The 72,089-nt window shown below is 45.4% G+C and overlaps 2 protein-coding genes and 1 non-coding gene across 5 annotated transcripts; 1 reads left to right on the forward strand and 2 right to left on the reverse strand.

Moving 5' to 3' along the window:
- The first annotated feature begins 21,053 nt into the window (after positions 1-21,053).
- On the forward strand, positions 21,054-22,033 carry LOC123412826. The gene has a single exon (XM_045105772.1). The coding sequence runs from the start codon at positions 21,477-21,479 to the stop codon at positions 21,762-21,764; it is 288 nt and encodes a 95-aa protein (XP_044961707.1). The 5' UTR covers positions 21,054-21,476; the 3' UTR covers positions 21,765-22,033.
- A 98-nt stretch (positions 22,034-22,131) lies between these two features.
- Positions 22,132-22,212, reverse strand: TRNAL-AAG. The gene has a single exon. It is a non-coding gene; the product is annotated as a tRNA-Leu (tRNA).
- A 4,906-nt stretch (positions 22,213-27,118) lies between these two features.
- On the reverse strand, positions 27,119-30,645 carry LOC123409545 (pentatricopeptide repeat-containing protein At2g22410, mitochondrial-like). Of its 3 annotated transcripts, none has more exons than XM_045102414.1 (4): positions 28,575-30,645; positions 28,253-28,403; positions 27,682-27,810; positions 27,119-27,442 (listed from the first exon to the last, which is right to left on the reverse strand). In XM_045102414.1, the coding sequence occupies exon 1, from the start codon at positions 30,583-30,585 to the stop codon at positions 28,681-28,683; it is 1,905 nt and encodes a 634-aa protein (XP_044958349.1). In that variant the 5' UTR covers positions 30,586-30,645; the 3' UTR covers positions 27,119-27,442; positions 27,682-27,810; positions 28,253-28,403; positions 28,575-28,680. The 3 variants fall into 3 exon arrangements, with proteins under 3 accessions (XP_044958349.1, XP_044958348.1, XP_044958350.1); XM_045102413.1 differs by having other exon boundaries at positions 28,198-28,403; XM_045102415.1 differs by having other exon boundaries at positions 28,198-28,409.
- Between the last annotated feature and the right edge of the window lie 41,444 nt (positions 30,646-72,089).

The raw sequence follows: 72,089 nt of genomic DNA on the forward strand, positions 1-72,089 counted from the left end.
ATAAGTTATTCCCAAAAAATATATAAAAGACATACAAAACATCCAAAGTTTGACAAGATAATAGCATGGAACCATCAAAAATTATAGATACGTTGGAGACGTATCAAGCTTCCCCAAGCTTAACTCGTGCTCGTCCTCGAGTAGGGAAGTGATAAAGACTGAATTTTTGATGTGGAATGCTACCTAGCATAGTTGTCCTTTGTAACTTATTTCATGTGACATGAATGTTCAGATCCGTAAGATTCAAAACAATAGTTTGCTATTGACATGAAAACAATAATACTTCAAGCAAACTAGCAAGGTAATCATGAACTTTCGAAATAACAAGGCCAAAGAAAGTTATCCCTACAAAATCATACAGTCTGGCTATGCTCCATCATCCTCACACAACTAATTTAAATCATGCACAACCCCAATATTGGCCAATTAATTGTTTTCGCACTCTTACTTTCTCAAACCTTTTTCAACTATCACGCAATACATGAGCGTGATCCATGGATATAGCACTATAGGTGGAATAGAGTGTGGTGGTGGTTGTGAGACAAAAAGGAGGAGATGGTCACATTGACTCGGCGTATTAAAGGGCTATGGAGATGCCCATTTATAATATCAATGTGAATGAGTAGGTATTGCCATACAAAGGATGCACTAGAGCTATAAGTATGTGAAAGCTCAAAAGGAGAACTAGTGGGTGTGCATCCAACTTGCTTGCTCACGAAGACCTAGGGCAATGTGAGGAAGCCCATCCTTGGAATATACAAGCCAAGTTATATAATGAAAATTCCCACTAGCATATGGTGGTGACAAAACAAGTGGCTCTCAATCATGAAGAACATGGTGCTATTATGAAGCACAAGTGTGGAAGAAGATAGTAGCATTGTCCCTTCTCTCTTTTTCTCCCTTTTTTTATTTGGGCTCTTTGGCCTCTTTTTTTCTCTCTTCTCTTTTTTTATTTGGGCTCTTTGGCCTCTCTTTTTTTATTTCCTCACATGGGACAATGCTCTAATAATGACGATCATCACACTTTTATTTACTCACAGCTCAAAGCTTTGAACAATGATGACTCTATAAGGAATGCCTCCGGCAATGTACCGGGATATGATCATGCAATGGCAATATGAGAGTGACGGCACAAGTCATGAGACGGAACGGTGGGAGTTGCATGGCAATATATCTCAGAATGGCTATGAAAATGCCATAGTAGGTAGGTATGGTGGCTGTTTTGAGGAAGGCATATGGTGGGTTTGTGCACCGGCGAAAATTGCGCGGTACTAGAGAGGCTAGCAATGGCGGAAGGTGAAAGTGAATCTATACCATGGACTCACATTAGTCATGAAGAACTCACATACTTGTTGCGAAAGTTTTTATTAGTAATCGAAACAAAGTGCTAAACGCATACTCCTAGGGGAAGGGTTGGTAGGTGTTAAACATCGCGCGATCCTGACCGCAACACAAAGGATGACAATCAATAGATCAATTATGCTCTGACTTCCTAACATAGCGGTTCACCATACGTGCATGTTACGGGAATCACTGACTTCAACACAGGTATTTTTAGATTCATAACACCCTACTAACATAACTCTTAATATTACCAAATCCACGTCTCAAAACTAATTGAGAGGAATCAAACTTCTCTTTCTACTCAATGCACATGAAGGTGGAAGTTTTTTGTATCCTCTTTGGGTACCTATCACCTTTGGGATTACTTTCATAGCACAAACCAACTACCAAGTCACGCACCGCCGTGCTCTAAAAGATCTAAGTGAAGCACATAGAGCAAAATTATCTAGCTCAAAAGATATAAGTGAAGCACGATGAGCATTCTAGCAAATTCACGATGAGTGCATGTCTCTCTCAAAAGGTGTGCAGCAAGGATGATTGTGACACAACAAAAATAAAAGACTCCTACGATACAAGACGCTCCAAGCAAAGCACATATCATGTGGTGAATAAAAATATAGCTCCAAGTAATGTTACCGATGGATTGTAGACGAAAGAGGGGATGCCTTCCCGAGGCATCCCCAAGCTTAGGATTTTTGGTGTCCTTGAATGGCTTGGGATGCCTTGGGCATCCCCAAGCTTGAGCTCTTTCCACTCTTTATCCATTTGTCCATGAGAACGCCACCCAAAACTTGAAAACTTCACAACACAAAACTAAAACAGAAACTCATGATATCATTAGCACAAGAAAACAAACTACCACCTCTTTAGGTACTGTAGAAAACTTGATTTCTATTCATATTGGTGTTAGATTACTGTATTCTCACTTTTCCATGGCTAGTACCCCCTATACTATCCATAGTTTCATCAAAACAAGAAACCAACTCAACAAAAACAGAATCTGTCAAAAACAGACCAGTCTGTAGCAATCTATGTACTTCGTATACTTCTGGTACCTCAACAATTCTGAAAAATTACGACTGCCTGGGTAAAAGGCATATCAACCATCATAAAAAATAATCAACTCAAAAGCTATTTCTGAATAAAAATGAAAAATAATCTCGTGAGCGAAAAGTTTCTGGCTTTTTCCAGCAGGGTCAAACAACCATCACCAAGACTAGTCATAAAGGTTTTGCTTGGCTCAAACACAAAAAGAAACACAAAAGACACAATCGTAACAGAATTATGATGGTGTGGACGCAACAAAACAGAAAGAAAAAGATAAATTCATTGGGTTGCCTCCCAACAAGCGCTATTGTTTAACGCCCTTAGCTAGGCATAAGGTGATAGAATCACGTATCGTCGTCTTTGGTGCTCAAACCATAAGTAGCCCTCATCATAGATTCATAAGGCAATATTATTTTATTTCTAGGAAAATGTTCCATGCCCTTCTTTAAAGGAAATTGAAATCTAATATTCCCTTCCTTCATATCGATGATAGCACCGATAGTCCTTAGGAAAGGTCTACCAAGAATGATAGGGCATGTAGGATTGCAATCAATGTCAAGCATAATGAAATCCACGGGTACATAGTTCCTATTTGCAATAATAAGAACATCATTGATCCTTCCCATGGGTTTCTTGACAGTAGAATTTGCAAGATGCAAATTAAGAGAACAGTCCTCAATCTCATTAAAACCCAGAACATCACATAAAGACTTGTAATCGCGGAAACACTAGCACCCAAATCACACAAAGCATTGCATTCATAGTTTTTGTTTTTGATTTTGATAGTAGGTTCCCACTCATCATGAAGCTTTCTAGGGATAGAAACTTCCAATTCAAGTTTCTCTTCCAGAGATTTTATCATAGCATCGACGATATGATCGGTAAAGGCCTTGTTTTGGCTATAAGCGTGTGGAGAGTTTAGCATAGATTGCATCAAGGAAATGCATTCAATCAAGGAGCAACTATCATAATTGAATTCCTTGAAATCCAAAGTAGTAGTTTCATTACTACTCAAAGTTTTAATATCTTCTACTCCACTTTCAATGCTTTTAGCATCAAGATAGATGGACTCTGAATCATTGGGGCGTTTTTCAACCAAAGTGGATTCATATCCAGCCCCATCATCATTAGGTTTGACACAAGAAAACAAAGATTCAATGGGAGTCACACCAAGCACTTTAAGATCTTCGTGATTCTTATCACGAGAACACGCCCTTTTAAGCCATTCATGTCTAGCACGAATTTGGGCGCTTCTTTCTTTGCTCTCACTCATGGAAACATGCATAGCTTTCAAAGTTTCATCCATATTGATCTTGGGAGGAGCGCATCTAACTTTCAAAGCATCAATATCACTAGACATTCTATCAACGCTCCTAGCCAAATCGTCAATTTTGAGTAGTTTTTCCTCTATGGACGCATTGAAAATCTTTTGCGAGTTGATAAACTCTTTGATATTACTCTCTAAATCAGAGAGTAATCTATTGTAATTTCCATGAGTATTGTTGAGGAGTTGCCAAACTTATTAGAGGGGTTACTAGGAAAAGGCCTAGGAACGTAGTTTCCTCTAAAAGCATTGTTGTTGCCAAAATTATTCCTACCAACAAAATTAACGTCCAAACTAGCGTTGCTAATCTCAATCAAGGAAGGCAAGGGCATGTCATTAGGGTCTAAAGGAGCACTTCTACTAGCAACCAAAATCATTAACTCATCCATCTTAGCACTCAACGAGTTAATTTCTTCTATAACGTGTACCTTCTTACTAGTAGGTGACCTTTCAGTGTGCCACTGAGAGTAGTTCGTCATGATATTATCTAGGAGTTTTCGCTTCTCCTAACGTGATTTCCATGAACGTTCCACCTGAGGTGGAGTCCAAGATATTTCTAGAAGCAAAATTCAAGCCAGCGTAAAAGATTTGTATAATCATCCAAAGACTCAATCCATGAGCGGGACAATTTCTAATCATCAATTTCATTCTCTCCCAAGATTGTGCAACATGTTCATGATCAAGTTGCTTAAAATTCATAATATCATTACGGAGAGAGATAATCTTAGCCGGCGGAAAATACTTGGATATGTAAGCATCTTTGCACTTATTCCAAGAATTACTACTATTTTTGGGCAAAGACGAAAACGAAGTTTTTGCTCGACCTTGCAACGAGAAAGGAAAAAAGCTTCAATTTAATCACATCATTATCCACATCTTTCTTATTTTGCATATCGCAAAGCTCAATGAAGGTATTTAGATGGGATGCGGCATCTTCACTAGGAAGGACGGAGAATTGCTCTTTCATAACATGATTCAGGAAAGCACCATTTATTTCGTATGATTCCGCACTAGTGGCGGGAGCAATCGGAGTACTAATAAAATCATTATTATTAGTATTCGAGAAGTCACAAAGTTTGGTGTTTTCAGTCATGGTAACTTCAGCAAGTAACCAAGCACACAAGCGAACAGAAAGCAAGCGAGAGAAAAGGGCAAACGAAAAAAGCAAATATTTTTGTAATTTTTTGTTTTTCAGAAGTGGGGGAGAGGAAAACGAGAGGAAAAAAAGTAAATGCAAGAGATGATTTTGCGACATTTACTTGGATGAGTTCTTGACTTGATCCTCCCCGGCAACGGTGCCATAAATTCTTCTTCTACGGCCACAGAAATCCTTCTGTTGCCTCTTGAGCTTGCGTCGGTTTTTCCCTTGAAGAGGAATGGGTGGTGCAACACAGGAGCAGTAAGTATTTCCCTCAGTTTGAGAACCAAGGTATCAATCTAGTAGGAGAATCGCGCCAAGTCCAGAGTACCTGCGCAAACACAAAAGAGCTTGCACCCAACGCTATAAAGGGGTTGTCAATCCCTTCAAGATTGATTGCAAAGTGAGAGCTGAAGGCGGAAAGTGCAACGAAGTAAAACTGTAAGGCTGAAAATATGGTGTGAAGTAGACCAGGGGGCCATAGTGTTCACTAGAGGCTTCTCTCAAAATAGCAAATAATACGGTGGGTGAACAAATTACTGTCGAGCAATTGATAGAACCGCGCAAAGTCATGACGATATCTAAGGCAATGATCATACATATAGGCATCACGTCCGAGACAAGTAGACCGATACTTTCTGCATCTACTACTATTACTCCACACATCGACTGTTATCCAGCATGCATCTAGTGTATTGAGTTCATGATGAACACAGTAACGCTTTAAGCAAGATGACATGATGTAGAGGGATAAACTCAAACCAATGATGAAAACCCCATCCTTTTACCCTTGATGGCAACAACACGATGCGTTCCTCGCTACCCCTTCTATCACTGGGTGAGGTCACTACACGGTATGAACCCAAAACCAAGCACTTCTCCCATTGCAAGAATCATAGATCAAGTTGGCCAAACAAAACCCACAACTCGAAGAGAATTACAAGGATATGAAATCATGCATAAGAGAGATCAGAAGAAACTCAAATAAGATTCATAGATAATCTGGTCATAAATCCACAATTCATCGGATCTCGACAAACACATCGCAAAGGAAGATTACATCAGATAGATCTCCATGAAGATCATGGAGAACTTTGTATTGAAGATCCAAGAGAGAGAAGAAGCCATCTAACTACTAGCTATGGACTCGAAGGTCTATGGTGAACTACTCATGCATCATCGGAGAGGTCATGGTGTTGATGAAGAAGCCCTCCATATCCGAATCGCTCCTCCGGCAGGGCACCAGAACGTGCCCCATATGGGATCTTGCAGAGACAGAAGCTTGCGGCGGCAGAAAAGTATTTTCGTGGATCTCCTCGTCAGTTTTGGAATTTTTCTGAATTTATAGGCGGAAGAGGTAAGGCAGACGAGCCACAGGGGGCCCACAAGCCTGCTAGGCGTTGGCCCCCCTGGCCGCGCCTTGGGGGCTTGTGGGGTCCCCTGTTGGCCCCTGCCTTTGTTCTCAAGTCTGGTGCGTATCTTCTGTTCCGGAAAAAATCTTTTCAGAAGTTTTATTCCGTTTGGACACCGTTTAAAATCCTCCTGTGAAAAGGGTCAAAAACACGGAAAAAACAGGAACTGGCACTTGGCACTGAGTTAATAAGTTAGTCCCAAAAAAGATATAAAAGGCATACAAAACATCCAAAGTTTGACAAGATAATAGCATGGAACCATCAAAAATTATAGATATGTTGGAGACGTATCAGATACCATGCCAACTTTCAACCTTTTGAGAGTTCATTTGTAGTTCTTTTCAATTTCAGGGTCATTTAGCTCAAAAAATCAGTAAATGCATGAAAAATAGCAAATGGTGTGAGAAAGGGTTGAAAATTGATGAGAAATTAATCATACATAAGTACCCTAACTATTACAAAGATTCTCTCCGGTTTGTCCGAAGTGGGACTTTCCAGATATATAAGTCCAGAAACTCATTAGAGAAGAAAGTGATAATAGTCAAGTCGGTCACATCCGAGAGTGGGATCTTTGGGTGTAAAACTTTTTCTTTGCGTGTGTCCCTTTGCACCGTAACCATGGAAAATCTTCATCATTTAACTGGATGCTCGGGTCAATATTCACTATGAAGGGAGCAATTTCATGAAACTTTTCATAATCTTCTGACATATATGTCTTGTCCTCCACTCCCACGATGTTTCTTTTCCCTGAAAGAACTATGTGGCACTTTGGCTCATCGTATGATGTATTCGCTTCCTTATCTTTTCTTTTTCTCAGCTTGGTAGATATGTCCTTCACATAGAAAGCATGTGCCACATCATTGGCTAGGACGAATGGGTCGTCTGCGTACCCAAGATTGTTGAGATCCATTATTGTCATTACGTACTACAGGTCTTCCATTACCCCGCCTCCTGTCAGATTGACCCATTTGCACCGAAACAAAGGGACCTTCAAATCACGTCCATAGTCAAGTTCCCATATCTCCTCTATGTAACCATAATATGTGTCCTTTGGCCTAGTGGTGTTTGCTGCATCATAGCGGACACCACTGTTTTGGTTGATGCTCTTTTTATCTTGGGTGATCATGTAAGATGTATTCTCATTTATCTTGTATCCTTTTAAAGTCAATATATTCGAATATGGTAACTTGGGTAGGAAGTACAACTCATCTTCAACAGCGTCGTCATGCATGAGACGTGTCTGCAACCAACCAGCGAAAGTGCTCGTTTGTTCACATGTAATCCTGTCGCCAGACCGCTCGAGTGTTTGGAGCATAGAATATTCGTGTGTTCCTCGATATACATAGCCACCAAGGAGGAATTTTGTAGAACTTTGTAGTCTGCTTGAGTGAGAGAATGCACGTCCATGCATATTATTGCTTTCGGTCCTAGCGCTCCTTTTCCACCAAGTGTGCCTCATGTCGTGATTCACGAACACCAATCGGCTTAAGGTCAGGAATAAAGTCAATACAAAATTTAATGACCTCCTCATTTTAATGGCCCTTGGAGATGCTTCCTTCTGGCCTAGCACGGTTATGAACATATTTCTTTAAGACTACCATGGACCTCTCAATGGGGAACATATTGTGTAGAAATACATGACCCAGAATGGCAATCTCTTCGGCTAGGTGTCATTGTATTGAAGAAGGATGGTGGGAACACCAACTCAAAACTAACAAGACATTGCACCAAATCATTCTCTAACCTTGATATGATTTCTGGATCGATTACCTTGTGAGAGATTGCATTGAGGAATGCACATAGCTTCACAATGGCTAATTGAACGTTTTCCGGTACAAGGCCCCTCAGTGCAACCGAAAGCAGTTGCGTCATAATCACGTGGCAGTCATGAGACTTTAGGTTCTAGAACTTTTTCTCTGCCATATTTACTATTCCCTTTATATTCGACAAGAAGCCAGATGGGACCTTCATACTGAGAAGACATTCAAAGAAGATTTCCTTCTCTTCTTTGGTAAGAGCACAGCTCGCATGAACCTGATGTATGTCGTATTTTCCGTGCATACGTTCCTCGTCCTCCTGTGCCTCCGGTGTATCTTTTGTCTTCCCATACACGCCCAAGAAGCCTAGCATGTTCACGCAAATATTCTTCGTCATGTGCATCATGTCAATTGCAGAGCGGACCTCTAGGTCTTTCCAATAGGGTAGGTCCCAAAATATAGATTTCTTCTTCCACATGGGTGCGCGTCCGTCAGCGTCATTCGGTACAAATTCTCCGCCACGACCCTTTCCAAAGATTACTTTTAAATCCTTGACCATATCAAGTACATCATCACCAGTACAGTGGCGAGGCTTCTTCCGGTGATCAGCCTCACCTTTGAAATGCTTGCCTTTCTTTCTTACGGGATTCCTGCTCGGAAGAAATCGACGATGTCCCAGGTAAACATTCTTCTTACAATTATCCAAAAATATACTATTGGTATCATCCAAACAGTGCGTGCATGTGCGGTATCCCTTGTTTATTTGTCCTGAAAGGTTATTAAGAGCAGGCCAATCATTGATGGCCACAAACAGCAACGGATGTAGGTCAAATTCCTCCTGTGCGTGCTCATCCCACGCACATACACCTTTTTCATTCCACAACTGTAAGAGTTCTTCAACTAATGGCCTTAGGTACACATCAATGTCGTTGTCGGGTTGTTTAGGGCCTTGGATGAGCATTGGCATCATAATGTACTTCCGCTTCATGCACAACCAAGGAGGAAGGTTATACATACATAGAGTCACAGGCTAGGTGCTATGATTGTTGCTCTGCTCCCCAAAAGGATTAATGACATTTGCGCATAGACCAAATCATACGTTCCTTCCGTCGTCTGCAAAGTCCCGCCACTTTCTCTCAATTTTTCTCCAACTACGACCCGTCAGCGGGTACTCTCAGCTTCCCGTCTTTCTTACGGTTTTCTCTGTGCCATCGCATCAACTCGGCATGATCTTTGTTTTGGAACAAACGTTTCAACCGTGGTATTATAGGAGCATACCACATCACCTTGGCAGGAATCTTCTTCCTGAGGCGCTCGCCCTCAACATCACCAGGGTCATCGCGGCTGATCTTATAGTGCATTGCACCGCATACAGGGCATGCATTTAAACCCTCATACTCACCGCGATAGAGGATGCAGTCATTAGGGCATGCATGTATCTTCTGCACCTCTAATCCTAAGGGCACACAGCCTTCTTTGCTTCGTACGTACTGTCAGGCAATTCGTTGTCCTTTGGAATCATCTTCTTTAACATTATCAGCAACTTTTCAAATCCCTTGTCAGATACACCATTCTCTGCCTTCCATTGCAGCAATTCCAGTGTGGTGCCCAGCTTTTTTTGTCAGCTTCGCAATTTGGGTACAACAATTTCTTGTGATCCTCTAACATGCGCTGCAACTTCAACCTCTCATTTTCACTTGCGCAGTTTCTCTTTGCATCGGCAATGGCCCGACCAAGATCATTAGCGGGCTCATCTGATGCCTCTTCTTCAGCTTCTTCCTGCATTATCGGCTCAGCTTCTTCCCCCATTGTTGTACCATTGTATTCAGGGAACCCATGGCCAGGATAGCTGTCATCGTCCTCTTCTTCTTCATTGTCTTCCATCATAACCCCTCTTTCTCCGTGTTTGGTCCAAACATTATAGTGGGGCATGAAACCGGACTCAAACAGGTGGACGTGAATGATTCTTGACCTAGAGTAATTCTAATCATTCTTACAGACAGCACATGGACAACACATAAAGCCATCCGCCCGCTTGTTTGCCTCAGCCACAATTAGAAAAGTGGTCATGACTTTAACGAACTGGGGAGAGCATTAGTCATCATACATCCATTGTCGACTCATATTCATTACACAATACCAAAAAGACCAAATTAGTACAAGTTCATACTCACTTATTCTCATAAAACAAAATACAAACTCTCTAGCTAAAGCATTTAAATGCAACAACAAATGCGATCAAGATCGCAACTAAGGTATCAATTGATCCAACAACATAATGATACCAAGCCTCGCTACCAATGGCATATTTTCTAATCTTTCTAATCTTCAAGCACATTTTGTCCATCTTGATCTTGTGATCATCGACGACATCGGCAACATACAACACCAGTTTCATCTTCTCTTCCCCAATTCTTTTCAATTTTTCTTTCAAATACTCATTTTATTTTTCAACTAAATTTAACCTCTCGACAAGAGGGTTGGTTGGAATTTCCGGTTCACATACCTCCTAGATAAAAATATCTATGCCAACTTGATGGTCATAATTTTTCATAAACACGAAATGGAACAAATAGTTATGAAAGAGAATATACCACATCTGAATCATAAACCGGACGAGGGCCAACGGGGACGGATATCAAAACCACGCCACTATGTATAACAAACAACATACGGGTAACAAAATTATACAAGTAACTATATATCTAAATCACACAAACATGATTTTTTTATAAAAAGGATAAAAAGAACAAGAGGCTCACCAAGGTGGTGCCGGCGACGGGACGGTGCGGGCGATCGGTGGTTAGGATGGGGACAGGAAAGCACTAAGTAAACCACACCTACATATGCAAACTAAGAGTTAATTTGAGCTCATATTGGATATAAATCAAATAAACTACCACATATAATTACTCCCAAAGTAAAACCCACCAATCACTATACTTATAGAGCATTGCAAGAGCTAATCTAGCAATGAGAGATAAAAGGACAAAGTTGCTAACCTTTGTGATCACTTTGGATGGATGGGAGGCCTTCAAATCTTGAAAAAATTTGGGCAAAATGAAGGATGAGATCGAGCTTTGGTGAAGAACAGAGAGGAGAGGAAAGGGGAAGAACAGAGAGCTCGAACGCGGGTTGGATGAAGGGTTTATATAGGAAAACCTTTAGTCCCGGTTCATGACACAAACCGGTACTAAATGTGAGCTTCTAGTACCGGTTCGTGCCATGAACCGGGACTAAAGGTGCTAGTGGGGCCAGCCTAACACGAGCCTGCCACCACCCCTTTAGTCCCGGTTCGCGTCACGAACCGGTACTAGAGGTTCAACACAAACTGATACTAATGATGCCCGCCCCCCTAGCCGTTGGAACCGGCACTAATGGTCACATTAGTGTCGATCCGTTTACAAACTGGGACTAAAGTATCTCACCTAAAGTAGTTTTTCTACTAGTGTCTGGACATCATCGTTCCACCACCAGGTATCTTTACCCTCTCTTCTACTTTCCCTGGACACTCCAAACTCCTCTGAGGCCACCTTACGGATGCAAGTCGACATCTTCATCCACATGTTGTCTGCATCACCTCCTTCCTACCAAGGGCCCTCCTTAATGACCCTCTCCTTGAACGCATGAGCTACCCCCCCCCCTCCCCCTTTAGCTTCCACCATTTCGCTCTAGCGACTTTTGCATGCTTGTCCTGCTGGACAAGAATCCAAAAGCAAAAGTGAGCAAACACAAGTTTATGCTGAGGGACAATACTCTCTCCAGGTATCACCTTACAATCTAGGCACGCACGCGTGTCTTCTCTTCTCGAGAGGATGAAATCAAGCTGGCTAGAGTGTTGACCACTATTGTAAGTCACTAGATGTGATTCTCTCTTCTTAAAGAGGGTGTTAGCTACGATCATGTCGTAGGCTAGCACAAACCTTAAGACATCTTCTCCTTCTTGATTCCTAGTGGCATAGCCAAATCCCCAAAACTTGTGTTAGATGTGCCCACGTGGCCGTTGAGGTCTCCTCCTATGAAGAGTCTCTCGCCAATTCGTACACTCCTAACCATGTCCTCCAGGCCTTTCGAGAACTCCCTCTTGGTGTTCTCACTGTGGCCTACTTGTGGGGCATACGCGCTGATAACATTGAGAACTAAGTCCCCAACTGACTACTTGACCATGATAATTCGGTCCACACGTCCCTTGACGTCTACCACTCAATTCTTGAGGCTCTTGCTGATAAAGATGCCTACTCCATTTCTGTTTGCAACCGTCCACGTGTACCATAACTTGAAGCCGGTACCCTCCACCTCCTTCACCTTCTGGCCCCTCCATTTGGTATCTTCGATGCAAAGGATATCAACACCTCTCCTCACCATTGTATCAACTACCTCCCGAAGCTTACATGTTAGAGATCCTACGTTCCAGCTACCTAAGCGAATCCTCCTAGGCTCGGATAGCTTCCTTACCCTTCGCACTCATCGAGTCAAATGCGAAGATCCTTGCTCATTTTCCACCACACTCGGACGCCGATGTAGCGCACCACTTAGGATGCGACAACCGAATCCTCGCTCACTTGCCACCATATACAGATCACGATACGGCATGCCACCTGGGGGTGGCGGCCCGACCCTTGCCCATTTGACACCAAACCCGGGTTCCGATGTGGCGCGTCGCTGAGAGGGTTACACCCCAACAAAAATCATTTGGGTTTCATCTTCATAAAAGTGGCTGAGTTTTAACTTTGGCTCGCCAAGCCTATTACAACCCTCTTCCTTTACCCAAGCTTGAGACCGGCTATGTTGAGACGGCATAGGCGGAGTTACTGAATATACATAGCATATGAAAATATATTCTATGTTGAACCAGTTTTCACATGGTATTCTAGATGTTGATAAAAACTTCTATAAACTTGTTCTACATGTATCAAGGACGATGCCAGAGCTTGGGCTCGTGCAGGGGCCAAGGGGCTTGGCCAATTGATCGACCAGACTTGGACTTTTGTAGTTGGGTCGCGCCCTTCTTATGCACTCTTGTACGTCTTGCTCACACCGCTCTTCGCGTTTGTGCTTGCAAGGCTAGCTCTGTAACCCTCAAACTTTATTTTCTTTTATCAATACAATTATACGTAAGTTTTTTGTGTATTCATGGTTTTTTTAAGAAAATCTTGTCTGTGTTGTATTTTGGGACTGAGGGAGTAATGAGAAGATGAAAGTAGTAAATAGATGAAATAATATAAGATCAACTCTAGCATAGTCGTCGTATCGGCCCGATCACCATAATAACTGCCCCTACGTCAATATTGCCAAAATGCGGGTCTAGTAGATTTACTATCCAGCGCTTCATTGTCATATTTTATGGAAGGTGCTCCAAAAATCATTGCGGGCCTCTATATTTGAAGGCTGGGAGGCAATACAGTGCTCCCTCCATCCACCAAATTTTATGACATGGACATTTCAGAATGTGTCCCTTCCACCGCCGCTCATAGCTCACGTGGACGTCTTTTTTTTTTGTAACCTTCTCCCTTTGTACCACCACGATTTGACACGACTTACCTTGTTGAACTGTTACCGGTCCTACCACATGCCGAGTAGCCGTAAGCCTGTTTCTCACCTTCTGACCAACCACCGTTTATCACATAGCTTTAATCTTATATGGTATTGCTATTTACCGACATACTTGTGCATGTGTGTATGTGTGTGCATGTGAGCGTGAGTTGGTATTGATTGTGTGCAATCTAGCTATCGAGAGGCTGAATGTGTGCTTTCTTTTTTTGAACGAAAGAGGTTATCCTAGATGTGTGTTTATCTTGTTTGTATCCTTTTGATGCTTCATTTTCAGCTAATAAAATCCACATTTTGTGAGAAGAAAGACTCATAGCCCGAACATCTGTTGGGCTTTGCTTGACTCATTAGGGTATTGATTTGAGCAAACTCGATGTAGTTCATCAAACAAAATTAAACCTAATCGATACTATACAATTCAAAGCGTGATGTTGCTTCAGATGAGATTACTGCGTCAGGAATGAGTTTTCTAGAAAGAAAGAAAAAATAGAGATGGGGAAGAAAAGGCGTGTCCCTCTCGTTGTCTGCCGCAGGTGTAGTTTTTAACTGGGGCAGAGCAAGTCGAGAAAAAACAGTATTAACTGGCACGGTAGGAGCTTAGGCATAGCAATCATCAGCGTGTGTTTGTCTGATGGACGAGAAGCGCCGAGCTATCCGAATCCAAAACACTTGCACCTGATGATTATCCGCCACGTTTAAGTGAGCCGCGAAGTTGAAAGGTTGTGTTTCACCGGACGCCACGTTTTCAGGTTCGAGAGAAAGACTGTTTCGTCCGTTTGCTCTTTGTGGATGAGCTTAGAGAGAAAGACTGTTTCGTCCGTTTGCTGCTTTGTGGATGAGCTTAGAGCGTTTCCAAGCACGCTAAAAAATATATACATCATCAAAATAGCATTTTTTTAACACGTTGATGGACGTTTGCTCTAACAGACGTTATAAAATATGGCATCCAATCCGACAGTCCCATCTATCGCAGTCTAGATTTTAAAGCGTGTGATGCCATTTTGCTCAACACGCTGAAACTTGTTTACATCGTGCCAGGGCCGGTCCTGGGATTTTGGGGGCCCAGGACGAAACTAAAATTTAAGGCCTTTAGTATAAAAGTCTAAATAATAATCATTGTGTATAGATGTTACCTTAAAATTTTCTTCTAACATTGCAACATGCAAAATTACTAATGATAGTAACTATCAATCTCATACAACAATTTCTTCTCAATGCATACTTACTATAGATGGCATGCAAGTACTAAAATAGAAAGGAAAGTTAGTTTTGTAAATTAGCACAGAGCTATGGAAATATTAGATCAATAAAACATCTTCATCAAATATTATGACAAATTCTGCTAGGAGATACCTCCTCTCCTCTAGCCTCTCCTTCTGGGGGACCGCGTTTATCATCACCTGGACGGCATAGCTAACGACCTGATTGAAAAACTAGAGACTACAGAGGAGGAACAATCAGACGAATATTTAGACAAGTCTAGAATCAGCAACCTGCCTCGTTCTGAGGAAGAAAGACGAACAGGCAGACGTACCTACCAACCGGCGGCGCTGACATCCTAGATTCCATGCGAAATCGAATTAGGGTGCCGCATTCCTCCTGATGTGTCCGCTACATCATCTCTCTATGCGATACGAGCCAACATGAGCATGGGCCTCGTTTTATTTTTGTTTTATGCATGGGCCTTTAGAATTAAGTGTGTACATGCACAGGTGAAAGGACGTGGATGTCGCCTAGAGGGGGGTGAATAGGGGCTTTAAAATAATTAAGGTTTAGGCTTGAAAAAATGTGGAATAAAACTAACGTTTAACTTGTCAAGCACAAAACCTAAAACAACTAGGCTCAACTATGTGCACCAACAACTTATGCTAAGCAAGATAAACAACTAAGTGATAGCAAGATATATGACAAGAAACAATATGGCTATCACAAAGTAAAGTGCATTAGTAAAGGGTTCGGGTAAGAGATAACCGAGGCACGCGGAGACGATGATATATCCCGAAGTTCACACCCTTGTGGATGCTAATCTTCGTTGGAGCGGTGTCGAGGCACAATGCTCCTCAAGATGCCACTAAGGTCACCGTAATCTGCTCACGCCCTTGCACAATGCAAGATGTTGTGATTCCACTAAAGGGACCCTTGAGGGCGGTCATCGAACCCGTACAAACAAGGTTGGGGCAATCTCTATAACTTAATTGGAGGCTCCCAACAACACCACGAAGCTTCACCACAATGGCATATGGCTTTGAGGTGACCACAAATGCTCGGGGCAATCTCCACAACTTAATTGGAGACCCCGACGCTTGCCCGGAGCTTTACACCATAATGATTGAGCTCCGAGGCACCACCAAGCTTTTAGAGGTACCAAGTACCCAAGGGTAATAAGCTTCTCAACTTCTCACTTCCACGTATTGTTGGGGAACGTCGCATGGGAAACAAAAAAATTCCTACGCGCACGAAGACCTATCATGGTGATGTCCATCTAAGAGAGGAGATTTGGATCTACGTACCCTTGTAGATCGCACAGCAGAAAGCGTTAAGAAAGACGGTTGATGTAGTGGAACGTCTTCATGTCCGTGGATCAGCCCCGCGAACCGTCCAACGACCCGTCCCACGATCCGCTCCGATCTAGTGTCGAACTGACGGCACCTCCGCGTTCAGCACACGTACAGCTCGATGACGATCTCCACCTTATTGATCCAGCAAGAGGGGGCGAAGAGGTAGAAGAGTTCTCCGTCAGCGTGACGGCGCACCGGTGGTGGTGATGATCTACTCCGACAGGGCTTCGCCTAAGATCCGCAGAAATACGATCTAGAGGAAAAACTGCGTGGTATAGGGTCGAGCAGCACGTGGCAAAGTAGTCTCAAATCAGCCTACTAGCTCAGTATATATAGGAGGGAGGGGGAGGGCCTTGCCTTGAGGCTCAAGGGACCCCAAGGGGTCGGCCGAACCAAGGGGGGGAGTCCTCCTCCTCCAATCCTAGTCCAACAAGGATTGGAAGGTGGAGTCCTTCCCTTCCTTCCCACTTCCCCTTTTTTTTCTTTTTCATTTGATTTCTTTATCTCCTGCGCATAGGGCCTCTTGGGCTGTCCCACCAGCCCAATAAGGGCTGGTGCGGCACCCCTAAGGCCTATGGACTTCCCCGGGGTGGGCTGCCCCCCCTACCCGGTGAACATCCGGAACCCATTCTTCACTCCCGTTACATTCCCGGCAATGTCCGAAAACTTTTCGGTAATCAAATGAGGTCATCCTATATATCAATCTTCGTTTCCGGACCATTCCGGAAACCCTCGTGACATCCATGATCTCATCCGGGACTCCGAACAACATTCGGTAACCAACCATATAACTCAAATACGCATAAAACATCGTCGAACCTTAAGTGTGCAGACCCTGCGGGTTCGACAACTATGTAGACATGACCCAAGAGACTCCTCGGTCAATATCCAATAGCGGGACCTGGATGCCCATATTGGATCCTACATATTCTCCGAAGATCTTATCGGTTGAACCGCAGTGTCAAGGATTCATATAATCCCGTATGTCATTCCCTTTGTCCTTCGGTATGTTACTTGCCCGAGATTCGATCGTCGGTATCCGCATACCTATTTCAATCTCGTTACCGGCAAGTCTCTTTACTCGTTCCGTAATACAAGATCTCGTGACTTACACTTAGTCACATTGCTTGCAACGCTTGTGTGTGATGTTGTGTTACCGAGTGGGCCCCGAGATACCTCTTCGTCACACGAAGTGACAAATCCCAGTCTTGATCCATACTAACTCGGACACCTTCGGAGATACCTATAGAGCACCTTTATAGTCACCCAGTTACGTTGTGACGTTTGATATACACAAGGCATTCCTCCGGTGCGAGTGAGTTATATGATCTCATGGTCATAGGAACAAATACTTGACACGCAGAAAACAATAGCAATAAAATGACACGATCAATATGCTACGTATATAATTTGGGTCTTGTCCATCACATGATTCTCCTATTGATGTGATCCCGTTATCAATTGACAACACTTGCCTATGGTCAGGAAACCTTGACCATCTTTGATCAACGAACTAGTCAACTAGAGGCTCATTAGGGACAGTGTGTTGTCTATGTATCCACATATGTATTTGAGTTTCCAATCAATACAATTCTAGCATGGATAATAAACTATTATTATGAACAAGGAAATATAATAATAACTAATTTATTATTGCCTCTAGGGCATATTTCCAACACGTATCACCGTGGAGAACTCAAACTGATGCACCAAATGCAATGGCAAGGGCACACGGAGTGCCCAAGTCCTTCTCTCCCAAATCCCACCAAAGCAACTAATGCTAGGGAGGAAAATAAGAGGAAGAACGAAGAAGAACACGAAGAACTCCAAGATCTAGACCCAAGGGGTTCCCCTCACTTAGAGGAGAAAGTGATTGGTGGAAATGTGGATCTAGATCTCCTCTCACTTTTCCCTCAAGAACTAGCAAGAATCATTGAAGGGATTGAGAGTTAGCAAGCTCGAAGAAGGTCAACAATGGGGGAAGAACACGAGCTAAAGATATAGGTGGGTCCAAGGGGGAAGAAGACCCCCTTTATATAGTGGGGGGAGGAATCAGACCGTTACCCCCACTTACAGCCCGCGCACAGCGGTACTACCGCTGGCGAGGCGCGGTACTACCACTGCCTCTAGCGGTACTACTACTGGCGAGGAGCGGTAATACTGCTGCCCCTAGCGGTACTACCGTTGGCAAGGAGTGGTACTACCGCTTGGCGCACGCGGTACTACCGCTAGGCAAGGAGCGGTACTACCGCACAACCACGGTAGTAAAGATATTACTGCCGGGCCTACCACCGCTTGGAAAAGTATTCGCAAAAAGGTCCGACGAAGTACAAACGCTCAGAGCGAGGTACTACCGCCCTGAAGCGGTACTACCGCCCACCCGGAGCGGTACTACTGCTCAGCAAACGGTACTGCCACTTGGCACAAACAGGTACTACCGCTCGCCACTGAAACAACCATAACTTTTGCATACGAGCTCCGAACCGAGCAAACCCAAGCTTGTTGGCAATCTTAAGAACATGCAGATATGAAAAAGCCAATGATATAGAGTTGTGGATATCTATAAATGAAGAACCGGCAAAAACTCCAACATAAAAAACATCATAGAAGATGCATATGGACTCCGTTTTCGATGAACTCGAGCTTGTCATGAAGATGACCATAAGCTCTAAAACTCACCAAGAGAAACATCAAACAAGAACCAAGAAGCATGATGCAAGGATGCAAATGGTTTGAGCTCTCAACGAACGATACGATCAAGCTACTCACTTGAGAGTCCCCCTTGATAGTACGGCAATCTATCCTACAAACAGAAAACCTATCAAGGGCAAACCTATACCTTGCACCTCGTCCTCTTGAGCTAGATGACGACGATATTGGCTTCCTCAAGATGGACCACCTTTCTTGATTGTGTTGGCTTGATGAAGACTAGCTGATTGCTCCCCCATACACAATATGGGTGAGCCGCTCTTCAACATATCTTCACAAGTCCATTGCCACCACAATGGACGGCAAGCTTCAAGCAAGATATCTTCGTGCTGATCCACTTGAACTTCCACACCGCAATCTTGATGACGATCACCACTTGACGTCAATCTCCATGGGTTGTATGAGATCTTTCTCTTGACGCAAGCCCATGGAAACACAACTAACCCCACATAGAACTCTCATGAAGACCATGGGTTAGTACACAAACATGTAATGGACAATGCTTACCATACCATGGGATCTCTTGATCCCTCTCGGTACATCTTGTACGCTTTGTGTGTTGATCATCTTGATTTACTCTTTGTCTGGCGATCTTGATCAACCTTGTGACTCTATGACCATTCTTTGGATAATACCTTGAATACCACCTTGGTCATCATATAAACTCCTTGAACCCAACGGATGGACTTCAAGAAGTGCCTATGGACAAATCCTATAAATATAACTTTAGACAACCATTAATCCATCGGGATTGTCATCAATTACCAAAACCACATATGAAGAAATATGCTCTAACAACAGGCCTGGGAGGGGGCCCTTGGTTTTTTTGGGGGGGGGGGGGGGCGGCGGGGCGGCCGCCCCGCTCGCCCTGCCCCAGGACCGGGCCTGCATCGTGCAAGATTTTAACGCGACTGTTGGAGCGCTAGTTTTGTCTCGCGTGCGTTATATAGTTGTTTGTTTAGCATGCGACTTATCTAGCGTGTTTGTTGGAGATGCTCTTACATGGGTGTGAACTCAACAGACTGAAAATTAAAGAAATATATTATGTATAATTTTTTTAACATAGTACAGACGCAAACGCTCATATATACGTGCATAAATTCACCTTTATGAATGCACACACGCAGATCTTATCCCTGTGAGCACCTTCGAAGACTGAACCGACAAATCATCATGAGATTTTAAAAATTCGTCACACGTGTCTTGTAATTGACGAAAACGTCGCCTTTCACTGAACGCGCAAAATTTTAAAATAAATTCAGCAATAAATGCAAGCAACAAAATTTAAACTCTGATGAACTGAATATATCGGTTTGCTCGTGTACACCTTTCAATACTCCAATTGTACGCTTGGCTCTTCGATATAGAAAGGGCTGCTCCTGTGGCCCTGCATATTTCAAAAAACGGAGTCGATTTTGATCAGCGTTGGTTTTCAATCAAACGGTCAGTTTCTTTCTTCAACCTCTAGCCACTACCACTCCCTAAGTTTTCATTCTTTCTGGTGGCCAACAGGCATCCAAATAAGGTCATATGTCTAATCCTCTTCATGGTATACCCCCGTTCATCCTAACCCCTAGCCTCTAATACCTGTCTTCGGTTGATGAGCACAGATCACAAAAAAACAACTTGCAGCTGTAAAATCGGCGATGGCTTTAAAAAAACTCAATCGTAGGCGTCTCGTCGTCTATGAGAAAACGTTTTTTCTCACTGAATATGCATCGTCCAAAATCCTGAAATAAATTCAGGAATAATGCGAGCATCGGAATTTAAACTCTGGTGGGCTGAGGATACCACCGTCCCACCGGGATTTAAACGTTTCTTGCTAGAATTGTAATTTGTTACTGAACATTTAGAGGTTTGGCCATTTACGGTGTCTGCTAGAGTTGCTCTTGCTAACAAAATTTGAATATGTAAAATAAACGTGCAACAAGGAGCTTCCAGTGTAAGTAGACGGGGTACAGATATCGAGAAAACAGAACAACTTTACGTAGTAGAATGTAGCATAGGTAGAAGACGTAAAAATCTCTTGGTCTAAACAGTTAAGCTACGTTCGCATGACCCACGTAAATGTCGCAGAATCAGTCTAAAAATAGTGCCCCCTTGACTCCTTATATTGGACTGTGCTCTGTCCATTTTGAATCTGCATGGATATGGATATATCCGATCCATTAGTGGCGCCAACGAATTCGGGATAGGCGGTAAAAATAGCCGGTGTGGCTGTTACGTGGCCTTAAATAGAGCAACGCATCGATAAGGCACCCCTTTTTTTTTACCCCTTCCCCGCTTTTCTTACTGCTCGCCACTACAACCCGTAGAGTAATTTAACTTAGGCTGATACAAGGGTCCACAATTTACTGCACATTAGTCTTCCATTTCGGCAAAGGTAACTCGCACGATTCATTCTCCACGTCTTCCTTTTGTTGAGATTTCTTTGCGGGGTTTGTATAAGAGGTTTCTGCTGCAGGCTAGACGATGGCAGTAATTTTTGTTACTAACATTTCGTAGTCATACAATGTTGGCTGTTTCATCGGTTCTTGGTTCTGATCAAACTTTTATTGGAATGGCGGTAGAGGTTGATTGAACCAGGCTGGTCAAAGATCGCCGTCGTTGTCGCTCGGTCGGCGGGTGGGGGGCGGCATGGAGGAGCAGCTGCAGAGGCCGGCGGCGGCGAAGAAGGTGCCGGCGCCGGAGAAGAAGGCCCACCACCACACCCACGCCGGCGCGGGCAAGTGCGGCGGGGAGGCGCCGGCGGTGATGGTGACCACGCCCAAGGCGTCGTCGAAGCACGCGCATATTCTGGCGAGCCCACGGGCGTGCCTCTGCTCGCCGACGACGCACGTCGGGTCGTTCCGGTGCAGGCTCCACCGTGGCGGCGCCGGCACCGGCCTCCACGAGATGGGCAAGAAGCCCAGCCCCGGCGCGTGACGCGCGCGCCCACCCGTCCGCACGCACGCTCTTACTTCTGTTTTGTTTGTTTGGTTGGTTGGATGGATGGGTGGTGTGCAGTGCAGGGACAGGGGAGGGTTTTTTTTTTCCCCTTCTTCTTTTTGGATCCTGCGTTTGCGTCGACGGGGAAATTTCCAGCTTGTTTTCTGCCGTCGACGATTATGGATGCTGATCGATTCTGTGCCTAGCGGAGACCGGCCATCTGTATGTGTATATATAAGAAAGTGTACATAACTGCCGTACAGAAACGCGCAATTGCACAGTTCTAGATCAAAAGTTTCAGCATTCGCCCAAAAAAAAAGAGTTTCAGAATATTTTTATACGCCTGGGAAGAAAAAAGATGCATTGTTGACAGTGGGATTTGAACCCACGCCCTTTCGGACCAGAGCCTTAATCTGGCGCCTTAGACCAACTCGGCCATATCAACTTGTTGGGAAAATTATTCCTGCAGGTTCACAAATTTATTCTGCAATCATCCTTCTTAGCTAATATTACCCCATTTTAAAACATTTTCTGAACCAGCCTCTCAGTTTCATTCTAATTTGGAATCCCCTTGGGTATTAGCTAACTAGTATTGGGACTAAGCATCAAGTGAAACCAACATGGCGCACAGCACCTCACAACTTGGCCACCTAGCTCTGTGCAGTCTAATCATCTGATGATAACGACCGAAACAGACAGAGGTGACACTCTTTTTTTTTTTTTGCAGGGTGACAGGGGTGACACTCTACAAAACCAGAGAATAGCAAAGAAAATTGCAACCAACAGCATGCTACAGAGCAGGCCCGCTGTATTTAGATTTCGGAGCCACATGGTTGTAGATTATCTCACTAGTACGTAATACTGATCTTCAGGTAACAGGATAAATAACACTGGTCTCTTCAGTACACTAAAATGTACTGTACTCAAGGTAGATGAAAGTTGAAACATACTTGTATGCTAATGGTAGTTGAAAACTTGAAATGTGCCCTATCTCAAGAAAATGCATACCTACAAACATGTCAGCATATAGCGACTTAAACCGTGCGTTCAGCAACGAACAAAAGGGTCGTCGATGGTAAGGTCCAGTGCTTTCTGCAAGTTCCCAGCAACGTCCACTTCAGGCGATACCAGCAACACATTAGAGGCCCATGCTCGAAACTGAGGACACCCGGATCTGTCAATCATCTCATTCACCTCGACAGATGAGGTAAAAATTTCGTCGAGCGGCACAAGCAGCAAAGACTAAAGCTCATGCGCATCCCTGGCGATGAACTTGAGGAATCCAAACTCCTTTTGATTCTCTCAGAACTTGTGGAAAACCATCCTCTTGAAGCGTGATGTCCGGCATTTAACTGCACTGACCTCCTCCCAGAAGGCCAGAACTTGGCATGGTGCTCCCAAGTGGGTTGATAGGCAATTGATGGTCGAGCATGTAGGCCAGACTGCATATTCATACCAGTGTGGTGAACAGCCCAGTTACATATATAGATCATGCTGCTATACTGTACTATAACATTGCGAAATGACTGACTGACTAATGGAATTGGGCGATATGTACCTCAATGTGCAGCGTTGAGATGTTGGGGAAGCATCTGAGGAAGCTGGCTAGTATCTTGACCTCGCTGAAGACACGGAAATTCACTTTCAAGGCCAATATCCTGACGCCTTGGAACCACGGCGCATCTGCTCGTCATTGTGTCAGGCTGAAATGGGGCGCACCACAAAAAGATATACTCCCTCTGTACCTAAATAATTGTTGTTGGAAAGAACTAATCCAGTTCTCTCCAACTACAATTATGTAGGTACAGAGGGAGTATATCACACTCGTTAAATGTTCGATAATCATCGAGAAAATCATGATGGATGGATCAATGTGTACTGAATAATTTCATAGGTTGAGAGGTACCTCGATAACATTGTCACCGATCTGCAGCTTGTAAATTCTTGGCTCTAGGCAGTGGCGGAGCTAACATTTGAGAACAGGGTGGTCCGCCGGAAAAATAATTCTTTTGATAAGAAATATGGCATATGAACATTCTATTTAATTACCAATTTCACAGAGAAATAGATCAATATGTTCTTACAAACATACTAAAATTTTCAATTAAGTCTAGGTTTTGCATAAAGCCTATATAGTACATGCTTCAACAATTCTGCAATAAGAATTACTTTCTATTAATAATAAAGCTATTTTGGTGCAGAAATGATGTGCTAAATAATTAGTTTCCATTGATGTGCTCGGTTCATCTACTTGATAGCATAGCACAACAACAACAAAACTAACCCTAAATCAGAAATTGGGGAAATCAGATTTTGGGTATTTGACTCCTTAAATGGGGTTAACTTGCTGAGTTGCTCCGCCGGACTAGGGCACTTAGGCACTGGGCGTTTGCTGCCGGCTTTGCGGGGGCGTCAGGCGGCCGTGGGAGAGGAGCAGCCGCGCAGGCAGGGGCGAGGGCGCACCTTGCTCGCTGGGGCGGGATCCGGCCAGCGGCCGGCAAGGGCAGCGAGCCGGCGATGGCTCTGTGAGGGCAACACTTCGTCGGGACGAAGCGGCTAGAGGGCTGGTTCTGCTCGATGCATTCCCCTCGCTGGCTGGCTCGATGTGGACGTGGGCTACGTTTGTCGTGGGCCGACAGTTAAGACCTTTTTTTCCCTCTGATCCAGTTAGAAATGTATAGGTATATTAACTGATCCAGCCCACCCTGTAGCTCCGCCCCTGGCTCGAGGTACCCGAACACTCGCAAGTTGAATGCACACGCAATCTTGATCCTCACACAATCACCTCCAGTAATAAGGACATGTACAATGATTGATAAGATGATTTTATCTTAAGTCTTGCATATAATTTAGTGATGATAAAAAAATGTCTTACAATGGGTCACCTTTTAACCTTATCTTTAATAACTAGCTATTCCTAAAATCATGGTGAGACATATTGTGTTAAGAGAAGACAAACTTTTTAGCCCTTGGCTCATTGGCTGCGAGGAGGCACGGCCAGTCGGCGAGCTCACGGTCGAGGAAGGCGGCCCTTCAGTCGGTGAGGAGGACGACGCGGAAGGATCCCGGGTGGTCGGAGAGGACTCGGACAACAGAGGAGGCGTGCGTGGGCTCGGGGAGGTGGATGTTGTCCAGGATGAGAGGGGTGGAGCGCCATAGGTGGCGCCCGCGGGAGGCGAGAGCGGTGGTGCGGGCGGCCTGTGTGACTAGGAGACGAGACATGATGTGATGGAGGAGGTCTTCATGGAGGGCGTCGATGCGGTCCTTGATACGTCTCCAACGTATCTATAATTTTTGATGGTTCCATTCTATTATCTTGTCAACTTGGGATGTTTTGTATGCATTTTATATCTTTTTTGGGACTAACCTATTAACTCAGTGCGAAGTGCCAGTTCCTGTTTTTTCCGTGTTTTTCACCTCATGCACAAGATCCAGCAGGGGCGCGGCGGCTAGCTGATGTGAGATGGAGGGGATTGGCTCGGTGGGGAAATTGAGAGAGGAGGAGACCAAGTGAATTTTCTTCCATCTCCTGTGCCATTTGTTCTTCTGCCTCTTGTTGCATCATGTGGAGATTAGGAACTAGCTTACATTTATGTCCATGAACCCATTTGTCTCCACGTCTCCAACATTCTCCCGGTTTCCTAACTCTTTGGTAACTCTCATTAGACTTTGGTAGAGTTGTTGTTGCAGTAGCCACTGAAGTAGTAGCTATTTGTTTGCCTACATTGCTGCTTGTATTAGGCCTGTTATAAAAATTGGAGTAAGGAACAGTGTTCTTCTTGACCCAAGATGACACAGGAGGATGACAAGGTTCAACATCCCTAGCTAACCAATATGCATCAGTGAGTGTTTGTGGTCTTAAGGGCCTGACTTGAAATTTAATTCCATCTCTTAGCCCATTCACAAAACACCTCACAAACCAAAGTTCATTTAACTCAGGATTTTCCTCCTGGATGTCAGCCATTAAATCTTCAAACAATTTAGTATATTCAGCAACAGTGCTACTTCCTTGCTTGGCAAAGTTAAATTTCTCTGTGAGATCATAAGATCCTTGTTCAGAAAATCTTTTGACTAGTTCAGTCCAAACTGTTTCCAGCTCAACTGTTTCTTCAGAATACCAGACCTTCTGAGCCAAGTATCAGCATCACCCACAATGTAGAGCTGAGCAAGTGAAACCTTATATTCCTCTGGAGCTGCAGACATCTGAAAATACTTGTTACATTGTCTGATCCATCCAACAGGATCTGTTCCATCAAATTTAGGAAATTCCATTTTTGGTCCTTTGGTTAATGATTTCATGAACTGAGCTTGCATATCCTGTTCATAATTTCTGTAATAACCCTGCCACATGTTTCTGTCTTTGTTACCTTGATAGAATCTATTGAAAACAGGTGTTTGACCTCCATCTCTTGCAGTGACAGGAGTACCCATAGGACTAGCATTCTCATTTCTCTGCTGATTATCATAACCAGGAGGAAAAGACTGTCTCTGAACTTTCAATGGAGGTAAGTTATGTGCCTGGATATCTTCAAACTGTTTTGCTTGTTGTTTCTCTAGTTCCAATTGCTTCCTCAACAACTCATTTCTGGTTTGTTGCTCTTGCAAATTCTCCTGATGTAAGGTAGGGGATTTCACTGCCTGACTAGAACTAGCTGGCTGCATATTACCCACAACTGTGCCTCCAGATGGAACAATATTTTGCAACACCAAACTGATGCTTGATAATTGTTTACTCAGATCTAGCACTGCCTTCTCTATGCTACCCACATGTACAGAGATATCACCTTGCTTAGCATCAATGGAGTGCATGTCAGCCTGAAGTTTTGACACATCTGCTCGCAGCACCGAATTGTCTTTTTGTAGGGTGCCAAACTCCTCTTTCAGAGCCAGCAGATCTTGCACATCAGCTTCATCAATAGTGCCTTTACGCCCCATCTCCTTGATCTCAGTCCTGGTGAGGAATTTCACCACGGCTCAACCGCAACCCTTCCAGAAAACTAAGATCCTTCCGCCGCCACGATCCACGCCTCCTGAAGCATACAAATCAGTGCAAGGACATGGAATTTTACGGATCAAACAGTGTGTTCGATCAACCATTCCTGCTCGACTGATTTATGCCCGAATGAAAAACACCGCCACCAATCGCCACCAGAAATCTGCCGAAGATGAACACCGCCGCCTACACCGCCATACTAAGCCGATCTTCCTCTAATAGGGTGGGAAAAGGGTGGGAATCACGGATCAGGAGGGAAATCTATCACTCTATCATCTTGTGGCCGAGAACCGACAGCTCTGAGTACCAATTTGTCAGGACCGAAGGTAGGAGATAGTGTTCTTGCGCAAGGAGAAAGGGGAAAAAGTATCGCCTCGATCTGAATTGTATTACTGTAAGAGGAATATGTTGCTCAAAGGCAAGACAAGAGGAATCAATATCCAGCTAAGCCACAACCCGGCATGCTTTATATGCGAGGGTTTAACCCACAGTAACTCTCAGGTGATTTACCGACAACGGCTACAGTTAAAACGGCAACGGACAGTAAACAGTCCCATCCAACGGCTGGTACGAACCGGTACAGGAGAGATATGATATCAGCCGTTGGATAACTGACGAAACTGCAAGTGTTAACTGAAGATGGTCCTCACACAAGCCCATCATCCCCAGGAAGTAATTCATTCTGTAAACATGGCAGTTAACGCTTGTGAGTTCACGCAGCATCTTAGTGTATATGTTTGACAAGTGAACAATCACATTGTTAGACTTCAGGAGATTAAGCAACAAACAGTAAAATCAGGAATAGGAAATTGGCTTCACAAGTGGATTATACTACTGAGTACTGACTGCTCACTGCAGTGACTTGGGACCATAAACACAATTGATCCTATCATGTAAAAAAACATGATTCAAATACTTTACCTATAGTAACATGCTGGTGGTGCACTTTCTTCGGTTAGCACTTCCGGTAGCAGGTCCTTATTACCAGCAAGGACCCTTGAGAAGTAGCTGGATCCTGGATAGTTGGAAACTCAAACATGCGCACCAGTTCTGGTTGGGTAAAGTTTTTGCACTTTGTTAGCTATTTTTAAAAGAGTATTATGAATTAAGGGCTAATATGAAGATTTTCCAATTGGGTAAAAAACAACCATAAAGAGCCTAATTGAATATATCAGGTGCAGGGTGCCTAGCCTGCCTAGTATATCTATCCCGTCAAAAAGATCAGTGATCCCAATTTCCAGCTAATCAATCGAACATTTATTTCCAGCGAAAAATACAAACACCACTTTCTTTGGTGAATTCATATGTGACGGCTAACTTTCTGTCATGATCATGGCACAGCAAACTGCTGGTCAGGTAAAAATACAAGAAAAATGCTGTACGTAGATGGTAGACAGTTCAATCCCCAGTAAAGCTAAGAACAATTTGGTTCCTTACAGGTGATTAGCACTCAGGATGCTCTCCGGTGGTCCTTCCGGTTCGATGAACTTACTGTTTATGAGCTTTCGTATCTCTCGATATTGGTGAGACATCACAGCCAAGGCAGAGAATCCTGACTGCTGTCGATATAATGCCACTGACCTAACTGTCTGTACAGTCAGTTGAGTTGGTTGCCGCAGTGAACCGTGATATCTGCAGGAAGCCTGAAACTGAACCAATTAGCAGGAAAAACGCAGGTTTACGTCAAAGGAAGCTTGAGTTTCCAGTATTCAAATGTGAACAAATTGAATGACTGAAATTGTATTATTCAATGTTCAAATTCAAATGAACCTATGCATACTTCCACTATTTCAGGGATGTTTCTTTACACCTACCTTCAGGTTTCCTCAGACAGGCTACTTGATATGAATATATCCTTTTGCAGCCCATGCTCTGCATCAGGCTCAGATTGGCTATTGGTGAACTCCTAAATAGCTTACTTCACTCTTCAATGATGAGTTCTACAGGCTGCACAGCCAGGACATGCAGAGAGACTAAATGATACGCCAACTGATCAACTGCCGCGTATATCTGACTTGAGCTTTCATGTCTGATGTCTTCCACTCCAAATTCATGTATGCTGTTATTTATTTCAATTGAACTAACACCCATATCCTTTTTTGTTCCCCGATCTCTCATTAGCTTCCGGAGCCTTTTCATGTCCTCCCACTGGCGAGTTTCATACAACAAATTAGAAATTAGGACAAACAAGCCTCCATTGATTCCCTCCAGCTCAAGCAGTTGTTTGATAGCTAGCTTGCCGATCTCTACATGGCCATGGATCCTGCAGGCTCCAATTAAAGCACCCCAAACCACAACGTCAGGCTTCATTGGCATATCTTTTATTAGATCAACAGCTTTTGCAAGATGGCCATGCCGACCAAGCAGATCAACCATGCAAGCATAGTGCTCAACTTCAGGCTTAACATTATAAATATGTCTCATGGCTTTGAAGTAGTACTGTCCATCTTCTAGTAGACCACCATGACTGCATGCAGAAAGAAGACCGACAAATGTGATCTCATCAGGGGAGAAGGCATCAGATACCATAGCTCTGAAGAACATGACTGCCTCTTGTGCACGGCCATGCATGGCTAGTGCTCCAATAATCACATTCCAAGAGATAGTGTTTTTATTGGGCATCTCAGTGAACAGGCTTATGGATGTGTCTACCTGACCACATCTTGCATACATATCAATAAGTGAATTAAGTACAGTGACACCAGGATCACTAAAGCTGTCCTGAATATAGCAGTGTATCATCCTTCCAGAGGCCAAATCACCATTTTGTCCATGGACAGAGAGGACACCAGCCAAGGTAACCTCATCTGGAGTGAGACCTAGAGATTTCATACGGTTATAAAGACCCAAGGTTTCAGGGAATCGGCCACCTTGAACATAGCAAGAGATCATGGCATTCCAGGAGATTATGTTCCTCTCCGGCATCTGCTCAAACCAATCTCTTGCAGCATCAACCGAGCCATGTTTTGCCAGGGCACAAAGCATGGAAGTCCATGAAACGACATTCTTTATGGGCATCACGTCAAAGCATCTATGAGCCATCCACAGATCCCCGCATTTGCCGTACATGTCTACCAGTGCATTGCCAAGAATCAGATCTACCCGGGATCCACTAGCCAACATATGACAATGCACGAGCCGACCAACCTCAAGATTTCCCTCTTTCGAGCAAACGAGAAGCAGGCTGACGAACGTGAACACATCGGCCAACACTCCTTGGCGCCTCATCTCTCGAAACAAGGCGCACGCCTCGCTGGTCTCCCCGGCCTGTGCACATCCTCCAATCATCGTGTTCCACGACACGACATTCCTGTGCGGCGCCATCTCAGCAAAGAGCCGCCGTGAGTCCCGCAGCGACCCGGCCGACGCAGATGAGTGCAGAAGCGCGTTCCCCACGAACACCTGCCGCACATACCCCAGCTTGATAGCCACTCCATGGGTGGCAAGCGCGTGCTCTGCGGCCCGCGCCCTGGAACACGCCTTGAGCACAAAAGGCAGCGTGAACTCGTTCGGCAGGATGCCGCGCCGGAGGACGTCGCGGTGCAGGCAGAGCGCCTCCTGGGGGCAGCCGCTGTTGGAGTACGCCCTGATAAGGCTGTTGTACGCGAACCTGTCCGGGTCGGGAACTCTGTCGAACATGCGGCGGGCGTGGCAGAGTGCGACGTCTCCGGCGCGACCGGACAGCGCGCAGTAGGAGGCGACAAGCTGGGGGACGACGGAGGCCACGGCGGATGGGCCGTGGGCGAGGAGGTGGGCGTGGAGCTGGTCGAGGTGCCGGATGGAGCGGCACTGTTGCAGGAGCTCAAGGACATGGCAGGGGTTCATCAACAGCGCCGCCCGAGAGGGACGATTTGATGCAGGCTTTCTGGGTCCAAATCTCAGCCGTTTGATTAGTTAGAAATTGGCCCGCCCAGTTCTCAAACCACTCCACAGCCCTCGAAAGAATCCGCAGTTTCCAGGGCCCAGACTAGTTCGGGCCCAAAAGGAAATGGGCAATGCTCTGCGCCGGCGCCGAATCGTTTGGTCGATCGCGCGTACGGGTCGTCCGATCTGCCAGCTGTATGCGGGCCGTGTCGTTAGATCTTCATGCAGCAATTTTTCTTCGATGCAACAAATTTCGTCCACGATGTAGCAATTTCGTTAACGGTTGCAAAAAAAAAAATTATAGCCAAAAAAATATCTGCGTGATCGTAGCAAAAAAATAAAGCTGATGGTACGTGGTAGCAAAAATCAAACGCCGGTTGTAGCAAATATCTACGAGAACGTGTATGTAACTTGTTTAGTGAACGGTTGCAGCAAAAAATGATGCCGATTATAGCAAAAAATAACACGGTTGTAGCAAAAGTCAAAACGCCGGTTGTAGCAAAATCCAACAAACTCAATTGCAACCAAACGTATATGTAACTTTTTTACTGGACAAATATAACAAATAAAAAACGCTTGTAACAAATATGAACGCTGGTTGCAACAAATTTAAACGAAAAAAAGTTACATTCCAAGTCAGCTGTGTGCGCGGGTCGCGTGCGGCCGGCCGAACGATTCGGCCGGCGCACCGGCCACAAACGTTTACCAAAGGAAATGCAGGTTCTCACTCGCTGAAGGTGCTGTTGATGAACCCCAGTCTGCAAGCATCTGTATTCTTTAATCTTGCATAAAGAAATGTATTCCTTAATCTTTCCCGCCTATCGCTTCTAATCTATATGATGATGCTTCAATTCAAGATAAACTTTACACAAAAAAGATGCACATTAACATTCTGATATTTATTCTCATGATCAGTTTCTAGTTTTGTTGACCGTTAATCTTCAATTATGTGTGTATGTTTAGAGTTCTTTCAGGCGAATTCGTCAAAATTGCCGCACATTTCTTTAAGAAGTAGTTTCATCTCTCCCGTTCACACAACTTTTGTCGTGTAAGTTTTATGTTTCGACTGTCACATACAAATAGATATGCGTCTCTTAATGTAGTGCGGGTGTTCATGTATCTGAACTTATTTTCTTTAACCTCTCTCATATACCCTTTGTCAATCCAATGCTTCCGCGAGAGGTCTACATGAAAAAATCCGGCTCGACAACGTGATTCCATCCCAGCAATTGATTCCAAGTTCCTGTAACTCTTCAATTTCATGTTCAACTTTGGATTTTTTTAGATGAATTTCATCAAATTCATCGCATATGGTCGCTCGTTTGAAATTTTGACCCCTAACTTCATCTTGTTGTTTCACACAACTCATGTTGTATGTTTTTATTTCTTTTTTTAATATTAAAGGGAAGATTGTTTCTTCACTTTTTTCGTCCATCAAGCCTTTTTCGTATGTCGCATTTCCTTTTCTGTACATCTTTGGTTGGCCGAGAAACCAACTCGGCTGGACATGCTTTGGGTCTTGGCCCGTCATATTTTTTATAGACCGTAGGTAAGAAATAAGTGCATAAAAAAATTATCGCTTTTTTAACTTATGCTCCAAATAAACCGACTGCAATTACATAATACATGTTGCGTTGGGCTTTTGTTAGGCACGAAAGAAACACCAACTCAATAAGTCGGCTTTTCCCGTTTTTATTAAATAATACTACTGCGTCTCCTTAAAACCAGAACCATCAGTTTGTATAAGTCTTGAAGGATGAGGATGATGATGCAAAAAGAAAAGAATGAGTCCGGCTAAAGAAAGGAAGAAATAGGTTGCCTTATATGGGCTAATTAAGTGACAAGCAATTAAATGGAGAGTATGAAAGATTACATTGATAAATGAAAAGAAACTCACTCACACATCAGACCGGTAACAATGTCTTTTGTTACAACGCACAAACACTTGTGCTAGTCCACCGTGATAAAGAAAGTTGTGTGATGGTGTGAGATAAGTTCATCATGTGGACAAGAGTTGAGAGTAACCATCACTGGTAGGCATAGTTGCTGGGACTAGCCCGCAGGGCCTAGGTAAACAAGGCCATGCTGAGGTAAAATAGGCAGAAAACTAACATCTGCATTTAGTTTGGTTGCATGCATGCCGTCTAGGCTGCATGAGGTGTCATTTTGGGCATGTTGTTTGGTTTCCCGCTTGTGCACGCACAAACACACAACCTGCTGTTTGGTGGCATGCACCGCCTGTTGTCTGGTAATATCTTCAGCGCGGTGGTGATGTTACCAACACACAACGACCTCAGAAAGAACGCACATAACATAACTAACACACAAATATTACGCCACACATAACAGATCAGTTAAAAATATCAGTTCGATACTAGAGTAAAGCAGCTGGAGCATGTCACGGTTTTCTTAGGGGTTAATGACAAAGGCTTCGTCATGCTTCCCGCACCTGGTCACCACTTCAATGTCGTCATCATTGAACACGATGACCTTCACCATGTCGGTAATGAGTAGCTTGAAGGTCACCATGAAGCCTATCTTGATCTGGTGGGCAACGACGAAGGTGGCCCAACCTTGATCGAGGGTGACCCTGTCGTTCATGAGGCGGATAGTTACCCTCCAGGAGCAGCCGGTGTTGGTATTCAGCTTGAACTCCATCGACATAGATGGGAAGTGCTTCGTGAAGTCTAGCGGCATAGGTATGGCCTCTAGGTGGGGGGCCATGATCACCGTGCAGAAGTTGATTGGCCCTTTGTGACATCCACGAATTATGCTACAGTAACCCCTTGTAACTAAACTACAATAACATAGGGATTAAGCTAATCCATTTTGCTAATTAAGTTATGATCATTGTTGGAATCAAACCCTGATTCAAATTCCTTTGTAATTCAAATTCATTTCAAAGGTGGATTTAGAAGTTTTCCAAACTTTAAATTAAAAATCATGAATGGGTGAATGGGTTGCAAATAATTCAATGGTATTTATAAAATTTTAACCAACATTTCTGTGAGTATTAAAGACCTTAAAACAATTAAAACACATGCCAAACAATAATTTTAGTGCCATTTTTAAATCATATAAATTTCCAAACCAGTTTAAATAAATGTCAAACTTCTTGTGGGAGTGTCTAAAAAATGTAATATAGATAATGGACCGAGTGCCATGTTTTTACAAAAGATTGTTGTTACAAGAATAATTAAAACTGGAACAGATAAAAGAAAAAGCAGAACGAAAGACATAAAACTCCCCCTCCCCCTCGACCGGCCCAACCAAACCAACCCATCCAGCCACTCTAAGCACGAGTATATAAACCCCCCTCTCACCCCGAGGAACCCTAACTCCCTCATTTCTCTCCCTCTCCACCCCGTGTTACCCTCCCTGGCAGCTGCGCCCGTCACTCGCCCCGACTCCTCGCCGTTGGCCGCCTCTCCCTCACCGGACTGCCCCGCCTCGGCCTCCCCATGCCTCTGCTTCCCCGGCAACGAGGGTGAGCCACCCTCCTCCCCCCTCTTCCCCTTTGGTCGGCCATCGCCCGCGGCATCGCTCCCCTCCGGCCATGCTCCGGTGAGCCGCCGACAGTCCCCCTTAGCGCCCGCATCCGTCATCCCAGCCGTCCCCCGACTACACACTACCCCCTTCCCCGAAGCCCGCTGCCACGCTGCCTTCCTCCCCTGTCGGCCCCGCTGTCCTCCGGCCGCCGCCGCCCGCACTCGTCTCCCCTCCCTGCTGCATGCGGCCGCTGCTGGCAGTAGCCCCCCTCCCCCCGGCCGGCGGCCCTCACCGCCTCCTCACCAGTCGCCGAGGCCCTGGCCAGCAATTGGGTTGTTTTGGTTAGTGGGGATTGAACCCTCCCACTAACCCCACTAACAAATGTGGCCGACGCCCCCTAAACAAAAATAAATAAGTTAATTAATTAATTAACTTAACTTAACTTAACTTAACTTAATTAGAGTTATTAGATGATTTAACACCCTTCTAAGATTAAGCACGGAATGACATGTGGGCCTCATCATTTTAATAATAACTAAATCTGTTTAAATAAATATGTTAATTTATTTACATAATGTGTCAATGACATGTGGGTCTCATCCCCCTAATTAAATTTGTTTAAAATTAGTTAACCTGTGTCAATGAAAACAAGGGCCCACTGGTATGTTTGACCAGTCAACAAAGACTTTTGATTGTTGATGTCATAAATATTTATTAAAATAAAATAAATCTATTTAATTTCTAAATATTAATAAAATTTTAAAAATTAATATAAAATAATTCATTTTCGGGATGAAAATATTTTGTTCATGAAAGTTGATCAGAAAAACGAGACGTACCCGAATACGACGTCCATTCGTATGTCACGCATCTTTTGCATAGCGAACTTGGAAATTTTCCATCATTTTCGCTTGTCCGGTAGTAGCGAGAGACCCGGGAAATATCGTCAGATATTTTTTCGATCTGTCCATGACGACTAATACTGCGTTAGCTCATGCCTAGCACTGCATATTGCCATGTCATGCATCTGTTTGCTTTATATTTATTATTTCTTCCCCCTCTTCTCTCCGGTAGACGTTGATACTGACGCTGACGCTGCTGCCGGGTATGACTACCCTCCTGACAATGATCCATTTACCGCAGAGCAACAAGGCAAGCAAACCCCCTTTGATCATTACTATATCGCCTATTATTTCTCCCTCGTGCTTGCATTAGATTTTGCTACTGTTGTAGATAGCTCCTATTCTGATGCATAGCTTGTTTTTGATGAACTGCTATTTTACTCTACCGCACTTTAAATGCTTAGTATAGGTGGCTCAATGATTCCCCATTGACCCCTTAGTCCAGTTGCCCTTGCTTTATCACCAAGTCTCGATCTACTAATCGATGAGCCAAGACCCATCACATCACTCACACCCCCTTAGTTGTACGACGCTACAGAGCTACTATCGAGTACAGAGGGTGATACCTCGATACGTACTCCTGATGTTAGCTCTGTAGTGTGGTTAACCGGCGGTGGTTCACGGAGGGTCATTCCTCCTTCATCGCCTTCGATGACGATTCTGCCGTATAACCCATCAAGCATGGTCCATCAAGGGTGATTCCTTCCTGGCCACCTTGATGGCTACATCGTTCGAAATCCATCGAGGGTGATACCTCAGATCCCCCTGATGTTACAACCATACAGTTACTTGACCTTGTTACTGGGAACATGATGAGGTGTGTAGCGCGTGGATCCTCGCGTGAATGTGATGAGGTGTGGCCGGGCATTCTTGGCCCTTGCCACACATCCTCGAGACGGTGCGACGGGACCATATATCGTGGATTGCTGATCGTCGCCGCAGTGTTAATTAAAATGCTAATGGTATTTGGGTATTTGATATGAGTTGGTCGGGAGACCTTTTCGCACTAACCTTCATGTGGGAGAAGTTATAGGTACTCAACATCGTGGTAACAGCTGAAGCTCTTCAGACGTCAGCAATTGAGTGGCGCGCGCCCTAGTGGTCTGTGTAAGCATCGTTCTTGTATAAGAGGTTCCAGGACTAACCTCGCCCACCCTTGCATCGTGGATGAGTGCGAAGGATGATGGGCCCATGACCCCTGCGCGCTTAGGATCTAGACTGGCGGGTTGGCCTCTTTGTTGAGCCTAGGTAGGGCTGCGACGTGTCAATTTTCTCAGGCTGGGAATGACCCAGAAAAGTATGTCCGGCCAGAGTGTTATTGAGCATGCTGGGTACTGTGGTGCACCCCTGCAGGGATGAAAATTAAATATTCGAATAGTCGTGTCCATGGTTACGGGATGACTTGGAATTATATCCTGATCTTATACAACATCAACTGTTACTTAACTCGAATGTTTGCTCCGAGATTGCTTTCTCGCAGGGAGTTGAGGAAGAATCTCTAGGCGTGACCTTAATTAATATTTCTGCAACAATATGACTATTTAATTGTGTTACTTGCTCTACTCTCGTCTATTGTTGCAAGATGCTAGTCTTCAATAGGACTAGTCCTCTCTCTCTATTCTTGCATTGCTGTAGTCAGTCCACATATAACCCCTTTCCTTTGATACTCATGCATACTTAGTATAGTTCTGATGTCAGTCTTGCGAGTACTTTGGATGAGTATTCACCGTTGCTTTGCTCCCCCTTTTCCCCTTGATACGATTGATGCGACTAGATGATGGAGCCTAGGAGATGTCGTATCCCACCGATGACACGTACTACCCCGATGGTGCCTACTACTATGTGGAGGCGGCTGACGACCACGAGTAGTTTAGGAGGTTCCCGCGCAGGAGGCGTTGCCTCATTCAGTCGTTGTATCTTTGTGCTAGCCTTCTCTAAGGCATTACCTTATTTTATGTTTGTACTCAGATATTTGTTGTTTTCGCTCACTCGTGTGTTTCTCAAGCTTTTGTATTCTAGCCCTCGAGGCCCCTGCGTTGTAATATGAAGCTTGTATGTTTTTATTTGTGTCTAGAGTTGTGTTGTGATATGTTCTCGCGAGTCCTTGCGCTTGGTCATACGCATTTGCGTGTATGATTAGCGTACGATAAAATCGAGGGTATCACACCCTTTCACGTCATGGTAGTGGTCGTAGTTCCGACGCTTGCCGCTGGGGGGATCCTCCGACTGGTGTCGTCCCTGCCAAGGGTCTGGACGGGCGTCACATCCGACAGCAACACCACGTCATTGCCATTTTCTTGCTCCATGGGTGGCACCACATCCTTCCCCTTGCTCTCTGTGTCGATCTGCATAATGTATAGGTTCAAACGATCAGGATCTGCAATATGAATGTTAAAACATCGCAATTAAACCCTATCGCCCACAACCCCTTTATTTAGCCAGCCTCACAGTCACCACTCCACTTATCCGTGTCTCACTATTCCCCCAACCCATCGACATGGACTCCAACAACAACCCCAGACGCAACCCCAACCCCATCCCCAACCCCTTCCCTTGGGGCATTGGATGGAGGGAATTCTTCCTAGGGTGCTCGCTCGGTGACCGCACTAAGTTTAAGAACACCATGGAAGTGTGCTCAAACTTCAGCGGCATGGAAGAGTTGCACAAAGAGGCAAACGTTGTGGTGAAGAAGGCCACACTGAAGGAGCTGAAGACACTGATTCCTAACACAATGAAGGGTGCTATGTTAGTGGACACACTTCGCTGGGCCATGAATCAGGCCAACTCCAGGGACGCTGGATAGAGGGTGATGTGGGCCAAGTATATACACTATCAGCATCCTCATGACCATCGTGCGGAAGTGTACTTGACCACAAACACGGCGGTGGTGCCGCTGGAGGAGGATCAAGAACCAGTGCATATGGAGGTGGAAGAAGATGCGATGGACTTGATAGTAAGGGCTCTGGTGCCAGGACATTGAAGCATGATCATTGAGTTGGACTCCAGCAAGGAAGAAGAGACAAAGAAGAACAAGACCAAGACCAAGGCCAAGGCCAAGGACACCCACCGCTCCAATCACCTCCGGGGTCCCCGAGGATAAGATCCGTGCATACTATCTAATATGAACACCAATCCCCATCCCTCTTGTACTCAATCCGGGTCGGGAACCTCTTCCTCAATCCCCTAGTTATGGCGATACCCCGATTCCCCAATCCCCTAACTTGAATCTAAACTCGAATCGATTGCAAAGTACTACATGCGAAGGCGAACAATTTCTTAACGCCATTGTTGAAGTGTTGTGTCGCGGATTCTGATGAAGGTGGCCGGACATCGACTTGCCGTTCGCCAATCTGCTGCACGCTGCCAGCATCGTAGGTGATTGCAGAGAGGGAAGAGCGGAGAGGGGATAAAGAGTTGTGAGGGAAGGTGAGGATAATAATTGACAGGGTTTCGGGAAGCAACGTGACTTCTCGAGGGTGGCTCATCCCGTGCAACTCTCATCGCCCACGTGACTCGATAGGGCCTCGGTCTCGAGAAACCACCGATCCGAGCGTGCCTCGGGAGACAAGCCGATATCTGACTTAAACTTCGTGCGATGCAGACCCAATAGTGAACGCAGGCGATCAATCAACCCGTTTTCTTCACACGTAGGCTTGATTGGTCCATATGCGGGCAACCAAACCCTCCCATAAATGCAACCAGACGTCGTGCTTCTGTTTCTATTCTCATGCGAGGATATGCAACACACGCCGTGCTTCTGTTTCTACTATCATGCGAGGATATGCAACATAGGCAATTGAACAACTTGCAAAATATGGCTCATAACTCAGCATGGACACGGTCCGGTCCGGTTTGGTCCCGGTATTGTCCGGCGTTTGGACCGGCCGCCGGCGGTCCGGACCAGACCGGACCGAGCTCTCCAGCGAGCTTCTTTCCAAGGACCGGACTGAATTAGAGTTGGCTTGGTCAAGCTTTTCTGGACCATGTGGACCGACTCCACAATTGGTAAAAGATTTCGTTTAGGTCCTATTTAGCTACAGTTTAAGTCCTAGTTAGCTACTGTTTAGGAATATGTTGATTTTGGAGAGTAAATAAAGTAAAAGTGCAACATTTTCTTTGACAAACATCAACATTTGGACAACAAGCACTGGACTAAATTTGGACAGCAAGAATAACTAAATATCACATCTACAAACAATTCATTTGGACACCAAGCACTAGACTAAATTTGGACATGAATAATAACTAAATTTGGACATAAAAATAACTAAATGTGGACAACATTTCATTTGATTTTTGGACATCAAAACAGTTGATTTTGATAGGAAACATAGCACAAATCAGGTTCATAGCACAAATATCACATTCACAAACATAAGGTCTTTTCATTATTGAATGACACGAATACAAACTTTCCATGACTATTTAGAGTTCATGTCAATTGACAAGTTCAACATAACACAAATGAGAGGTTCGTCTCCAAAGTTGCAATAATAATTCTTAGTTCTTGAGTCGACAAGTTCGAACATAACACAAATTCAAAAGTAGCCTTCACATGAGGAAGATCACTTTCTCATCCATCTCCTAAATAGCAAGATCAACAACCCCATGATGAATGTCTACAAGTAAGATACGCAACATTCACATAAATAACGTTTGGTATTGTATAACATGTGGAACATGTAGGAAGAATAGTTACCAATCATTGATATCCTCCACAACGGGTATCTTGATGGTCTCAACATCATCCTCTTCATTCTCATCCCTTGTGTTAGAGCATATCTTTTCATATGTGGTTTTGGTAATTGGTGACAATTCCTATGAACTAATGGTTTCCTTAAGTTATATTTATAGGAGTTGTCCATAGGCACTTCTTAAACTCCGTTTGTTGGGTTCAAGGAGTTTAATGATGTCCAAGGTGGTATTCAAGGTATTATCCAAAGAATGGTCATAGAGATACAAGGTTGATCAAGATCGTCAGACAAAGAGTAAATCAAGATGATCAACACACAGAGCGTACAAGATGTACCGAGAGGGATCAAGTGATCCCATGGTATGCTAAGCATTGTCCATTACGTGTATGTGTACTAACCCATGGTCTTCATGAGAGTTCTATGTGGGGTTAGGTGTGTTTCCATGGGCTTACGTCAAGAGGAAGGTCTCATACAACACATGGAGGCTGACGTCAAGTGGTGGAGGATGGTGGCAATGGACTTGTGAAGATATGCTGAAGAGCGGCTCACCCATAGTGTGCATGGGGGAGCAATCAACTAGTCTTCATCAAACCAACACAATCAAGAAAGGTGGTCCATCTTGAGGAAGCCAAGATCATCGTCATCTAGCTCAAGAGGACGAGGTGCAAGGTATAGGTTTGCCCTTGATAGGTTTTCTGTTTTAGGATAGATTGTCGTACTGTCAAGGGGGGCTCTCAAGTGAGTAGCTTGATCGCATCGTTCATTGAGAGCTCAAAACATTTGCATACTTGCATCATACTTATTGGTTTTTGTTTGGTGTTTCTCTTTGTGACTTTTAGAGCTTATGGTCATCTTCATGACAAGCTCGAGTTCATCGAAAATGGAGTCCATATGCATCTTCTATGATGTTTTCGATGTTGGGAGTTTTTACCGGTCTTATTTGAAGAAGGGTTCTCACCATTTTCTTATGGGCCTTTTATCACTTTCTCTTATTGATATTTCTATCAAGATTGTGTTAGCCCATGTCGTTAGCTTTCCAACAAACTTGGTTTCGTTGAATTTGGAGTCCGTATGCAAAATTTAAGGCAGTTTCTGTGGCGAACAGTAGTACCGCTTGTGCCGAGCGGTAGTACCGCTCCCACGAGAGGTAGTACCGCTCCGTCGGGCTTTATTTACGCATCCTTTTTGCTTCGGCATGGATGGTGAACCTACCGAGCGGTAGTACCTCTCCCACGAGCGGTAGTACCACTCCGTCGGACTTCATTTGTGCATCCTTTTTGCCTCAGCATGGCTGGTGAACCTACCAAGCGGTAGTACCACTCCCATGAGAGGTAGTACCGCTCTGTGCGGGCTGTGAAGCACAACAGTTTGTTTTTCCCCACCTATAAAAGGGGGTCTTCTTCCCCTTTGAACCTTATCTCTTTAGCTCATGTTCTTTCCCCATTGTTGACCTTCTTCGAGCTTGCTAACTCTTAATCCCTCCAATGGTTCTTGCTAGTTCTCGAGGGAAAAGAGAGAGGAGATCTAGATCCACATCTCCACCAATCACTTTCTCCTCTATGTGAGGGGAACCCCTTGGATCTTGATCTTGGAGTTCTTTGTGAGCTCCTTGTTCCTCCTCTCATATTTCTCCATAGCTTTTGTTGTTGTGGGGGGATTTGAGTGTGAGGGACTTGTCCACTTCGTGTGTTCTTGTCATTGCATTTGGTGCATAGATTTGAGTTCTCCACGGTGATACGTGGAAATGAAGTTTGAGAAGCTTATTACCTTTTGGTACTTAGTACCCTAGAGATTGTTCTTCGTGGATGCTTTGGCGTCCTAGAAGCTTGGTGGTGTCTCGGAGCTCAATAATTGTGGTTTAAAGATCCGGGCAAGTGTTGGGGTCTCCAATTAGGTTGTGGAGATTGCCCCAAGGAATTTCTACGGGTACCGGTGACCATCCCCAAGGGTTTCCATTTGTACTAGTTTAGTGACCGCCCTCAAGTGTCCCTTAGTGGAATCACAACATCTTGCATTGTGCAAGGGCGTGAGGAGATTACGGTGGACTTAGTGGCATCTTGGGGAGCGTTGTGCCTCCACACCGCTCCAACGGAGATTAGCATCCGCAAGGGTGTGAACTTCGGGATACATCGTCGTCTCCAAGTGCCTCGGTTATCTCTTACCCGAACCCTTTATATATGCACTTTACTCTGTGATAGCCATATTGTTTCTTGTCATATATCTTGCTATCACTTAGTTGTTTAATCTTGCTTAGCATAAGTTGTTGGTGCACATAGGTGAGCCTAGTTGTTTTAGGTTGTGTGCTTGACAAATTAACCGTTAGTTTTATTCTGCATTTGTTCAAGCCTAAACCGTAATGATTTTAAAGCGCCTATTCACCCTCCCCCTCTAGGCGACATCCGCGTTCTTTCAATTGGTATCAGAGCTAGGTCTCTCTTTATTAGGTTTAACCACCTAGAGAGTAAGGATGTCGACTAGGGTTTTAGGATTCACTGACACTCTTAGTTTCGATGGCACAAATTTTGATGTTTGGGTAATTCACATGCTTAATCACTTTCGGGTCTTGGACCCAAATTTAGAGCTAATTGTAGATATGGGTTTTTCGCCTCCAAAGGATTCTCAAAACAGATCTTTAGAGGATGATAAAAAATCTTATCTCGACTCTCAACTTCTAATGTGATTTTTGATGCTTTGAGCAATGTAGTTATATTTCAACTCATGCCATTTCGGGATGCTCATGAGTTGTGGACAAAGTTTCAAGATAAATATGGTACATCCAAGATTTGTGGGAATGATTGTTCTCCCTCCACCTCCGGTCGTGTGGTGTTCTCAACTTCATCTACTTCACTTACATGTGGATTGCCACAAGGTAATGATATGGTGAGTAGTGGGTATCATTGCAATGATGATAGTGGGCTTATTGTTGACGATCCTTCATCACTACATTATTACAATGCTTCATATTTGGGCGTTAACACTTTGAGCACTCTAAATGTTTTACATGCTTGTGTTGATAGCCCATGCATATCATGTAAAAATTGCTTGACTAAATCTCATCATGATATGCTTTCTATATCTTGTTGCCATGATAAAATGTATCTATTTCCTCGAGTTGTTGTGCTAACAATGTAGAGGAAATCCATCACTCCATGGAACAAGATGTGGCCTTAAATGATGCTTCAAGGGATCCCACATCATCATCTATTGTTTCTCACTTTTGCCTTATGGCTAAGGCTTCAAAGGTATCTCCTACTTTGGATCCCAATAAATCTCATGATGATGATGTTGATGATAATGAGGATGAGGATAAAGATGAAGAGAGTGATGATATTACATACTTCAAAATTAAGGGTGAAATGAATTTTATATCTATTTATAAGAATAAACTTGCTTGTTCCAACTTCATGGAAATCATGTCTATTGCCACTGAGAGCAAGAAATATATTGAGGAGTTGGAAGCTCATCTTGATTTGCATGAGGCCACCATTGAGAGAATGGAAGGTCATGAGTGTGATTACGCTAATGATATAGTGGAGCTATCTCAAGCTCTTGAAAATGAACAAACCACCAAGGAATCTCTTGAGGAGACCTTTGCTCTCGAATTATCTAGATTAAAGGAATCTCATGATAGAGCTCTCGAGGTGGCTAATGATTTTAGAACTAAAAATGATAAGTTTGAAGTTTCACATGCTAAACTCCGTGAGGACTATGAACACCTCGAAAATGGCTCAAGGTCTATTAAGAATTCTCTCATCAAACTCACCGAGTCTCATGCTCAACTTGAAGCTTCATATGCTAAAGAGCTTGCCAAGTTGCCTTATCCTCTTATTGCTAATGATGATGCTTGTGCTACTAACTCTACTTCTTCCAAAGCATCCATTTTAAAGGAGAATGTTGAGCTAAGGGCTCAACTTGAGTTGCTATCTAGCAATTATGGGAAATTGGAAGAAAGTCATGTAATGCTCACAAGCTCTCATGATGATCTTCTAGCATCCCATAATGCGCTAAAATTAGCTCATGAGGCTATTACTACCAAGGTAACATCAAGTGAGCCTCATGTGGACAATGGCACTACTTCTAGTCAAAATGCTATATTGCCATGTGCTAGTCCTCGTAGTTCTTCTACTCATAATGTTGCTACCTCTTCTGATGAATTACTTTCCTTGCCTTGTTGCTCTAACAATGAAGCTTATACTTCCTCTAGTACTTGTGTTGATACTAACCATGTAGAGGAAATCGAAGAGCTCAAGGCCCAAGTCACTTCTTTGAAGAGAGACTTGGAAAAGAAACATGAAGGGATGTCCACACTCAACAATGTCTTGTGTGGGCAAAAATCCCCGAATGACAAATATGGACTTGGATTCAACACCAACAAGAAGAAGAAGTCCAAAAACTTTGAGAAGAAGGGCCAAGAACAAGTCAAGAATTCGGCCAAGATTATTTGCTTCAAGTGCAAAATTGAAGGGCACCATGTTAGATATTTCCCATTAAAGAAGAAGCCCCAAAGTCACAAGCAACAAGGGAAGCGACCACAAGTTCAATCACATACTCAACTACAAGTTGAAGAAAGGCCTCTTCCCGAGAATACCCAAGCCAACACTCCTCATGTTGAGAAATCAATAGGGAAGAAATTAAAGGGTAGATGTTAGTACTTATGTCGTGAGAAGGATCACTTCGCTTCTTCTTGCACGAGAGGTAATTTATCCAACCCAATCATTATTGATGATATCTATTCTCTTGGGACGGATAAGGTTGGCAATGTGTTTGCCAAGTTTGTTGGTACTCAAAGTGGTGTCAAGAAAAGTACCATTTGGGTTGCCAAGCCTATTGTGACTAACCTCTTAGGACCCAACGTGGTTAGGGACCAACAAGCTCAAACTTGATCAATATGTGATTGTGGAGAACATTGGAGACTTTGATACATAATGAAGAATTAAGGGGTCTTCATCATCCATATTATCTCAAGCCAAGTCATTTGGATTATCGAGTTTCTATATTATATCCAATGTGCCTCCTTACGATAACTTGTACTTCAACTGTTTACATTGTTAGTTACTTGCCCCTTTGCATGTTGTGGTTTTCTACCTTGCATGTGTTTGTATATGTTGTGCTTCCAACTTGCTTATCTTGAGTAATCGAGTATGTGTATGTTGATTTGCACATCATGTACAGGTGAGTCTTGTATTGAGCCTTTTTGCATATTGTTTGTATCTTTGTTAGCTCTTGTGAGAGATTAATGGATTATCCCATTGTGGGGGAGTGATGTGCTTTGCACACCTTACAATCCTATAAATGTGTATACATGGGGAATACCACTTAGTATTGATATTTCAAGATTATCTAGATTCTATGTGGTATGTCTTACTCATGAGAAATTCAAATTCTATATGGACCATTAATTATCTCTTGTTAGTTTTAATTTGCCACTTGTTAATATTGTTGGGTTGTCACATTATGGGGGAGTAATATGCTATGTGCATATTACAAGCCTAGGAAATGTGTACATTTGAGGTACTGCCACTTAGTGTTGATATTGTAAATTATCTTGTTCCTAGGTGACATGTTATCTCTACAAGTGTCATTTTCTTGCATTTTAGGGGTAAAAGATGATGTTGGATATATTTTTGATCTACCAATGAGTATTATTTCCAAAATACTTCTTGTCCTTGACAATTGGTATTCCCATGATGTGGTAGAAATTGCTAATCGTCTTTACATTGGATTTTGTGTTTCGTTTGTCTTCCTTCCCTCTTGTGGATCTATTTTAACATGTCTAGTGTTTTTATAGATATAGAGAAAGTGATGATCCCATCTTGTGCATTTTGTATTTAAATTCAAATTCTATATAATGCACATTCCTTGGGGGAGCTATACTATTTCCTTTAGAACACTCTCTTTATTCGTCCATCATAAAATCTTTTGATCCCCATCAAGTGTGTTGATGGGTGGCAAGTCTTGATCTTTATGATGCTTTGTGCCATAATGAAAATTTGTCGAGGGTTTGGTTTGTTTGGAACCTAGCTCTCTTTTGGAAACTAGATACCTCGTGTTTGTTTTCCTTCAATTGGTATCTTGTTTCCTTTTATTTGGCATGTGTTAGTGGATATCTCATTCCTTGAGGTATCTTTTAATTGACATCCTTCAAGTGATAGTTTTTCGTTTGAGATCTTATTATCACTTGATACCTTGTCTTTTGGTGACTTATCAACTTTGTGTTGAGTTGATTCTTGAGAGCCTTGAGCATGCATATTTACTATATATAGCTTATTTTGCATGTTTTCTTTCCTTGACCCGATATATAGGGAAAACTCCACCTTGTCATAAATTGGCTAAACTTTGCATGAGATTCAATTTCATATCTATATGCACACATTTATGTGGAGTTTGTCCTATGAATTGTTGATTTTCTAACTCTTTGGTCCCAATGAGTATGGGCACCATTTTGTTTGTTTGTTGTTCTAGGAACAATTGGAGATGCATTGGATGCTCGGCTCACCTACAAGGAAGGTGTTGACACCGTGTGCTTAATGGAGCCAAGTTAGGATGATTGGTACGTCCATTTTGCATCATGCTTTCATGTTGATATTTATCGCTTTTTGGGCTATTATTTCACTTCACGGTACAATACTTATAGCTTTTCTTTCTTATTTTGCAAGGTTTACATGAAGAGGGAGAATGCCGGCAGCTGGAATTCTGGCCTGAAAAAGGAGCAAGTTTGAGATCCCTATTCTGCACAACTCCAAAAGCCGTGAAAATCAACGTGGATTTTTTTTGGGATTTATAAAAAATACGGGGCCGAAGAAGTGCCAAAGGGGCGCCAGCAGGAGGCCACAAGCCTGCTAGGCGCGGCCACCCCCCTGGCCACGCCTAGGGGGTTTGTGAGCTCCTTTCTAGCTCACTGGCCCCCCTCTTTTGCTACAAGAAGGGTTTCGGTCTGGAAAAATGGAGAGGAGGCTTTTAGGAGGATTCGCCGCCGCCACGAGGCGGAACTTGAGCAGAACCAATCTAGAGCTCCGACAGGACGATCCTGCCGGGGAAACTTCCCTCCCGGAGGGGGAAATCATCGCCATCGTCATCACCAACACTCCTCTCATCGGAGGGGACTCATCACCATCAACATCTTCATCAGCACCATCTCATCTCCAAACCCTAGTTCATCTCTTGTAACCAATATCCGTCTCGCGACTCCGATTAGTACTTGTAAGGTTGCTAGTAGTGTTAATTACTCTTTGTAGTTGATGCTAGTTGGATTACTTGGTGGAAGAGTTTATGTTCAGATCTTTGATGCTACTCATTACCTCTCTGGTCATGAATATGATTATGCTTTGTGAGTAGTTACTTTTGTTCCTGAGGACATGGGATAAATCATGCTAATAGTAGTCATGTGAATTTTGTATTCGTTCGATATTTTGATGTGTTGTATGTTGTTTTTCCTCTAGTTGTGTTTGATGACCCACAAGTATAGCGGATTGATAGGTCTCCAACGTATCTATAATTTTTGATGGTTTCATGCTATTATCTTGTCAAACTTTGGATGTTTTGCATGCCTTTTATATTTTTTTGGGACTAACTTATTAACTCAGTGCCAAAGTGCCAGTTCCTGTTTTTTCCATGTTTTTGACCCCTTTCAGAGGAGATTTTGAAACGGAGTCCAAACGGAATAAAATCCCCGAAAATATTTTTTCCGTAACAGAAGAAGATCAGGAGACTTGAGAGCCAAGGCAGGGGGCCCCAGGGGCCCCACAAGCCCCCACCCCGCGGCCAGGGGGGAGGCCGCGACCCACATGCTTGTGGGCCCCCTGGACGTCCTTTGACCTAGGTTTTGCGCCTATATATCCCCAAAAATTCCACAAAAAATCAGGAGATCATCGAAAGTACTTTTCCGCCGCCGCAAGCTTCTGTCTCCGCAAGATCCCATCCGGGGCACGTTCTGGTGCCCTGCCGGAGGGGTGATTCGGATACAGAGGGCTTCTTCATCAACACCACGACCTCTCCGATGATGCGTGAGTAGTTCACCATAGACCTACGGGTCCATAGCTAGTAACTAGATGGCTTCTTCTCTCTCTTGGATCTTCAATACAAAGTTCTCCATGATCTTCATGGAGATCTATCTGATGTAATCTTCTTTTGCGGTGTGTTTGTCGAGATCCGATGAATTGTGGATTTATGATCAGATTATCTATGAATTTTATTTGAGTTTCTTCTGATCTCTCTTATGCATGATTTCATATCCTTGTAATTCTCTTCGAGTTGTGGGTTTTGTTTGGCCAACTAGATCCATGATTCTTGCAATGGGAGAAGTGCTTGGTTTTGGGTTCATACCGTGCGGTGACCTCACCAAGTGATAGAAGGGGTAGCGAGGCACGCATCATGTTGTTGCCATCAAGGGTAAAAAGATGGGGTTTTCATCATTGGTTTGAGATTATCCCTCAACATCATGTCATCTTGCTTAAGGCGTTCCTGTGTTCGTCATGAACTCAATACACTAGATACATGCTGGATAGCGGTCGATGTGTGGAGTAATAGTTGTAGATGCAGAAAGTATCGGTCTACTTGTCTCGGACGTGATGCCTATATGTATGATCATTACCTTAGATATCGTCATGACTTTGCGCCGTTCTATCAATTGCTCGACAGTAATTTGTTCACCCATCGTGATATTTGCTATTTTGAGAGAAGCATCTAGTGAACACTATGGCCCCCGGGTCTACTCCACACCATATATTCAGCCTTACACTTTTTACTTCGTTGCACTTTCCGCCTTCAGATCTCACTTTGCAAACAATCTTGGAGGGATTGACAACCCCTTTGAAGCGTTGGGTGCAAGCTCGTTTGTGTTTGCACAGGTACTCTGGACTTGACGAGACCCTCCTACTGGATCGATACCTTGGTTCTCAAATTGAGGGAAATGCTTACTGCTCGTGTGCTGCATCACCCTTTCCTCTTCAAGAGAAAAACCAATGCAAACAAGAGAAGTAGCAAGAAGAATTCCTGGCATTGCCGGGGAAGGATTTTTGTTGCTGTAGCAGAAGAATTTCTGGCGCCGTTGCCGGGGAGGAAGATCAAGTCAAGAACTCATCCAAGTAGGTGTCGCAAACTCATCTATTGCATTTACTTTGTTTGCCAGTTGCCTCTCGTTTTCCTCTCCCCCACTTCACCAATTTGCCTTTTTCGTTTGCCTTTTTCGTTCGCCCTTTTCTTTCGCTTGCCTTTCCTTTGCTTGTGTGCTATGTGCCTTCAATATGCTTGCATCTTCGCTTGCTGAAAATCTAGTGATATGGATCCTCACCCACTTGCACTACTGGAATCCAGAAATTTGCCGTCAGCCAGTTCTTTACCGTCTGCTGGCTGACGGCAAAGAACCTCTTTGCCATCAGTTGACACAGTACAGACGGCAAAGAACTGACACATGGCAAAAATACAATTTGCCATGTGTGGGTCCTTTGCCGTCTGCCAGCAGACGACAAAGAGCCCCAGGGCAGACGGCAAAGGGGACGCGTGGGTCCCATGCCTGCCGTGTCCGAAATCCAGGGGCCTTTGCCGTCTGCCATACGGCCCTTTGCCGTCGGGGGGCGGACGGCAAAGGGGCAGCCCTATAACGGCCGTTACCCTCCCTCGCTCACTGTCTCTCTCTCTCACCCCGACCACTCTCTCTCTCCACGGCGGCGACCCCCTCCCCGCGGCGAGCCCACCCCCCCGCCGAGCCCACCGCCCCCGGCGACCCCACCCCCCCGGCGACCCCCTCCCCGTGGGATCCCCTCCCCGAGAGGGCACCTCCCCTACGGCGCGCCCCCTGCCGCCGCCCCCTGCCGCCGCCGCCCCCTGCCGCCGCCCCCTGCCGCCGCCGCACCCTGCCGCGCGCCCGCGCCACCTGCCGTCGCCGCCCCTGCCGCCGCCGCCCCCTGCTGCGCGCCACCTGCCGTCGCCGCCCCCTGCCGCCGACGCCCCCTGCGGCGAGCCCCCAGCCGCGCGCCCCCTGCCGCCGCCGCCCCCTGCCGGTGAGTTTTTCCTGTTTTTCTTTTTAAAAAAGTTAACTACTTTAGTTAGTTTATTAGGTTAGTTTTTTTATTATATATAGGGTAATTTAGTTAGTTTATTTGGTTAGATTATTAGGCTAATTAGGTTAGAAGAAAAAAAGCAGAAGGAAAAAAAGCAGGAGAAGAAGAAGAAGAAGAAGAAGAAGAGGAGGAGGAGGAGGAGAAAAAAGAAGAAGAAGAAGAAGAAGAAGAAGAAGAAGAAGAAGAAGAAGAAGAAGAAGAAGAGAGGAGGAGGAGGAGAAAGAGGAGGAGAAAGAAGAAGAAGAAGAAGAAGAAGAAGAAGAAGAAGAAGAAGAAGAAGAAGAAGAAGAAGAAGAAGAAAAAGAATAGAAGGAGAAAAAGAGGAGGGGGAGTAGGAGGAGAAAAAAGAAGAAGAAGAAGAAGAAGAAGAAGAAGAAGAAGAAGAAGAAAAAGAGGAGAGAGGAGAAGAAGAAAGAAGAGGAAAAGGGAACCCCAGCACCCCGAAACTGACCCTCGACCCCTGACGCCCGACGCCACTGACCCCCGACCATCGACCTCCGACGCCACTGACCCCCGACCCCCGACGCCACTGACCCCCGACGCCACTAACCCTCGACCCCCGACGCCACTGCCCCCGACCCAGACCCTCGGCCCACGACTCCCGACCCCCGACGCTCGACGCCACCAACCCCCGACCCCCGACGCCACTGACACCCGACGTCACTGACCCTGGACCGTCGTAGTCACCGAGTATTATGGAAGGGTTGAAGCAATTTATGAACTTCTATTCTATGGTGAAAACCCACCGGCCGTCGTAGTCTTCAAATGTTATTGGTTTGAGCCGAGGGAGACTAGAAGGACTCATGAACATATAGGACTAGTCGAAATCAACCAAAACACCCACTTAGATGTTCCCTATGTCTATATTACGGCTCAACAGGCGACACAAGTTTTCTATCTACCGTGGGCCTGCCAAACTGATCCAAATCTCAAAGGTTGGGATGTCGTTTATGAAGTGCCACCACATTTTAGACCACCTACCCTCAATGAAGAGGATTACAAACCTCACATTAACCCAGACACATATGAAGGAGAATTCTTCCAAGAAACACGTATGTCCAAGAAACGTTTCAAGAACCGCTCTACTTCACCCCAGAACATTGAAGTAGACAGCGACAGTGAATCCGTCTTAACCCCTGAGCCCGAAGAGGAAGAGCTGGAAGAAGAAGAGGTTACTGCTGCGGATGACCTGTCACTTCTTGACCGATTACATGATGGTGGCCTTCCACATGTTCTTCTAGATAGTGATGATGATGATGCATTTATTGATGATAGTGATGATCATGATGCATTTATTGACCCCGAAGCATATATAGACGAGGACGATTGTTATTAGTTCATGTCAGGTATTCAACTATTATACTATATATAAATTTTGAGTTCATGTTAGGTATTCAATTTTTATTAGTCACGTTGGTATTTATGTTGTACTAATTTCATTTACTCTTTGTCATGACAGGTGTTGAAAGATGGTGGGAAAGGGTCGAAAGCATGCCGCGGCTGCTTCTTCGTCGGCGGGTGATGGGATGGGTACTTCCATTCCTGCCTCGCCTCTTCGGAGAGTGTTGCTCTCTACTATGCAAGGAGCGGCCCCCGTGAGAGGAGGTCGACCACCCGCGAAGCCGAGAGGCACTAAAGGTACACGTTGTATTCATGTTGGTATTTATGTTGTACTCATGTTGCATGCATATTGGTATTTATATACATTTTATTACTCATGTTGGTATTTATGTTGTACTAAAGGTACACGTGGCCGCGGGAGAGGTAGGGCTACACGGTCTCCGCCACCACCCCAAGCTGATTCACCTGAGCACAGGAGGACTTCTAGGGTGGATTCGTTTGAGGTGGAGGCTACACGGTCTCCGGTTCACGAGCCTCGGGTCGACGAGCCTCAGGTCGACGAGCCTTTGACCCACGAGACTCGTGTCCCAGAGGCTTCCTTCCACACGACTGCGGAGCCCAGCAAGGATGAGGGTACGTCCCAAGAGACCCAGTGGGATCCCTGGCCAGAGCCAACTGGCCATGCTGGTAGCGACGAGGAGCTGGGTGAGGGGGATACCGTCTACCAGCGTGGTAGTTCGGGGCTCCCGCTCGTGCCAGCGACCCCCGAGCAGAGGTGCTCGATTAGGCCAAATGGGGACAAGTAAGTTAATTTACTCTTATTTAACCTTTTGCCTTCGCGTTTTCTCAAATATCTAATGTTTTGGCTTTAATTTGTCATACTGTAGGGGTTGGATTGTTGCCAAGGGTGTCCGCAAGCCCAGCAGCGTCCTCGGTGTTCTTTGCCGTCAAAACTTCCCAGGGTTTGTTACGTTGCCCGGTCGGGAGCGAGAGGTAGGGATGACCTGGGAGCACTACTTGGGTGCCCCGGCCCCGCCGGAGGTGGAGATCGACGGTGTTTTGTGTGCCACGAGGGCGGACATGGTGATCCAAAAGTTCTGGGTAATTTCTCTTTCACACAATTATAAATTAACCATAGCTATTTATTGTACTAATCGGTGTTGTCTCGTTTGCAGACCTTCTACAGGTGTGAGAGGGATACGAGGACGACGCGGCAAAGGTTATCGAAACCGAATGTCGCCGCCTACTTCAAAACTTCCGGCACGAGGCTCGGGTGCAGGCTGTTCGAGACTACTATGCCACGCGGCGTATTAGGATTGATAAGGCGAAGTGCCGTGATGCTAAGATGGAGAAGGAGCATTACATGAAGGTAATTACATATTATTAAGGCTTTGTAGTTAGTTTCCTTGATTTGGTTCTTACGCACTCAAATTTCTCTTTATTAACTTAGGTGCCCCCTAGATGGTGTGTGGATAAGATGGATTGTTGGGAGGCCTTGGTGGACCAGTGGTGCTCCGAAACATGGGAGACCAGCCACAACAACACCAAGGAGAGGCGTGGCAAAATGGTTGGCGTGCCACACCATCAAGGGAGCGTCAACTTAATCCAATTTGGCGAGAACTGGGTATGTGGTTTGCTTCATGCCTCATGCAATTCATTCTTAATGCTATCTTGAGCCCTTTACCAATACAATTTTCTGCTCTCTCTCTTTTAGGCGCGTCACAATAAGACGGAGGCGCCACAGATGTACGACCTGTATGCGATGGCCCATACTGCCTCGTACAAGAAGGTCAAGGCATTATGTGAGTCTGACCTCGAGCATCCAGAAAACTTCACCAACATCTCCTCCCATGACAAGCTCGTGAAGTACAGAGATCACGGGAAGGTGAGGAAAGGGGAGGACTTTAACCCGAGCGAGGGGCCTATTGATCCAGAGCTGGTGATGATAGCTGGCAACGGGAGGCCCCATGGCTCGATCGCCATTGGAGACGGCCTTATACGTTGTTCTAGCACTCTCCGGCAGATAAAGGCACGCCAAACGAGCTCTTGTCCGGAGATAACACGTCGTCCACGGCCAGTCGAGCTCGCCATCGAGGTTAGTTTAATGGACTCAACTATCTTTCCGCATTATGTTGTGCGTTGGAACCAATATGATTACATTGCTAACAATGAGTTGTGTTGCAGGCTGCTATTCAGAAAGAGAGAGCGGCAATGCAGGCGGCTATGGCGGAGAAGGATAAGGAAATTAGGGAGCTGGAGGAGAGGACGACTGCATTGGTGGAGGCGGAGAGGGCACGGAATGAAGCGTCTACCAGGGCCATATACGAGCTCTTCGTGGTAAGTTTCTTCTTCATGTTATTTCAAATCTTGCATTTGAATGTCCGTTTCATTAATAAATAAAAAGTTTGACTTGTCGAAACCAAATGTACAGTCTATGTGCGAGAATAACGGCCAAGTCCCTCCGCCGATGCGAGTCATTAACGTGGCGGGGACGGTGAGTTTCATTTCAGTGGAGTGATCTTAAGAGTGTCCTCATGCTAACTACACATTGCAAACGATGTTTGGTGCAGAATATGTCCCGAAACGCATCGCACGACCCTTCTACAGTCGAGCCTTCTCCAGGGCAGCCTTCTCCAGGTGAAACAAGCCAGAGCCACCGTGCTTCACCCTAACTTAGGTATGCTATTTCTAGTGTTTTAATAAAAAATAGCTAGACTTCCATCTAATGACATAATTAGCTTAGTTAGCTCCAAAATAGCTAGACTTCCATCTAATCACATAATTAGCTTAGTTAGCTCCAAAATGGCCTATTTAATAAAAAAAGACCTATACTTAGCTAATTATCCTCGAAATGACATAATTAGCTCCAAAAAGGCATTCTTAGCCAATTTAGCCCGAAGAAGGGGACAAGAAGAGAAAAAGAGGAAAAATGAAAGGAGGGAAGAGGAAAAATGACATAATTAGCTTAGTTAGCTCCAAAATGTCCTATTTAATAAAAAAAGACCTATACTTAGCTAATTATCCTCGAAATGACATAATTAGCTCCAAAAAGGCATTCTTAGCCAATTTAGCCCGAAGAAGGGGACCAGAAGAGAAAAAGAGGAAAATGAAAGGAAGGAAGAGGAAAAAGGAGAAGAAGAAGGAGGAGAGGGAGGAGGAGAAGAAGAAGGAGAAGAAGGAGGAGAAGGAGAAGGAGCTCCTCCTTCCCCTTCTTCTTCCTCCTTCTTCCTCCTTCTCCTTCTCCTTCTTCTTTTCTTCTTCTTCTCCTCTTCCTTCTTCTTCTCCTCCTCCTCCTCCTCCTCCTCCTTATTTTACTTCTTCTTCTCTATCTCTTCTTCTACGTAGCTTAGACTCATCCAAGAAAGGCTAAATTGGCTAATTATCCTACGAAATGACATAATTAGCTTAGTTAGCTCCAAAATGGCCTATTTAATAAAAAATGACCTATACTTAGCTAATTATCCTCGAAATGACATAATTAGCTCCAAAAAGGCATTCTTAGCCAATTTAGCCCGAAGAAGGGGACAAGAAGAGAAAAAGAGGAAAATGAAAGGAAGGAAGAGGAAAAAGGAGAAGAAGAAGGAGGAGAGGGAGGAGGAGAAGAAGAAGGAGAAGAAGGAGGAGAAGGAGAAGGAGCTCCTCCTTCCCCTTCTTCTTCCTCCTTCTTCCTCCTTCTCCTTCTCCTTCTTCTTCTCCTTCTCCTTCTTCTTTTCTTCTTCTTCTCCTCTTCCTTCTTCTTCTCCTACTCCTCCTCCTCCTCCTTATTTTACTTCTTCTTCTCTATCTCTTCTTCTACGTAGCTTAGACTCATCCAAGAAAGGCTAAATTAGCCAATTGTCCTACGAAATGACATAATTAGCTTAGTTAGCTCCAAAATGGCCTATTTAATAAAAAATGACCTATACTTAGCTAATTATCCTCGAAATGACATAATTAGCTCCAAACAGGCATTCTTAGCCAATTTAGCCCGAAGAAGGGGACCAGAAGAGAAAAAGAGGATAATGAAAGGAAGGAAGAGGAAAAAGGAGAAGAAGAAGGAGGAGAGGGAGGAGGAGAAGAAGGAGGAGAAGGAGAAGGAGCTCCTCCTTCCCCTTCTTCTTCCTCCTTCTTCCTCCTTCTCCTTCTCCTTCTTCTTCTCCTTCTCCTTCTTCTTTTCTTCTTCTTCTCCTCTTCCTTCTTCTTCTCCTCCTCCTCCTCCTCCTTATTTTACTTCTTCTTCTCTATCTCTTCTTCTACGTAGCTTAGACTTATCCAAGAAAGGCTAAATTGGCTAATTATCCTACGAAATGACATAATTAGCTTAGTTAGCTCCAAAATGGCCTATTTAATAAAAAATGACCTATACTTAGCTAATTATCCTCGAAATGACATAATTAGCTCCAAAAAGGCATTCTTAGCCAATTTAGCCCGAAGAAGGGGACCAGAAGAGAAAAAGAGGAAAATGAAAGGAAGGAAGAGGAAAAAGGAGAAGAAGAAGGAGGAGAGGGAGGAGGAGAAGAAGAAGGGGACAAAAGGATAAGAAGAAGAAGGAGAAGAAGGAGAAGAAGAAGGAGAAGAAGGAGAAGAAGAAGGAGAAGAAGGAGAAGAAGAAGGAGAAGGAGCTCCCGCTCCTTCTCCTTCTTCTTCTCCTTCTTCTCCTTCTTCTTCTCCTTCTTCTCCTTCTTCTTCTTCTCCTCTTCCTTCTCCTTCTCCTCCTCCTCCTGCTCCTCCTTTTTCTTCTTCTTCTCCTCTTCCTTCTCCTTCTCCTCCTCCTCCTTCTTTTACTTCTTCTTCTCTTTGTCTTCTCCTATAGTTAGCTAGGGTTCCACCTAAATGACATAATTAGCTTAGTTAGCTCCTAAATGGTCTATACTTAGCTAATTTCTCTCCGAAATAACCTATATATACACTACTTCATCTAGTATTATTTTTCTAACTTTCTTATTTGTCATTTTGCAGATTACCTTCACTTCACGGGAAGCTTGGTTGATGGAATGCTTGAAGATTATTTCTTGTACCATGGGTTGTATTGAAACTATTGTAGTATATGAATATATGAAACTTTGTATGCACGTGGATGAAACTGGTGTAATATATGGTTTGGTACGGATGTAACTTCCATAATATGTATGCACTATGGATGAGAGTTATTTTAATATGGTTATGAGTACGGAAAGAAATTTATTTATGTCAAATATATATATATATATATATATCCTGATTATTGTTAAAAATGCTGGATATAACAAAAAATAAATAAATAAGGGGCTGGTTCCCCTCTTTGCCGTCTGCCAACACATGGCAAAGGGGTGGAGGCAGACGGCAAAGGGGGAATCTGCCCCCTCTCTCTCCCCTCTTTGCCGTCTGCCCCCACATGGCAAAGGGGGGGAGGCAGACGGCAAAGAGGGAATCTGCCCCCTCTCTCTCCCCTCTTTGCCGTCTGCCCCCACATGGCAAAGGGGGGGAGGCAGACGGCAAAGAGGGAATCTGCCCCCTCTCTCTCCCCTCTTTGCCGTCTGCCCCCACATGGCAAAGGGGGGGAGGCAGACGGCAAAGAGGGAATCTGCCCCCTCTCTCTCCCCTCTTTGCCGTCTGCCCCCACATGGCAAAGGGGGGGGAGGCAGACGACAAAGAGAGGAGGCCTGCCGTTAACACTTAACGGGGACGTTGCAATATATGCCGTCCCACTTATTTTGCCGTCTGCCCCCTCATGGCAAAGATTCTTTGCCGTCCGCTTTGTGAAAGCAGACGGCAAAGAGCCTCTTCACCGGATTTTTTTTACCGTCCACTTTGCCATGAGGGGGCAGACGGCAAAGCCTTTGCCATCCGTGGTTGCCCCCTTTGCCGTCCGCCTTGGCAGACGGCAAATTTCTGAATTTCAGTAGTGTTGCTAATCTCTTTAAGAGATCCACTTATGTGGAACCAATTGCTAGTGAGTTGAGTGCACTTGACTTTCTCTATGGAGTTTTGCTTGAGATGCGTGAATCTGAAAATCGTGATGAAGAAATTTATGAAGTGATTCACGAGTGATCCTTGAATCAAAAGCATGATTGCAATGATTTCATTATAAATTCTATTAATGACAATCGTGCTAAAAATACGCAAAACCCTGAGCTTGGGGATGCTAGTTTTGCTTTGTCCACTACTTATTGCAATGATCGTGATTGGGGTGATAATTTTTCTTATGATCTTGAAAATTTGTTTAACCCTCATGATGATTATGATGTTTGCAATAATATTGAAAGTGGGTTTGGAGAAGTCATGACTTTTGTTGATGATAATCCCACTATTTTTGAAGAGCATCAACTTTGCATGCATGTGGATCATGAAAAGAATATCCTATGGGATAGCTATATTGCTGAATTTGAATATGATCCCACATGTAATTGCTATGAGATAGGAAAATATTGTGGTAGAAACTTTCATGTTACCAAATTACCTCTCGTTATGTGGAGATTGCTATTGTCTCTTCCTTCTTCCTTGCATATGGCAACTATTGGTTGTCTTGACAATCCGTTTTCCTATAAAATGCCTATGCATAGGAAGTATGTTAGACTTAGATGTGATTTTCACATGCTTTATGATGCTCTCGTTGTGCTTCAATTCTTGTCTTTTGTGTGAGCATCATTGATTTATCAATGCCTAGCTAAGGGCGTTAAACAATAGCGCTTGTTGGGAGGCAACCCAATGAATTTATCTTTTTCTTTCTGTTTTATTGCATCCACACCATCATAATTCTGTTGTGATTGTGTTTTTTGTGTTCCTTTTTATGTTTGAGCCAAGCAAAACCTTTATGACTAGTCTTGGTGATGGTTGTTTGATCCTGCTGGAAAAAGACAGAAACGTTTCGCTCACGAGATGATTTTTCATTTTTATTCAGAAAGATCTTTTGAGTTAATTCTTTTTGCTGCTGGTTTATATGCCGTTTTCCCAGGCATTCGTAAGTTTTCAGATTTTTGAGGTACGAGAAGTATACGAAGTATATAGATTGCTACAGACCGATCTGTTTTTGATAGATTCTGTTTTTGTTGAGTTGGTTGCTTGTTTTGATGAAACTATGGTTAGTATCATCGGGGGGGGGGGGGGGGTACTAGCCATGGAAAAGTGAGAATACAGTATCCCAACACCAATATAGATGGAATCAAGTTTGCTACAGTACCAAAAGAAGTGGTAGTTTGTTTTCTTGTACTAATGTTATCACGAGTTTCTGTTTAAGTTTTGTGTTGTGAAGTTTTCAAGTTTTGGGTGATGTTCTCATGGACAAAGAGATAAGGAGTGGAAAGAGCCCAAGCTTGGGGATGTCCAACACATCCGAAGCCAAATTCAAGGACATCGAAAAGCCTAAGCTTGGGGATGTCCCGGGAAGGTATCCCCTCTTTCGTCTTCAATCCATCGGTAACATTACTTGGAGCTATATTTTTATTCACCACATGATATGTGTTTTGCTTGGAGCGTCTTGTATCGTATGAGTCTTTTCTTTTTGTTGTGTCACAATCATCCTTGCTGCACACCTTTTTGAGAGAGATAGACATGCACTCATCGTGATTTTGCTAGAATGCTCATAGTGCTTCACTTATATCTTTTGAGCTAGATACTTTTGCTCTATGTGCTTCACTTTTATCTTTTAGAGCAGGGCGGTGCGTGACTTGGTAGTTGGCTTATGCTATGAAAGTAGTCCCAAAGGTGATAGGTACCTAAAGAGGATGCAAAAACCTCCATCTTCATGTGCATTGAGTAGAAAGAGAAGTCTTGATTCGTCTCAATTAGTTTTGAGATGTGGATTTGGTAATATTAAGAGCTATGTTAGTAGGGTGTTGTGAATCTAGAAATACTTGTGTTGAAGTTAGTGCTTCCCGTAGCATGCACGTATGGTGAACCGCTATGTTAGGAAGTCGGAGCATAATTGATCTATTGATTGTCATCCTTTGTGTTGAGGTCGGGATCACGCGATGGTTAACACCTACCAACCCTTCCCCTAGGAGTATGCGTTTAGCACTTTGTTTCGATTACTAATAAAAACTTCCGCAACAAGTATGTGAGTTCTTCATGACTAATGTGAGTCCATGGTATAGATGCACTTTCACCTTCCACCATTGCTAGCCTCTCTAGTGCCGCGCAATTCTCGCCGGTACACAAACCCACCATATGCCTTCCTCAAAACAGCCACCATACCTACCTACTATGGCATTTTCATGGCCATTCCGAGATATATTGCCATGCAACTCCCACCGTTCCGTCTCATGACTTGTGCCATCACTCTCATATTGCTATTGCATGATCGTAAGATAGCTAGCGAGATGTTTCAACGTCATACGCCATGCTAGATCGCTGCACATCCCGGTACACTGCCGGAGGCATTTCCTATAGAGTCATCATCATTTTGAGCTTTGAAGCTGTGAGTAAATAAAAGTGTGATGATCATCATTATTAGAGCATTGTCCCATGTGAGGAAATAGAAAAAAAGAGTCAAAAGAGACCAAAAATAAAAAAATAAAAAATAAAAAAGGGAAAAAAGGAGGCCTAAGAGCCCAAATGAAAAAAGAGAGAAAAAGAGAGAAGGGACAATGCTACTATCTTTTTCCACACTCGTGCTTCATAATAGCACCATGTTCTTCATGATTGAGAGCTTCTTGTATTGTCACTACCATATGCTAGTGGGTACCTTCATTATATAACTTGGCTTGTATATTCCAATGATGGGCTTCCTCAAATTGCCCTAGGTCTTCGTGAGCAAGCAAGTTGGATGCACGCCCACTAGTTTCCCTTTTGAGCTTTCATATACTTATCGCTCTAGTGCGTCTCTTGTATGGCAATCCCTACTGATTCACATTGATATCTATTAATGGGCATCTCCATAGCCCTTTGATACGCCGAGTCAATGTGACCATCTCCTCCTTTTTGTCTCACAACCACCACCACACTCTATTCCACCTATAGTGCTATATCCATGGCTCACGCTCATGTATTGCGTGATAGTTATAAAAAGTATGAGAAAGTAAGAGTGCGAAAACAATTACTTGGCCAATACCGGGGTTGTGCATGATTTACATTAGTTGTGTGAGGATGATGGAGCATAGCCAGACTATATGATTTTGTAGGGATAACTTTCCTTGGCCTTGTTATTTTGAAAGTTCATGATTACCTGCTAGTTTGCTTGAAGTATTATTGTTTTCATGTCAATAGCAAACTATTGTTTTGAATATTATGGATCTTAACATTCATGTCACGTGAAAGAAGTTGCAAAGGACAACTATGCTAGGTAGCATTCGCAATCAAAAATTCATTCTTTATCACTTCCCTACTCGAGGACGAGCAGGAGTTAAGCTTGGGGATGCTTGATACGTCTCCAACGTATCTATAATTTTTGATGGTTTCATGCTATTATCTTGTCAAACTTTGGATGTTTTGCATGCCTTTTATATATATTTTGGGACTAACTTATTAATTCAGTGCCAAAGTGCCAGTTCCTGTTTTTTCCATGTTTTTGACCCCTTTCAGAGGAGATTTTAAAACAGAGTCCAAACGGAATAAAATCCCCGAAAAGATTTTTTCTGTAATGGAAGAAGATCACGAGACTTGAGAGCCAAGGAAGGGGGGCCTCAGGGGCCCCACAAGCCCCCACCCCATGGCCAGGGGGGAGGCCGCGGCCCACAGGCTTGTGGTCCCCCTGGACGTCCTTTGCCCTAGGTTTTGCGCCTATATATCCCCAAAAATTCCACAAAAAATCAGGAGATCATCGAAAGTACTTTTCCGCCGCCACAAGCTTCTGTCTCCGCAAGATCCCATCTCGGGCACGTTCTGGTGCCCTGCCGGAGGGTGGATTCGGATACGGAGGGCTTCTTCATCAACACCATGACCTCTCCGATGATGCATGAGTAGTTCACCATAGACCTACGGGTCCATAGCTAGTAACTAGATGGCTTCTTCTCTCTCTTGGATCTTCAATACAAAGTTCTGCACGATCTTCATGGTGATCTATCCGATGTAGTCTTGTTTTGCGGTGTGTTTGTCGAGATCCGATGAATTGTGGATTTATGATCAGATTATCTATGAATCTTATTTGAGTTTCTTCTGATCTCTCTTATGCATGATTTCATATCCTTGTAATTCTCTTCGAGTTGCGGTTTTTGTTTGGCCAACTAGATCTATGATTCTTGCAATGGGAGAAGTGCTTGGTTTTGGGTTCATACCGTGCGGTGACCTCACCCAGTGACAGAAGGAGTAGCGAGGCACGCATCGTGTTGTTGCCATCAAGGGTAAAAAGATGGGGTTTTCATCATTGGTTTGAGATTATCCCTCTACATCATGTCATCTTGCTTAAGGCGTTACTCTGTTCGTCATGAACTCAATACACTAGATGCATGCTGGATAGCGGTCGATGTGTGGAGTAATAATAGTAGATGCAGAAAGTATCGGTCTACTTGTCTCGGATGTGAAGCCTATATGTATGATCATTGCCTTAGATATCGTCATGACTTTACACGGTTCTATCAATTTCTCGACAGTAATTTGTTCACCCACCGTGATATTTGCTATTTTGAGAGAAGCCTCTAGTGAACATTATGGCCCCTGGGTCTACTCCACGCCATATTTTCAGCCTTACACTTTTTACTTCGTTGCACTTTCCGCCTTTAGATCTCACTTTGGAAACAATCTTGGAGGGATTGACAACCCCTTTGACGCGTTGGGTGCAAGCTCGTTTGCGTTTGAGCAAGTACTCTCGACTTGAACGCGACCCTCCTATTGGATCGATACCTTGGTTCTCAAACTGAGGGAAATACTTGTTGCTCCTGTGCTGCATCACCCTTTCCTCTTCAAGGGAAAAACCGACGCAAACAAGAGAAGTAGCAAGAAAATTCCTGGCATTGCCGGGGAAGGACTTTTGTTGCCGTAGCAGGGATCAATCATAGTCCTTTCGATATGTAAGAGTGTCGAACCCAACGAGGAGCAGAAGGATCTGACAAGTGGTTTTCAGCAAGGTAAAATCTGCAGGCACTAAAATTATCGGTAACAAGTGATTGTGTGGTGAGATGATTCGTAGCAAGCAACAAGTAACAAAAGTAGCAACGGTGCAGCAAAGTGGCCCAATCCCTTTTGTAGCAAGGGACAAGCCTGTACAAAGTCTTATAGGAGGAAAAACGCTCCCGAGGACACACGGGAATTTCTGTTATGCTAGTTTTCATCATGTTCATATGAGTCGCGTTCGTTACTTTGATAGTTTGATATGTGGGTGGACCAGCGCTTGGGTACTGCCCTTACTTGGACAAGCATCCCACTTATGATTAACCCTCTCGCAAGCATCCGCAACTACGAAAGAAGAATTAAGACAAAGTTTAACCATAACATTAAACTAGTGGATCCAAATCAGCCCCTTACGAAGTAACACATAAACTAGGGTTTAAGCTTCTGTCACTTTAGCAACCCATCATCTACTTACTACTTCCCAATGCCTTCCTCTAGGGCCAAATAATGGTGAAGTGTTCTGTAGTCGACGTTCACATAACACCACTAGAGGAAAAACAACATACAACACATCAAATTATCGAACGAATACCAAATTCACATGACTACTATTAGCATGACTTATCCCATGTCCTCAGAAACAAAAGTAACTACTCACAAAGCATAATCATATTCATGACTAGAGAGGTAATGAGTAGCATCAAGGATCTGAACATAAACTCTTCCACCAAGTAATCCAACTAGCATCAACTACAAAGAGTAATCAACACTACTAGCAACCTTACAAGTACCAATCGGAGTCGCAAGACGGAGATTGGTTACAAGTGATGAACTAGGGTTTGGAGATGAGATGGTGCTGATGAAGATGTTGATGGTCACAAGTCCCCTTCGATGAGAGGAGTGTTGGTGATGACGATGGCGACGATTTCCCCCTTCGGGAGGGAAGTTGCCCCGACAGGATCGTCCTGCCGGAGCTCTAGATTGGTTCTTCTCAAGTTCCGCCTCGTAGCTGCGGGTAATCCACGAAAAAGCTCCTCCTTGATTTTTTTCCTAGACGAAACCCTTCATATAACAGAAGAGGGGGCTAGTGGGCCAGCAGGCTGCCCACAAGCCCCCTAGGCGCGACCAGGGGGGTGGCAGCGCCTAGCAGGCTTGTGGCCACCAGCTGGTGCCCCTCTGGCGCTTCTTCGGCCCAATATTTTTTATAAATCCGGAAAAATCCTAGTTGATTTTTACGGCGTTTGGAGTTGCGCAGAATAGGTATCTCAACTTTGCTCCTTTTTCAGGCCAGAATTCCAGCTGCCGGCATTCTCCCTTTTCATGTAAACCTTGCAAAATAAGAGAGAAAAGGCATAAGTATTGTACCGTGAAGTGAAATAACAGCCCAAGAAGCGATAAATATCAACGTGAAAACATGATGCAAAATGGACGTATCAGTGTTATGTGAACGTCGACTACATAACACTTCACCATTATTTGGGCCTAGAGGAAGGCATTAGGAAGTAGTAAGTAGATGATGGGTTGCTAGAGTGACAGAAGCTTAAACCCTAGTTTATTCGTTTGTTTGATGTGATTTTGTGCTTAACGCTTGCTGAAAACTGAAGTTAGATGAGTCGTTACTTTTTCTAAGCGCAAGTTGTGCACTGCATACAAGTGCATAAGAACCCTTGATCTAGCTTACATGCATGCATGCATGCTAAAGTAGCTCACGTACTGCGAATACTTTAGTTCTTTTGTAGCTAGCTTTTGTGCGATTTCGCAAGGTTTTTTTTCATGCATTTTAGGATTATGTGGGTACGTATACTTTTCCGAAGGTCAGGTCTACGTTTATGATATGTGTACGGTGGATGTAACTCTTTGACTACCCGTATGCCGGCTATCTGACAGGCGCATATTTATACATTTCCGAATACCCGTATAATCAGTAGAAGAAATGTGGAGCGACCAAGGCATCAAAGAGTCTCTTAGGCGATGGCTTTGACCCTACTTGTAGTCACTTGAGAGCTAACCGAATACGTATAAGTTTGTTTGCTTTGGCAGAAGTGCGTATGAAGATGATCGGCTGAATGGATAAGCATGCGAAAAAGATCAACAACTTGTCGTCCCTATCGCTTCCAAGAAAAGCGGCAGCGGCCGAACGGCGGCTGTGCATTGCAGGGCACCATCCTCCTCCTGCCTATAAATACAAGCAGGCGTACATGCAGAGTGAGGGAGGAGGGAGGATCGACACACCAGCCGTCACAGAATCCATCCACGCACCAGACATCCGTCCATCGCTTACAACATTCATCCACGCACCAGACATCCATCCATCACATCGCTTACAACATCCATCCACGCACCAGACATCCATTCATCACGAAACCATTAATCGTTTACAACATCCATCAACCAAGCAGCCATACATCGATCCACCATGCACAAAGCACATCCATCAAGGAACAACCGAAGGCCGGCGTCCGACAGGAGCACCCGACGCCCGGCCGCACGGAACGCCGGCCAGTCGAAGGACGCGGGCCGTTACGCCGGCGTACACGCAGAGGAGAAGGACCAGCGTACACTCATCTACACGCACGAAACTTCGGCGGCACCAGCAACATGGACAGCAAGCTGATGTTCCTGAACGGTAAGATCATGATCTAATCTCTCGCATGGACTTTATATTGCATGCATGCACAACCCGATGGTGGCGCGGTGGAGCTCGAGGGACGCTGCTGATGTCTACTTCGTCAATACGGTGCCGCGGAGCATGCCGGTACAACGCCCATCGCCTTCCTGGTCAAGCCGGCGCCATGAAGGACAGTGGTGTGGAGGTCGTAATCACCACGTCTACTTCATCATGATGGGGTCGCGGAAGCGAGCGACATCGAGAATGCCACAACGCAGCCCATCGCGGAAGCCGTCGAGCCGGCGCCATGAAGGACAGTGGAGTGGAGGTCATCATCACCACTTTGCGTCTACTTCGTCAAGCCGGAGCTGCGGAAGACGACGACATGGAGCACGCCACGCCGCCGCCCACCGTCGATGTCGTCAAGTCGGAGCCGTGGAAGATGACGACATGGAGCACGCCACGACGCCACCCACCCTCAATGTCGACAAGCCAGAGCTGCGGAAGACGATGACATGGAGCACGCCATGATGCCACCCACCATCGATGTCGTCAAGGCGGAGCCACGGAAGATGATGACATGGAGCACGCCACGACGCCACCCACCGTCGATGTCGTCAAGCCAGAGCCGCAGAAGACGACGACATAGAGCACGCCACGACGCCACCCACCGTCGATGTTGTCAAGCCGGAGCCGCGGAAGACGACGACATGGAGCACACCACGACGCCGCCCACCGTCGATGTCGTCAAGCCGGAGCCGCGGAAGACGACGACATGGAGCACGCCACGACGCTGCCCACCGTCGAGGTCGTCAAGCCGGAGCCACGGAAGACGTCGACATGGAGCACGCCACGATGCTACCCACCGTCGATGTCGTCGAGCTGGCGCCGGGAAGGACGACACAGAACTCGCCACCACACTTCTGGCTTTTACTCCGTTACACCCATCGCGAAGCCCAACTCCGCTAACTCCCGCACGTGCTCGCTCTTCTCTGTCGGTGGCTCCTTGAGGTAGTCGAGCTGAAGGCGGCGTACCTCGTCGCCAAATCCAACATGACGTGACGGTGCCCTTGTGTATCGTCGCCGTTGTGGACGTACACGTCTCACATGTGCCTATGCATGGACCATGCACGTACATCCTTCGCTGCCGTGCACTCGGCGTCCGGTCAGGACAAGGCGTCGGCCACACCGACCATGCTGATATGAGCAACGCGACGGTCTTACACCAACGCCGATCTCCATCGACAATTACTCCCGCGAGGCCTAGCTCCTTGCATGCCCCGACGAGGTTTCCGATCATCAAGCAGTCCAAACCGAGCGCTCTCCATGCTACTCCGCGATCAACGCTTCCGCCAAGACCGACGAGGCATGAAGGAGAGGGCGGGCGTGGCCACCATAAATTCCACGCCACTTGCGGTGCGTGTACCGACGAGACACGAGCTCTGTCACTGCCCCGCCACACACACCATCAACCTCATCATGCATCCATGGAGAACACGGAGCGAATACGACGATGACGACCACACAGCTCAATCGAAGGCATCCTGTGAAGCAACCCGCGGGAGTAATTAACCGGGAGCCTTTCGAGGCTCCGGGAACCAGGAGATCACACAATCGCCATAGTTAGCTTGGCTGCGCCAGTAGGCCATAGAGCGCCCCTTTCTATATGGGAACTTGTAATTTTGTTTCTCCGATGAGATTAATGAAATACTCGTTTCCGTACACCTTTTCGTGTACTATGGTACACTGACACGCCCGAACACATTTACTTTGTCTTTACCCGGCACAAGAGAGAAATACGCTCCCCTTTTCCTTCTCCCGGAGTCTCACACGATATTTTTCTCGTGTTAAACAAATTGGCACGCCCAGTGGGACTTGGTTCTCCTCCCATCTCTGCTTCGCTGCGGTCGTCAGAGTCATCTTCGCCCGTTTCCCAATCCGCACAACATGTTGCGTGACAAGGTATTGATTAGGATTTTCGTTGATCGAGATCCCTTTTCAAGCAGGCGGACTCTCACACGGAGGCAACTCGGAGCCGGTGTTGCTCCAGTTTGGTTCGTTGCCGTCCATGGTCGTCATCGAGCTCGGCGAGAAGGTCTACATGCATCAAGCGCAAGATCCTGCGCAGTTTCAAATTGTGCAGACGAAGAAGGCTCAAAAGCGAGAGGCCGCTAAGGCAAAGAAGGAGCGCCGCGAGCTAATGCTTGAGGCGCGTGCCCTGTTGAAGTAGTCGACAAGGGCAGATATGAAGGAAGACATGGTGGAGGCTCAACGCCTTCGTGCCAAGGCCGCCAACAGGTAGGTGGAAGCAGCGTCCCATCACGCCCCTGCTCCAACTCCACACTCGGAGCCATCACGACCAACATCACGGCGCACCGAGGTCGAGCTGCTCGAAGGCTTGGAAGCCATCTCCCACAACCTGCGGAGGCTTATGGCGAATGCGCGTTCGTCCGAAAGCTCGCACCCTCTTCGAAACTACAGGCAAAAGTATCGCAAGGTACAACTACTTCATCAACAAGTCACCTCACGCCTCGCTCAGAGCACGGTCCCGGAGGAGGATTGGTTCCTTGGAGCCAGGGACCTGGCAGACAAGGTGTTCACTTACCAGAGCACCCTGACCCCACCGTACGACTTGTTTCCTGATGACTGGGCATACGAGCCAACCAAGGTCAAGCAGCTGGTGAGGCGGGCCATTATGAGGGACTTCTGGAAGCAGCGTTCATGCAAGGAGCCCGTTCTACCGGGCCCGACAATCTCCATAAATCATGAAGACATTCGACGTGGCGCATGGGCGCCATGCCTCCACACTTCAGCGGTTGAAGGGAAGTCTCTCCCCAACGACAACAGGTTTGCCGTCCTGCACCATGAAGCACCCGCCCCGCGTGACGAAGACCTGCGGCGAGAATTTTGCCACCTCCAAGAGCATATGAATAGCATCCAAAGACGTCTGCATGATCCGATGGTGCTAAGTACATCATCGGCACAAGCTGCAGGGAGGATGAGGCGTGAAGCCCCAAAAGCCCCAAGTCATCATCCTCAACATGAGCGCCACACGCTGGCACCTCGACGACCACTGTCACCAACACGACATCTCCAACAACGGCGACATCCTAACATGTCACCACGTTGGAACCAATGGTCAAGGCACCAAGACGAAGAAAGGCCCCCCCCGACCCACTCAACAGTGGCGACCTCGGGAGCCTCCACGATCCACGCTTCCGCCACGACCCTTGTCCCCTCCCAGGCGGGGAGACCGACCACAACTACAGGCAACGATGGATAGGACTTCATCATCAATGCGGCGCGCTGCACCACCACTTCTCCCCACTCCACCGGTGTCGTTAAGGGCGGGCGGAGTTCCGACGGACAACCAACGCAAGCGAGAGAGACACTGGAGAAATCGCCAAGTTCTATACCAAGAACTTGAGGACTTAGTCCTTCGACACACACAGGTACATTTACAACCCGACGGCGGGGTTGTTCAGGAAAATGACAGGATCAGATTCCGCATATGCCCCGACTTGGAGCGGCATGATCGGTACAACTACCTTTTAAGTCGCTTGGCACCGAAACCACGCAAGTCGTCCACAAGCGGCATAGACCGAGGGGGCACAGAGGTTCCTTCCACATCCCTAGACCCAAGAAGTGGTGAACGGGAAAAGGTGGCCACAACACCACCCCCGTCAGAGGACCAGAAGACGGCGGCGGCGACCACAACGCCGATGGAGGGCATTGAAGTAGCCAAGACTACGGACCCCACCAACAAAGAAGCGGCCCCAGAGGCTACAACCTACGTCGCCCTCCAACCAACCGCAACACTTCCTGTCAATCCTCCTCTCATTAGCGCTGAAAGAGTAGGTCAAGATGGGGAAGCTAAGCTTCAGCGGGAGGCTCACAAAGCGAAAGAGTCAGGTGAGAAGAACCTTGCTTTGTGCGGCACTCTAAGAGTGCAGCCTAGTCAAGAGTGAAGTAATGGATGGCGGCCGCCACGTATCACCCAGGAGTTTGGCTATCCTTCAGATGAAGAGATCGTGCCAAACCATAAGGCGGACTTCCAGAAGACTTTCTTGCCTCGCCTAGGCCATGTGCGTGCATGGTTCAAAGGTGCGGAGGGGGAACCCAAGACACGCTCTGCGTCATCTCAAGAAGGAGCAAGATCCAAGGCTCCATGTCTTCCTGTAACTGCAGGGAAAGGCTCACTAATGAGTGGAGGCTCTTCGCGACATCCAGACATATCCCCACGCCGCTACACCAACATCACGGCGCGTCTACCCAAAGACCCTGATGAACTTCATCAAGTTGCAAGTCGGCCTGGAGCTAACACACGACTAAGGTCCATTGCGCGTCAGAGTGTAACGGACGAGCCTATCGGAGATGGACAACACCAAGACAATCTTGATGACGGGGAGGGCCTCTCCGACTCATCTTCTTCGCCTTCGTTGAAGAGGCACCTGAACTCCCCTCCTTATCAGGAGCTTGTTCCGTCTGACTTGTCAGAGTCAGACGATGGGGTTGAAGATCTCCACACTGCGCCAGTGCGCATGGTGAACAACGGCAGTGGCGCCGAGGAGCCCGATGGTGTCATCCAGAATCCAGTCAACGGAGATGTAGTTGTGGTGCGACGAGCTTCCCTAGAAGAATAGGTGCGGGACCAGCGTCAAACGATCGGTCGGTTATCGTCGAAGCTCGATCAGTTCATCGAGCTCATGATGAATAACCAAGGCGCTCCACCACGAGACGCACCACAATGAGTGGTGGATCCACAGGAGGAAGATCTACTAGGCGATACTCATGTAGTAGCGCCGGCAAATGAGCCTCGTGAACACCAAGACCCCAGCGCGCATACTCGGCCTTGGGTTAGCCCCGTTGGTTCTGCCAACGCAGCGCTAAACGCGAGCATGCTGAAGGACTACCGCGACATCGTTGAAGATATAGTGGCCAAAAAGTTCAAGAAAATGGCAATAGATCAAGCTCCTCGCACTTCAGAGAGCAAGATGGAGAAGCCTTATGAGGCATGGCACGACATGGTTGCATACCCCTCAGGGTGGCATCCCCCAAAGTCCCGTCAATTCGATGGAACCGGCGACGCAAGGGAGCACCTGGCATACTTTGAGGCGGCGTGCGGCGATACGGCAAACAGCTCGTCGCTCCTTCTTCGCCAATTTTCAAGGTCGTTGATGGGACCCGCATTCCATTGGTACAGCCGATTACCGGTTGGATCCATTGGAAGTTGAGCGGGTATGAAGGAAGTCTTCAAGAAGCACTTCGTCGCCATGAAGAAATACTTTTCTGTCGTCGAGCTGGCGCAAGTTCGACAACGACGAGACGATTCCATTGATGACTACATCATCCGCTTCCACAACAGCTATGTGCGTCTTGCCAAAGAGATGCACCTCGAGGACGCGATCGAGATGTGCGTCCACGACATGCAACAAGATTGGTCACTTGAGGTCTCTTGGCACGAGCCTAGGACTTTCAGTGCCCTAAGCACAACGGTAGCAGCTACTAAGCTCGAGTTCGAGAAGTCACTGCAGATAATGGAGCTATACAAGAATGCCAGCGCATACAACCCTACGAAGCGCTTCACCGCAACGTCCAAGCTAGCAAACAATGGTGGCAAGTCGAAGGCACCAGCAGAAGCAAACACCACCAAGGTCTTCTCATCTGCACCACAAGGCCATGTGCCAGTCTTGGGCACAAGAGGCGAACAGGCGGGAGGAAGGCGACGCCCATCGATCCAGGAGCTCCTCAAGAAGCAGTATATCTTCCGTCGTGAACTTGTCAAGGACATGTTCAACCAGCTGATGGAGCATCGAGCATTGAACCTACCAGAACTTCGAAGGCCGGATCAGGTGAGGATGACTGATGTGACGCCCTCGGCTTAATCGTACGCTAATCATACACGCAAATGCGTACGATCAAAACCAAGGACTCACGGGAAGATATCACAACACAACTCTAGACACAAATAAAATAACATCAGCTTCATATTACAAGCCAGGGGCCTCGAGGGCTAGAATACGAAAGCTTGATAAGCACACGAGTCAGCGGAAGCAACAAATATCTGAGTACAGACATAAAACATGGGGTGCCTTAGAGAAGGCTAGCACAAAAGATACAACGATCGAACGAGGCGAGGCCTCCTGCCTGGGAACCTCCTAACTACTCCTGATCATCAGCGGCCTCCACGTAGTAGTAAGCACCGTCGGGGTAGCAGTCGTCGGTGGCGGGGACCTCCATCTCCTGGGCTTCATCATCTGGTCGCAGCAAACGGATCAAGGGGACAAGGGGGGAGCAAAGCAGCGGTGAGTACTCATCCAAAGTACTCGCAAGTCTTACATCAGAACTATTCTAATTATGTATCAGTATCAAAGAAGGGGGTTATATGTGGACTGACTGCAGCAATGCGAGAATAGAGAGAGAAGGCCTAGTCCTATCGAAGACTAGCATCTTCAGGGTCTTGCAGCAATAGACGAGAGTAGAACAGGGGTAACACAATAATAGTCATATTGTTGCAGCAATATTAAAGTGAGGTCACGCCTAAGGATCCTCCCTCGACTCCCTGCGAGGAAGCAATCCCGAGGCAAACTAATTCCAGTTAAGTAACAATTGTAGTTGTATAAGATCGGGGCACAACTCCAAGTCGTCCTGTAACCGTGGACACGGCTATCCGAATAGTTAATTTTCATCCCTGCAGGGGTGCACCACATGTCCCGTCACGCTCGATAACACTCTGGCCGGACATACTTTTCTGGGTCCTGCCCGGCCTCGGAATATCGACACGTCGCAGCCCCACCTAAGACTAATCAGAGAGGCCAGCCCGCCGGTCTAAATCCTAAGCACAAAGGGTTCATGGGCCCAGTTCCCCTTCACGCTCCTGCACGTGGCGTGGGCGGCCGACGTCAGTCCTAGCATCCCTTAATCACAAGCGCGATGCATCTCGGGACCACTCGGGCGCGCGCCGCTACACTGCTGGCATCTGAAAAGCTTCGGCTGATACCGCGACGCCGAGTACCCATAATTCTTCCCGCGTAGCCGGTTAGTGCGAAAAGGTCTCCGACCAACCCAGATCAAATACCCAAATCCATTAGCATTTTAATTAGGCCAGCAACACAGTCTCGCGGGAATCCACCCGTCTTACAACTAATCACCGAAGATCCCAGTAACATGGTCGAGTAACTGTGTGGTTGTAACATCGGGGGAATCCGAGGTATCACCCTCGTTGGATCCCGAACGATGTACCCGTCAAGGTGGGCTTAGAGGAATCACCCTCGGGGGTCCCACACTCGCGGGGTTGCACGACAGAGGCGTCATCGGGAATGGTGAAAGAGGAATCACCCTCGATAACCACGACCGACTAGCTATACTACAGAGATATCATCAGGAGTACTTAGCGAGGTGTCACCCTCGGTACCCGATAGTATCCGTGTAG

Source organism: Hordeum vulgare, chromosome 7H (assembly GCF_904849725.1).
Source record: "Hordeum vulgare subsp. vulgare chromosome 7H, MorexV3_pseudomolecules_assembly, whole genome shotgun sequence".
NCBI classification, from domain to species: domain Eukaryota; kingdom Viridiplantae; phylum Streptophyta; class Magnoliopsida; order Poales; family Poaceae; genus Hordeum; species Hordeum vulgare.

Excerpts from the sequence above, each read along its gene's own strand:
- LOC123409545 (XM_045102414.1), bottom strand. The coding sequence starts at position 30,585 with ATGAACCCCTGCCATGTCCTTGAGCTCCTGCAACAGTGCCGCTCCATC.
- LOC123412826 (XM_045105772.1), top strand. The coding sequence starts at position 21,477 with ATGGAGGAGCAGCTGCAGAGGCCGGCGGCGGCGAAGAAGGTGCCGGCG.